General features: G+C 37.3%; 1 protein-coding gene across 1 annotated transcript; it reads right to left on the reverse strand.

The window, feature by feature from the left end:
* Nucleotides 1-10,887: 10,887 nt before the first annotated feature.
* Nucleotides 10,888-43,450, reverse strand: SOHLH2 (spermatogenesis and oogenesis specific basic helix-loop-helix 2). Its single transcript, XM_049778465.1, has 10 exons — nucleotides 43,403-43,450; nucleotides 39,026-39,240; nucleotides 35,342-35,403; nucleotides 35,168-35,272; nucleotides 33,380-33,479; nucleotides 28,819-28,926; nucleotides 14,619-14,766; nucleotides 14,391-14,479; nucleotides 13,662-13,771; nucleotides 10,888-11,223 (listed from the first exon to the last, which is right to left on the reverse strand). The coding sequence occupies exons 1-10, from the start codon at nucleotides 43,448-43,450 to the stop codon at nucleotides 10,937-10,939; spliced, it is 1,272 nt and encodes a 423-aa protein (XP_049634422.1). The 3' UTR covers nucleotides 10,888-10,936.
* Between the last annotated feature and the right edge of the window lie 28,639 nt (nucleotides 43,451-72,089).

Raw genomic sequence — 72,089 nt, forward strand, 5'->3', positions numbered from 1 at the left:
GCTTTGCCAATGGGATCTAATTAGTATTCTCTAGCATTCACTAGTGTTTGATGGAAATGCTCAAATGACAAAAAGCCAGTACCAGTAGCTGAGGTTTAACATTTTAACCTAATATCTCTAACAGTTAACATATCAAAACAAAAAAAATGATGCCTCCTTTTCCCAAATTAACTGGGGCTTCAGCGAAGCATAGCAACTTTGTACCTTTGTGTTTACCTCCATCGAACCAATCCAGAGGGTGTGTCTCTGTGACAAGTGAATTTACATAATTTGCTGTGGGCTTAAAGAAGTGGGAGTATTTTTCCCAGCCTTGGCTGGAGGAGAGCCAAGGTGTAAGTGCAAATCGCTTAATATGATCTCCCTGTAAATACCCCTTGGACTGACACAATCCCGCCCAGTGAGCTATATTTTATTGCAGCCTTTGTTTTAGCTTTCCTATTTTGGGAAGAAATGATAGTGATACTAAGAATAAACACTTTCTCTGCCAGTCAGATTATGTGGCTAGGTTTCTGAAAAGAAGCTGGGAAGACTTGGATCCAGGAATAATATTTATATTGAAACTCAGCTCTTTTTCACAGGGTGAGGGCAGCAATGGTCAGGAAAAGAATTCCATTCCCCATACACAATTCTTCTCACATGACTTAAAGGAGCAAGAGAGTATCTAAATTCTGAATAAATCATATAGTAGTTTCTCAGTAGTCTAAGATAAGGATTAACCCTTATAAGCCCATGAAAAGGTCTTTTTTGATGTAAAAACAATAGTTTATATTAAAAAATTTCCAAAAAATTCATTTTTTGTATTTTTAAAGAAGTAATGTGATATCTCAACTCTTTCATGGCACATAAATTTTCTCAAAGACACTGAAGCAATTTTGCCTAGTTTTAATTTCACTAACCCTTAAAAGAGTTGAACTTTTTGTTACAATGGCCAAACCAAAGAAAAAAATCTTGACTCCATGGTCAAGGTATTTTAAATAATTATTTTACTAATTAAATGCCATGGAAGGGTAATTCAAGTATAGTGTTGATTAGGGAACAAAAAGGAATGCATGAACCATAGTAGCCTTCTGATTATAGTTAATCTAAAAATATTAAAGAAAACACGTAATTAAGCACGGGGAATAATATCATATTAGAGCATCCTTAGTAGTTCAAAGCAGTAGAGGAAAAATCAGTAGATTTATTATTTCTTTCCATGTACTATCCTAAACTACATGAGAGAGATTTTATACTTCCAGTTGTTTCTAGTTCAAAATTGAGATCAACTTCATTCTACTGGGAAATAACCTGCAAAGAGCTTTCATAGTGCTGGTGAAATTGAGATCGGTTATTGGGGATTTAAAACTATTGTGAAGTTTCATAAATCCTAAGCCACAGAATATTTTAGACTTTGGTCATCATTTTGAATGACACCAAAAATAATCTTATAATTAAAGGAGGAAGAATTCAATGATTAAAAAAAAATATACCTCTCCCAACATTCTCACAAAGCCTGAGTAATTCTAGGGAAAGAGATAGGCAGTAAGAAAATACCTCTTTGCAATGGCTTCCTGGGATATAGTTAAGTAGACCAATTCTACTTAACTATATCCCATTATCTGTGTATTTTAAACGTTTATTTTCTCAAATTTTCCCCACCTGCTTAACATCTAATTTCTAGAAATTTTGACATTGAGAAAAATGGAAAAGAAGTTTCCCAGAGACTGATGAGATTCAACAATGTAAAATATCCTATGTAACAAAACTGACTTTTGTGTTTATCTTCCTGTTTTTGTTTTGTTTTCAGAAAGAACATTATTCTGGGACATAAAAATAACCTTGAAAAAAAAAAAACAACAGAAAAAAGGTGTCTGTCTTCCATAGGAGTATCATGTTTCCATGGTGATGAAACCAGCTCTTGATATCCAATTAACCAAGGTAAGTCTGGGCTTCCTGCTTCCTCATTCCATAAAAAGAGGAAACAAGCAGAAGGAAAGGGGAAACCAAAAGTCTCCCTGATAGCTGGACACAAAATTGTCAGGAGGCTCAAATTCTGTTCTCAAGATTTTGTTATGATACATCAGTGCCAAGTATTCAGGAAAATGACACACTTCCATTGTTCATTATTTTGCAAAATTGGCATTCTGCTTTCAATAATACCTTTGATTTTATTAAACATAAAGAAGTTAATAAAAATGGAAAAATGGGGGCTAGAGCAATAGCAGAGCGAATAAGGTGTTTGTCTTGCATATGGCCAACTCAGGCTGGATTCTCGGCATCCTATATGGTCCCCCCGAGCTTGCCAGGGGTAATTCTGAGCAGGGCCAGGAGTAACCCAAGCATTGTCAGATGTGGCACCCCAAAAAGAGAAAAGGGAAATGTCTCCTTTCACAGCATTAGTGTCCTTTGCCATGTGCACAATGTGCATGAAATTCACATCACTTTCTTGATTACCACAACTTTGCTTTACCTATTCAGTTCTCCTTGTGTAAACTCCCCACAATTAAACTCTGTACATTACAGAAATGCCTGAATTATTATTTTTTTTTTTTAGAAATGCCTGAATTATAACAGTTCTGAAACTGCCTCCTGAGCAAAACCTTTCTCAATTAGTCCTTGCTCCTCCTGTGTTTTCCTTTATGGATTTATGGGGACTGTATTACTTACGCTTCATCTTTCTATATCAACCTTATAACGTGATCAAAATATTACAAAATCTAAATGTGGCTCCCAAATCTGATTTCACATCAGAATCATAAAAAATACTGGACCTCACTCTTGAACTACAGGCTAGAATTCCATGAGCAAATTTCAAGATGAATATATTAAATCTTCTTAGCAAATTTTATTTTTGTTTTGTTTTTCGGCCATGGTTTCTGGCTATGCGCTCAGAAATTGCTCCTGGCTTGGGGGCCCATATGGGATGCTGGGGTATCGAACTGCGGTCCAACCTAGGCTAGCGCGCACAAGGCACATACCTTATGCCCTGCGCCACCTTCCGGCCCCATCTTAGCAACTTCTAATAATAAATGTATGGATTCTATAACGTGTTACATAAGCACTGCAGATTTGGAAGTTGATGAGCATGATTTCATTTTCCTTCATCTGCACATTCATGACCCTTTACAGATTTGCACCCATTTTTGAGAATGGAATATTTTCAAGGTTGGAGGGTTTTAGTAAATCTGCTGTATATCTTATGGATGCTCCTTTGCATGATGATCTTTGTTGATCTTGCTATTTTCAATATTCTATATCTATGGTTTGCATCATTTTGACTAGTATGTATGTATACATATGCTTTTTGGGCCACACCCTGTGATGCCCAGGAGTTACTCCTGACTATATGCTCAGAAATCACTCCTGGCTTGGGGGACCTTATGAGACACTGGGGGATCAAACCAAGGTCCATCCTAGATCAGCTGTATACAAGGCAAAATGCCTTACTGCAGTGCTATCGCTCCAGCTCCTAGTATGTATCTTGAAGTATTTTTATTTGGATCTTTTAGCTGATGCCATCCAGGCATTCTGAATTTTGGTGCATGTTTTCTACAGATCTGGCAACTTTTCAGTAATGTCTTACCATTGCTTCTTCTTCAAGGTTACCTTCCTAGCTTTCTGTGACTGGCATTATTCTTAGGTTGCTCCTCTTTATTTTTTGGGGGGCGGGCACATCTGGAGGTGCTCAGGGTTTACTCCTGACTCTGCACTCAGAAACGTTATGGCAGGCATAGAGAAATACCCCTGGCTGGCAGGGGATCATCTGGAATGCCAAGAACAAATGCAGGTCGGCCAAATGTACAGGGCAAATGCCCATACTATCGCTCCACCGGATTGCTACTCTTTAATTCATTCCAAAGTTCTCTTCTCAGCTGTTTATTTTGAGGCTTTTCTCCAACTGCAGTTGTCTGGATCTTCTCTGAACTTCATCTTAGAGTTCAGATTCTGTCCTCTGCTGCTGAGACTTAACAGTGAGTTATTAATATCACCTACTAAGTTTACTACTTCTATCAGTTTGTAGTTTCATTTCTGCTTCATATTCTCTTGTTTTATTGACTGTCCATCCTACTGTTTCTTTGAGCACCTTAAGCATTTCAGACAGTTATTACTGGTTGAGTCTTCAGGGTTACTATCTTCATACACTAAGCCTCATGGGGTTCTTTGTTATTTTTTTTATGATTTGCAGTTTGGGGGTGTTTCGTGTACTATTGTGTGGCTAGCTGTCTAGAATTAGGGTGTCTTTATATGACTATGGTGACATACAAAGATGTGAAAAGGTGAAAATGGTGCCTTTGTTTCTAGAGAAGGGGTAGGCTAACAGTCTTTCTTTTCCCTGTCCCCTTTATAGGCTCCTGACGTGGAGGACAAAATGATGATCCTGAGAGCAGAGTGTTTTCAAGTAAAATTCAATAAGCTATGGAAACACATCTGTGAGATTTGTTAAAATGCAGATGCCGAGATTCCAATTTTTCCAATATACCAAAGTGGCCCTCTGGGGTAGGACCTAGAAACTTTCTGTAATGCTGTTCCTTTCACCTTCCCAGTCTCCTCACTCCAAGTGACTTCCTTAATCTGGAGTCACATTAAAACAAGAACAAGTCATTTCAATGGATGAGGAAAGTTGGGTAAGAAGTAAACACAGGAATATTGATGGCCCATTTGAAGGAGTAGGCCCTACTGATGGAACCATTTATTGCTATTCCATCAGTCTATTCCTATGTTTCAAATTTTTCAGAAAGTATAAATTCAGTGCAACTTAATATTTCCCAATTAAAAATATAGTAAATATATTGCAATTTTTATTTTTAAAAATATTTTTATTTAAGTACCATTACAAACATGTTTGTAGTTAAAAAAAGAACATTAAAAAGAACAACCATATTTACCAGTCCACCAGTGCCCCACAACTCCATCCTCCCCCACCCTCTGCATGTCTTTGAGACAGGCATTCTATTTCTGTCTATCACTACATGGTCATGATAGTTGGTTAGTGTAGTTATTTCTCTAACTGCACTCACCATTCTTTGTGGTAAGCTTCATATCGTGGGCTGGCCCTTTCAGTCCTCATGTCTATTATCTCTAGGTATTATTAAAATACTGTCTTTTATTTATCTTAAATCCCACAGATGAGTGAGATTATTCTGTCTCTTTCCCTCTGACTTATTTTACTCAGAATAAGTTTCCATGTCTATACATGTATAGAAAAACTTTATGACTTCATTTTCCTGATGGCTGCATAGTATTCCATTGTGTATATGTGCCATAGTTTCTTTAGACACTCATCTACCAATGTTAGTCTTTAAAGATAACTCTCATATATGGTAACCTGTTCTGTAATAAGACACTGAGGAACTGACCAAATGACATGTGATGAATTGCAAGGTTAGACAGACTTCTCGATGAGTTATTATGGCCAGTCTTAGCATTTAATATTATAAAACCCATTTTAACAGTCATCCCATATAGATAGTTCTCCAAATCATACCATCTCTTAATCAGATTCCTCATATCTGAGCTGCTCAGATCAGTGAATTTTTGCTCCACTGGGCCATCCTACAAGGATATACAAGTCCTTCTCTTTGTAAAAGTATCTTCTTTCAATGCTAGCTTCTAAAACCATTGAGTTGCTAATGCCAGAAGTCTGGGAGGTTTCTTTAGTTGTTCTTATAAACCCTACATCAGATCACCTAGTATCTTGCCCATCGTGTCCAATTTGTTTCTTTCTATTTTCATTATAATTTATTTTGAATTACCTCTTGCATTATCATAAATGCTATCTCTACCTCATTCTGCCTTAAAATCACTGGAGTAGACATTTACAGTATAACTTCATATTATGTTAATATCCTGACAGTAATGAGGAAACATTAAAAGTTCTCAAAGAATATTATGTGGACTTTTCTGGTGTCTTCCATTTCATGATTGTGTTCTTCATTATTACTACAATGCACAGCTGTATTCAATGCACAGCTCTGTGAAGTTACCTTCATTTATCTTAATGTGTGAAGCTTTCTTTTCCTTGGTACCACTGCTAACAATTTTCTTTCTTGAAAACTCTTTAACCTGTTCCTACATCTCAATCTTCTGGCTTACTTTCTGCCTATTGGTCCTTAAACTTTAAGGTATTTGTCATCATTCTACCATAACTATACATATTAAAATTTTTTCTCTGTTGTGCCTTATAAGCACTTTTCTAAGGGCATTCACATAGTTTCATTTTATTTTCACAACAATGTTCAGAGGCAAGTACTGTTATCTTGAGTTTTAGGGATGAGGAGGATAACTTAGATATCATTACCTACGAAAGTCTCCCATGAGTCTTAACCAGAGTTACTTATGATTTTAATATTCAAAATGAAATTCATATTTTCACTTACACAGCACTTATCAATAAAATTTTGTTTTACCTTTCTTCCAGTATTGTGTCTAGATATAGAAGATAAAAAATACCTTATGTATCTTTGCTTCTCAGTATTTTATACAATTCTTCTCAGTTATTGAACAAATCAACAGAAGCCCAGTTACTTATTTGTGTAACACAATTCTTTATTTATAAATGCCAACAACTACTGAAATTTCTGCCACGGTAGATCATCCAATTCATTTTCTAAATATGGTGGAACAGGAATTAGGTATAAATAGATCAAGAAACTATCAATAAACATTACAATGATGGACAAATATTAACTTTCAATTTTTCCTCTCTATTTTCAAATGGTTTCCTAATTTTCACATTTCCTTTTTTCAATTTAGACCCTCATCCTATTCTTGGTTCCTCATTCACTCAGATATCCGATCAAATATCTGTGCATCATCCATCCAATAAGCAAGATGGTAGACACTGAGAATATAAATATAAGGCTGATACCACTTATTAAGAAAATGTCTAATCAAAAATAAAGCTCCTGGGACCCAAGTGATAGGACACCAGTAGGGCATTTGCCTTGCATGTCTGACCCAGGACAGACCTGGGTTTGATCCCCAAAATCCCTGAACCTGCCAGAAGTGATTTCTGAGTGCAGAGCCAGGAGTAACTCCTGAGGGCCGCCAGGTGTGACACCAATATCAAACAAAAAAATTAAAAATAAAGCTCTTTAAGTATTTATTCCTGTTCTTATCTCCTATTCAGACAGAGGCAGAGTCTGAAACTCCATCAATATGAGAACTGCAAACATTACATTTTTTAAACAAATTCTTTCTACTATCTTTCTCATGGTGAACATAATGCTGTGTTCTCTTATGAACAATTTCATTTTACAAAGAAAATTTATTCCCACCTTTTCCAGGCTGAGGATTAATAACTTATATATTTTACATTGGTTAAAAATGAAGTTCTAGGGGCTGGAGCAGTGGCGCAAGCAGTAAGGCCTTGTGTGCACTAGCCTAGGACGGACCATAGTTCGATCCCCCGGCTTCCCATATGGTCCCCCAAGCCAGGAGTGATTTCTGAGCGCATAGCCAGAAGTTACCCCTGAGTATCAACGGGTGTGGCCAAAAAACCACACACACAAAAAATATATTCTAGTACTAGAACTTGAAGTTGGGAATATCAAGTAAGGAGCATGGGACAAACCTTTAGCAGTGATTCTATTACTATCATGTCCATGTTGAGATTACATTTTAATGATATACTGTATATGGTCTCTGATCAAAAAGATCAATCAGATCACTTACATTAATGTTTGGCATGAGCAATCATATATATATACATGTTATATATATGTTATATATATATTTGTAAGAGTAAAATGGTCACATATGTTCTTAATAAAGGTTAGTAGGAAGACCAACTAGATTACATAAGTACAAGGGACAAATCAGAGGTTTCGATTATCTGTCCCCTTGTTCATCTCCTGCATAATACCTAATCTACATGTTTAAAAGAAAAAAAGGAACCAAGACATCAAGTAAATAAGCTTGATGAATTGTGCGCTATGGCTCCTTCTCCAAAGGCTCTCGATCAAGGTCCATAAGTACCATTTATCAAGAAATCCCCAATCTCAAAAGGTTCTCTTACATGCCAAGTTACTTATAATGGAAGGAGTATAAGAATTAAGTGCACATTTGAAATAATAAGCATAGATTATAATAAAGTTTTTCAAACATCTACAGATTTCATTTTTATGGCATCCTCAAAGAAAAGTTACCTATTTTCATAAGAAAATTGGGCTATATTTGAATTTTAAACTTAGAAATCTAGTAAAATTCTCTAAAAATATTAGTAAAAGAAGGAATACATATAAACAAAAGTTAGCATTTTCACTGAAAATTAAATCATTCCCTTAAAAAACTGACATTTTGTATATAAATATTTTAGTGAGATATGAAGCAAAGTATTTTTCTCCCCTTATTTTCAATTTTTGTTTATAATACCCAGAGGAGGAGATGAAAAACAAATAATTGCTAGTATATAAATAAAGATACAAAAAATTACTTCTTAGATATCATTTTACTCAAGAGATTATGAAATGCAAAAAACACACAATTTTTTCATTCGTAATCAAGTGGTCATCTCTCTCAACTAAGTTATCTATTTTATGGTGAAATAACAAAAGATCTCTAAAATGTTAAATTTAAAACAATTGATACCACCTAATAGTGACAGCAATTCACGTAATACTAAGAATTCAGATGTAATATCTTCATTGAATGACACTGAAGTATCAATGCAATTCCCCAACTTAATCACTTCATCAATCCTACAATCTTCTTTAAATAAACTTCATAAACTGGAATACTTTATAAGCAAAATGCACATCTAAAAATTAGTTCTCCTTGTTTTCTAGCTAAGGTGACAGAAGTACGTACAAAAGCAAATGAAATCTGTATGACTAGACCTTGCAATCTTTATCTTTATACCTGCAGAAACTTTCAGTTCCTTTATAGAAACGATATATTACAAACTCTGATAATACTGAATCTCTGGATGTAGCTTCCAAAATCATTTTCTTTCATTCCTCTTGTAATGTCAAATTGTTCCCTAAAGATGGTCTATAATGAGCTTCAAACATTTGCTATCAATATGACCAAAATTGTGGCTGCAAAAAAAAAAAAATCCAGTTTATTCTTACTCATAATATAACTAATATAATTTTTGAGTTCAGATGTACTATAAAATAATTTGTAAAATTATCCACTTGATGACTACAAAAGAATATTCTTATAGGTTTTAAAATGTGTAATATTGGGGCCAGAGAGATAGCAAGGAGGTTTTTTTTTTTTTTTTTTTGCCTTGCATGCAGAAGGTCAGTGGTTCTAATCCCGGCATCCCATATGGTCCCGAGTCTGCCTGGAGTGATTTCTGAGCATAGAGCCAGGAGTAACCCCTGAGCGCTGCCAGGTGTGACCCAAAAACAAACAAAAAATGTGTAGTATTAATTGATGTTAAAAGTGCTTATTAGGGCTGGAGAGATAGCACAGTGTGTAGGATATTTGTCTTGCATGGGCAGACCGGGTTCAATCCCTGCCACCTCATATGGTCCCCCCAAACACTGCCAGGAGTGATATTTCTGAGCACAGAGCCAGTAGTAACCATTGAGTGGAGTAACACCTACTGGGTGTGGCCTTCCAAACTGCTGTATTAAAATTATTTTACCACGGGCCTGGAGAGATAGCACAGCGGCGTTTGCCTTGCAAGCAGCTGATCCAAGACCAAAGGTGGTTGGTTCGAATCCCAGTGTCCCATATGGTCCCCCGTGCCTGCCAGGAGCTATTTCTGAGCAGACAGCCAGGAGTAACCCCTGAGCACCATCGGGTATGGCCCAAAAACCAAAAAAAAAAAAAAAAAAATTATTTTACCACAGGGATATGGTCAATAGATAGTGGTACTGGAATATTAAAATTGGTTTATTAATAAACACTTGAACTAAAAAACAAAACAGCATAGTACATCTCAATAACAACAACAAAATTTTGCCATGTTTTTCCATTTATCCTGGTTTCCCTGTTGGTATACTAAATTAGTAACAGGCATCATATCTGTAGATACTTCATATTTTAAATTTTTTGGTAATTCATTTAGAATATTTTTTCTCATGATGTTTTGGAATTCAAAACCATGTTCCCTTTAAGGATAAATGAAAATAATAATATATAGTATGTCAAAGAATTATTTCAGAGATTCATAAATCGCCCACATTATGTATATAATGCACCTAACATACTTGGATTTACTAAGTGCTCAAAATGTTACTATTAATATGCAATACTATCAGAAACTACTTTAAAGTCCTCAGAAAACCTGATTAGAAAGTTTAATCCAGTTTGGTATTTCTCGGGAATTGAATATGTCACAATATCAGTTGAATAGAAGCTGATCCTTCTGCCAGAAATGTTTTTCAGATTTCATTCATCGTAATCTGGCTAAGACAATACTTCTAAGAATAACTCCTAGGCTCTTTGAAGTACAGGTAACCCTATGTGTATTAGTGGCCTCCTACCTGCTTCATTTTGTTTCTAATTGTCTGCTCTACATCTGTTCTCCTCTGATGCTAATGCTTCATGAGGACAAAGATATCATCCTTTATAAACTAAATTCTTAGTAGTTAGAATAATGTTAGAACATGTGGTATTCATCTCATATCTATATTAGAAAATTTAGATTCTGGACAGTCTGGTTGATTTTGAAAGAATAGATTTACATATAAGTTACAACTTCCATCTAGAAGCCAGTTATGGGATGAATTGAGGGTGACAGTGGTTTAAGGGGATATGAAATCATAGAAGCAGAGATGCTAAGCCAAAGAAGAGCCCTATAGAAAATCAGGTTTTCTATCTGTTCACTGAAGGTCAACCCAGATGATTCATAACCAGATACACTAACTCTGGATCTATAGATCCTGCAATAGTGGAAATGACAAATTGGGTGGAACCAGATCCCCGCTTAAGATACTTTCTATTCATAATATCAACAACAAATTACAGATCAGAAATCCATGACAGCTGAAATGAAAGTGTACTATTCAATCCAATACCCCAGAATACTTACCAGACAGTTTGGATGTGTTGTGCATGTCTGGCCCAACACAGAACTGCAATGCTGTGAAAGAAATGTTGAGACTTTGGGCATGGTTGATGGAAAATGAATAGACATGGTCTGATTTGTTACTGCAGCTGCATCGTAGGAAGGGATGATTTTAGAATAGTAACTGACAGAATGAAAGGAATTCAGAGACAGAGCTGGGCTGGGAATTCGATTTTTATCCATATCTTCAACTGCATTCTCTGGAGTGGAGCCATATTGACCTTTAATTAAAAAAATAAAATAAAAAAAGACCTGTCAGTACGTACAAACCTGTAACTGATCTACTAAATGCACTTGAAATAAGTGATCCTCTTCTTCATACCATCATGGCACAAACTTAAACTTATGCTATTGGAAAACAAAGTGGGTTTTTTTTCCCTAGCAATATCCTTTACTGCTATGCATTATGTATATCCATGTTTCTATAAAAGGCAGAGTAGAGGAGAATCAGATCTCTGTGTGTTTGGGAATTTGTGTTTTGCATTATAATCCAAACAGTGATCTTGGTAAGTTATTTAACTTCTGCAGCCTTCACCTTCACTCGATCAACCTTACTGTTAGAGGTGATAAAATTGGAATATCAAACACAAGATTTTAACTATTTTAGTCTTTAAAAACACTACTGCAAAGTGCATTAGAAGCTATACAAGTGCTCATATTCTCACAGAGAAAAGACCAAAAACATGTGGAAAAATATATCTTACTATACACAGAATCACTTTTCCCAGAAAACTAAAAATATTCATGGATAATGACAAAGAAAAATTCTATAAAACATTTGACACACTACTGAAAACAATAAAATAACAGCTTCTTGGTAAAAATTTAAATTATGTATGATAAAATTCAGGAGAGAAACATGGCTGTCTTGTATAATTCTACTACGATAGAGAAGCCACACACATAAAAAGGTTTGAAGACAGCATAGCATGTAAGAAATGAAGTGTCATCTTAGCTGAATTGTTAATAGACTAATATTTCATCTGAAGTGAAATAAAATGAAAATAAAGGTTTAGACTCTATGGCCTACAAAGTATCCTTCAGTCTGAAGAAGCTCTATGATCCCCAGAGATTTGGTCTTCCCAAGAACAATCACTTTCACTATCATTTTAGGTGAAGCAATACCAAAAGAGATGGGCATGAAAAAACCTCAATTCACTTTCATGAAGAATGTTCAAAGTTTCTGAAGAACATAAATGGTGAGAATGAAGAAGTACTGCATTTAAAATAAGTAACATGGGCAGAAAAATATATACTTGTGACCTGATTTTCATCTGATTTCATATGGGTGGACCCAATCATTCCCTAATCTATAGCCACAGATACCTGATGTTATTAACCTGGTTCATGAATTCTTGTTCTCCCAAGTCAAAAGAAAAGTCTCAATTGATGTATTAAAACACCTGAATGCTGCTTTTGTTATGAGACGGCTAAAACCTCTTTTTTGTCTTTTATCCATTTTGTTTCAGACATAATTCTCAGTAACTTTGTATATACCACTCACGACTTCTACAATATAGCTGGTTTCTCTCAAAATATTGCAATAATTGGGGCCGGAGCAGTGGTGTAAGTGGTAAGGCCTCTGCCTTGTGCGCGCTAGTCTAGGACGGACTGCAGTTTGATACCCTGACGTCCTATATGGTTCCCCAAGTCAGGAGCGATTTCTGAGTGCATAGCCAGGAGTAACCCCTGAGCATCACCGGGTGTGGTCCAAACCCCCTCCCAAAAATTGCAGTTATCGGACCTGGCTCTGAGATCTACTAATAGATTTCAAAATCCCCAAGAATATGAACTGCATATCAGTTGTCCCATTTGTCTCCATCTTTGAGGCAAGGGCACTAAAGCTGATGAATAAGAATGACCTCCGGGGGGCCGGGAAGGTGGCGCTAGAGGTAAGGTGTCTGCCTTGCAAGCGTTAGCGTAGGACGGACCGCAGTTCGATCCCCCGGTGTCCCATATGGTCCCCCCAAGCCAGGGGCAATTTCTGAGTGCATAGCCAGGAGTAACCCCTGAGCATCAAACGGGTGTGGCCCAAAAACCAAAAAAAAAAAAAAAAAAAAAAAAGAATGACCTCCGAGTTAACCAGGTAGTCTTGGGAAGGTGCTGGGTTGAGAGTGGAAGTCCTCTAAAAAGTCAGCAGGGAGACAGGGTGACCTATTGTGCAGTATCTCACATGTAGTAGGTTAGGAACACTTTAAAAGCTGCTCAGCAGACCGCACTTTAGAGAATACCAGAAGTCATAGACTATTAGCTCATCCTTTAACTTTGTCTCTTGTAATCTTCTTGTTTCTATAAGGAACATAGCATGACTAGACATTTGCACAAATAAAAATGTTTCACACTGGGAACACATTTGCTTCACAGTGAAGTCATGTGATGAATGTCTCCTTTTATTTCTGGGATTTAAGTATTAGGAACTGAAACCAGGTCATCACGTTTGCAGCATGTGCTACTGAGCAACATCTATCACCCATGGACCTTTCGATAGGTTAATGTGTTATAGTGCATTGCTTTTTACTGTGGTACTAGAAATGCAGTAATTAAGAGGCAAAACAAAACAAAACAAAAACAGAACAAAACAAAAAACAAACAAACAAAAACCCAAAAAACCCTGGAGTGCATCACAGAGAAACAACACAGAATGCTATAGGGAACTCACCTCTTACACCTTCCTCCGAGGGCTCCCTTTGGGACATATTCAAACACTTATTAGCCAGGAATCTGATCTCTCTCATAGGAGAGTAAGTGTTTGTCAACACACTGCTTTCTCTTAAAAAGAAAGAAAAAAAGAAAGATAATATGAAAAATGCTAGATTCAATTACTCTTCTATTATTCAAGCTTTACAAATAAACAGAACTGAAACTGTATTCTTTAAATATATGAATATAAGGTTAAACCAAATTCATGATTATTCTTTGGGATTAAGATCAATATGCTTTTCTATTTTAAGTTTATCTTTGCTTATTTGCTCTTAATAACTGAAGTAAGAAAACACTTTTGTGGCTTGTTACAATTTAACAATTTCCTTAAGAACTCTCAAGTAAAATAAGGCTGGAATGTTGCAGGGTCTATGACCTGCTGTGACAGAAAAATACTAGAATCCACAGTGCCACCAATGGACAACCACAATCAGACATTACCAGGAGTAAAGACCTATTTGAATAGCCTTAGAAATCACAAAAGCAGAAAGACATGATCAGTGAGGCAAGGATCATGGGACCTTAAAACATCACATATTTTATTTCTGAATGAAATGATACACACTGGCAATAAAAAAAACTCAACAATTCTTTTAAAATACCCGAGTTTTCATTATATGGGTATAGAGCCTATCTGCATTTCCAGCATAGGTAAAAGGAAAAGGGAAAACTGACTTGAGGCTCATACCTTTGTGCCATTATCGTGCTTGGGAGGGAGAGCTCGATGGGTACTTGTTTTTTACAAAACTTCATATTGTTCTGAAGTGTTTCTGTAATCTAGAAATAGAAGATCTATTTATAGATTTGTTTTAATCTATGAAAATACACATAAATTTTCAAGATAAAAATCAGGAATAAAATTTGTAGCTTTATAATTTTTGATAAGGATAAAATAAAAAACTCAGGAATTACATACCTGAGCCATGAGGGTTGAAGGGATTTTTTCCCGGATGTATTTCACATACTCAACTGTTGCCTCAAGGATTGAGGCTATATCATTTTTTCTCCCTTTTATATATGGCAACAGAGTACGCAGCTGTTCACAACAATACTTGATACGTTCTCTGAGCAGAAAATTGTAATAAGGACCAATTAGTTTCATTTGGTGCCCTGTATGATTCTTTTTGTGGGTTTTTAATAAAGAAAATTTCCCTCACTACATTATCACCTATTCAGAAAAAGGAGATTCCTCCCCACCCCCCAGCTGCAAGTTAGCAATTCTGGTACCTGAAATCAGCTTCTTGGAATGTCTGCTCAGAATGGCCAAGTACAGTGTTTTGCTGATGACAACACCAGGTTATTGTCCCCAGGCCTAACCCGTGTGTAGGATGCCAGGCTTGGCAGAGAACACAAATTTCGACACTGCTTCAATTGGAAGAGAATTTCTTTCTCTTTGCTTCTCATATATTTTGGAGGCTGGTGCTAAGGAGGTGTGAGGATGCAGTACTAAGATAAGCAGTGCTGGGGATTACCCAGAAAGCTTTGGGAGGGCTTTAGTGAGCCTGTAGGGACTCCTCTAAGCCATAGTCAGGGTCCTCCAGGGAGCACCTGGCATTGTTCATGAGAACAAGTGGTGCTGGGGATTAAACTCAGTTTGACAACAAGCCAGAAATGTGCTAACCCCTGTACTATATCTCTGACCTCTATAAATCAAGTTTTGATTCACACTATAAGTCTAGAAGGCAAAGAGCAGTCAGGATATTCATCATGACCTGGATCCTTTTTCCACCAACTGATGTTCAGTTAGTGTCTTACAATACACAGAATTTACACATAATTGTGTATTCTGAATCAAAGAAGAAACAGAAACTATCTCCTTTGCATGAGGGAGGGAGGAAAAGAAACAAGCCAATATATAAAGAGAACAATGTCCTGTCAACTTTCAAGGAAAACAAAAAACTAAAGTTTTTTTTTTATAATTTTAAAGGAAATGTAAATCTAAATCAATCTAAGTCTTTGGTACCTTAATTTACCCTTGTGCTTCTTTAATAAGCATGACAGAGAACCTGTTTTGTGCTGAACACTACATTGACATACAAATGTGCATGGAGTTTAAAAAAAGTGCATGGAGTTGGAGGAAGAAGGTAGGAATAATACAGCACATAGGATGAATGTCATGCCTGTGGTCATCCTGGGTTTGATCCCCAGTGTCCCTGAGCCCACCTGGAGTGGTCCTTAAGTGTAGATACAGCATTAAGCCCTGAAAACTTTGGGCTGTGGCCCAAATATAAAAGTGCACAGGGATCTCTAAAAATACTAGTTATTATACCTCTCTGGATGTCAGATTGGCAAGAAATACAAAACTGAGGGGCCGGAGTGGTAGCACAGTGGCAAGGCATTTGCCTTGCATGTGGCGACCCAGGACAGACCCAGGTTCAATTCAAGGCACCCCTTATGGTCCCCAGAGCCAGCAGGAGTAATTTCTCAGTGCAGAGCCAGGAGTAACACAGAGAGCTACTGGGTGTGGCCCAAAAAATAAACAAAAACTAAGTATCTGGAGTATACTATATATAGCTCACAATATTACCTCACAGTAGAAATGACCTAGTATGTTGGTTTTTGTTGTTGTTGTCATTTTAACCCCAGAGACACTCCTGGCAGGCTTGGGGGACCATATGAGATTTGGGGTTTGAACCAGGGTGGGGTCTGTCCTGTGTTGGCACGTGCAAGGCAAATGCGTTACTGCTATGCTATTGCTCTGGCCCCTCTAGTATAGGCTTTTATGGAGAAAAATAAAACCTGGATATTTTTTATAAGATAGTAGTATAACTATTATTTTTATCAGTCATTACACCGAACAATTTTTTTTGTTTTGGGGTCTTATCTGGTGGTGCTTACTACTAGCTTTGTGCTCAGGGAATACTATTAGTGGCCTCAGGACCACATGGAGTTCCAGGGACCAAACCCAGGTTGGCCGCATGTAAGACACTCACCCTACCTGTTGTACTATAGCTCTAGCATGCAAATATAAATTAAAAAAACTTTAAAGCAAAAACATCAATAATTATTCTAATAGTTGAGCTAGAAATTACTATTTTCACTGTTTCCTATATTTTTAAATTATTTCTTGTTAGTTTTTTATATATAGTGAAACAAATACACAAAGTTTCATTTCATCTTTAGGGTATAATCCATAATTACATTTTGTGAGCAGAATTTTATTATAGCCTTATATACTACCTATACTTATACCTATCAATGTTAATACATAGCATGAGAAAATAAATATAAATGCATTTGACAAAGGGCTAATGTATAAAATATATAATGAAGTGCTAAAATTCTATAAATCAAAAAAGCCCAGTAAAATGACAAATAAAAAGTGAATACTTAATCAGAAATATAATAATTTAAAAATAAGACAACACTGGGGCCAGAGTGATGGTACTGTGGGTAGGGCATTTGCGATGCATGCAACTGACCTAGGTTAGATCATCAGCATCCCATAAGGTCCCCTGAGCACTACCAGGAGTAATTCCTGAGTGCAGAACTGGGAGTAATCCCTGAACATAGCCTGGTGTTACCCAATTGTAGGTGTCTTTCCGGGCCGAAGTTATGGATAAGACAGACTCTGCTGGGCACCTTAAGCTCGGCAGACATTTTGGGGCTTCCCCCAGCTTGTTTCAACCTGGGAACTTTGATCTTCTCTGGCATTCATCCTCTGACGGCTTGCCTCGGATAAGGTGAGTCGTTGCAGATAAAGCTGACTGCTGGGCCCCTTAGGCTTGGTAGACATTTTGGGGCTTCCCCCAGCTTGCTTCAACCTGGGAACTTTGATCTTCTCCGGTTCCTCGGTTGAGGTGTGTCTTTCCGGGCCGGAGTTGTGGATAAGACAGACTCTGCTGGGCCCCTTAAGCTCGGCAGATATTTAGGGGCTTCCCCCGGCTTGCTTCAACCTGGGAACTTTGATCTTCTCTGGCATTCATCCCCTGATGGCTTGCCTCAGCTGAGGTGAGTCTTTCTGGGCCTGAGTTGTGGATAAAGCTGACTGCTGGGCCCCTTAGGCTCAGCAGACATTTTGGGGCTTCCCCCAGCTTGCTTCAACCTGGGAACTTTGATCTTCTCTGGCATTAATCCCCTGAGGGTGTGCCTCGGCTGAGGTATGTCTTTCTGGGCCAGAGTTGCGGATAGAGCTGACGCTGCTGGCCCCCGCGCCGCGCACTCCACCTAGCCAATGAATACCACCACAACATGTAGAAAAACCCACAGTATAAGCGTGACAATGGGGAAACTACACAGACCAACATCAGCCATAGAGAATGAGATGGAAACTCTGATGACACAACAATTACCAGCCACCTAAGCAGTCTTTCAGAAATGGAGTTTAGAGAAGAAATATGGAGGATGCTCACAGAACTCAAAGAAAGTAGAGATCAGAATCAAGAGAATATGAGATAGAAATCAGAAAACTCCAAACTGAAACATCAGGTCAAATAACAGGTCTGAAAAACTCAGTAGACGAACTGAAGAACATAATGGATGAGCTTTCCAACAGGGTAAAAGCAGCTGAGGATAGAATTAGTGCGCTGGAAGATGCGATGCATAACAACTTTACACAGCAGAAGAGATTGGAAAAAAACCTTAAATCAAATGATCAGACAATGGAAAAATTACTCAAAGAATATGAGCAGATGAAAATAGAAGTCTTTGATAAGCTCAGAAACAACTTTAGAATCATTGGAGTCCCAGAGACCCAAGAAGAAAATCTCCAGGAAGAATCAACAGTCAAGAACATCATCACAAGAGAAACTACCAGAGCTAAAGAAAACATGTGACCAAATCCTGCATGCCCGAAGAGTACCAGCTAAAAAAGACCCCAGGATAAACACCCCAAGACACATCCTAGTCACAATGATGAATCCCACAGATAAAGATATAATATTGCAAGCAGCAAGATCAATAAGGGAAATTACATTCCAGGGAGCATCCTTGAAATTTACAGCAGACTTGTCACCAGAAACACTCAAGGCCAGAAAGCAGTGGTGGGATATAGTGACAAAACCCAATGAAATAAATGTTTCACCAAGAATACTGCACCCAGCAAAACTCACTTTCAGGTTTGAAGGAAGTATACATGGCTTCACAGATAAACAACAGCTCAAAAACTTTATAGACTCAAAACCAGCCTTAAAAGAAAAACTGAAAGATCTATTTTAAAGACAAGGCAGAACAAAAAATACACTAAACTTCTACACAAAGATTGCAATAAACTCCTTGACAGTTATTTCTCTCAATGTCAATGGACTAAATGTACCCATTAACAGGCACAGAGTGGCAAAATAGATCAAAAAACTGAAGCCAACCTTCTGCTACCTACAAGAAACACACCTGAATAGTCAGAATAAACATAGACTCAAAATCAAAGACTGGAGAAAAATCATTCAAGCAAACAACACCCTTAAAAAAGCGGGGGTGGCCATACTAATATCAGATGACACAAACTTTATACACTGAAAAGTTGTAAGGAACAAAGATGGATATTATGTACTAATCAAGAGATATGCACAGCAGAAAGAAATCACTCTTCTAAACATATACACATCCAATGAGGGTCCAGCAAAGTATTTAATACAATTGTTGACAAATCTGAAAAAGGATACCAATAATAACACAATAATTGTGGGAGACCTCAACACAGGCTTGTCAACACTTGATAAGTCAACCAAATTGAAATCCAACAAAAATATACTAGACCTGAAAAGAGAAATGGAAGAAAGAGGCCTAGTAGATATATATAGGACACTCGATCCTCAGAAACCTGGATACACATTCTTTTCCAACACACACGGGTCATTCTCCAGGATATACCACATGCTGGCACATAAAACATACCTCCATAAAATCAAGAAGATAGAAATTTTGCAGGCTACCTTTGCTGACCACAAGGCTCTGAAGTTAGATGTGAACTACAAAGGGACACAGAAGAAAAAATTTAATACCTGGAAATTAAACAGTCTACTACTGAACAAACAGTGGGTCCAAGATGAAATCAAAGAAGAAATAAAAAATTTCCTGGAAACAAACGACAATGAAAACACAAACTATCAGAACCTATGGGATACAGCAAAAGCGGTCCTGAGAGGAAAATTTATAGCTTTGCAAGCACACATCAGGAAGGAAGAAGGAGCATACATGAATAGCTTAATGACGCAGCTTATAGAATTAGAAAATGATCAACAAAAGAAACTAAAAATAGGGAGACAGAAGGAAATAACAAAGCTGAGAGCAGAAATCAATGAAATGGAAACACAAAAAACAATCCAAAAGATCAACAAAAGCAGAAGTTGGTTCTTTAAAAAAAAAAAACCACAAGATTGATAGACCATTGGCAAAACTCACAAAGCAAAAGAGAGAGAGAAACTTGATAACGCGTATTAGAAATGAAAAGGGGGAGATCACTACAGATACTGCAGAGATTCAAAGGGTATTCAGAGATTACTTTGCGAAACTCTACGCCACTAAATATAAGAACCTGGACGAAATGTATAAATTTTTGAACTCATATAACCTTCCACGGTTGAATAAAGAAGATGTAGCATATTAAACACCCCCATCACCATTGAGAAAATTAAAACTGTAATAAAAAAATTTGCCCAAAAACAAAAGCCTAGGCCCTGATGGATTCACGAATGAATTCTTTCAAACCTTTCAAGAGGAACTACTACCAATCTTGGCCAGGCTCTTTTATGAAATCAAAAAAACAGGAACACTTCCAAGTAGCTTTTATGAAGCCAACATCACCTTAATACCAAAACCAGATAGAGATGCTGCCAAAAAAAGAAAATTACAGACCAATATCCCTGATGAAAATAGATGCAATGATCCGCAACAAAATCCTGGCAAACAGGATCCAGTGCCTCATCAAGAAGATCATTCACTTTGATCAAGTAGGTTTCATCCCAGGAATGCAAGGATGGTTTAACATCCATAAATCTATCAACATAATACACAACATAAACAATAAGAAAAATAAAAATCACATGGTCATATCAATAGACGCAGAGAAAGCATTTGATAAGGTTCAACACCCATTCTTAATGAAAACTCTCAGCAAGATAGGAATAAAAGGAACCTTTCTTAATATAGTTAAGGCCATCTACCAGAAGCCAGTGGCAAATATTATCCTCAATGGAGAAAAACTAAAAGCCTTCCTTCTAAATTCTGAGATAAGGCTGTCCTCTCTCAGCACTCCTATTCAACATAGTACTGAAAGTACTTGCTATAGAGATTAGGCAAGAAAAAGATATCAAGGGAATCCAGATAGGAAAGTAAGTCAAGCTCTCACTGTTTGCAGATGACATGATACTCTACTTAGAAAACTCTAAACACTCTACCAAAAAGCTTCTAGAAATAATAAATTCATATAGCAAAGTGGCAGGCTACAAAATTAACATAAAAAATCAATGGCCTTTTTATACTCTAATAATGATAGGGAAGAAATGGACATTAAGAGAACAATCCCATTCACATTAGTGCCACACAAACTCAAATATCTTGGAGTCAACCTGACTAAACATGTGAAGGATCTATACAAAGAAAACTATAAAACACTGCTCCAAGAAATAAGAGAGGAAAGACATTTTTAACAGTATCTCAGAGACAAGGAGATGAGGGCTGGTAGTTGCTGCTCATGACATGAAGCTCATCACAGAGTGATGAGTGCAGTTGGAGAGATGACTACACTGAAAACTATCATAACAATGTGAATGTATGAGGGAAGTAGAAAGCCTATCTCGAGTACAGGTGTGGGGGGGGTGGAGAGGAGGGAGATCTGGGAAATTGGTGGTTGGAATTTTGCACTGGTGAAGGGGGGTATTCTTTACATGAGTGTAATCATACAACTATAATCATATTTGCAATCACAGTGTTTAAATAAAGATAATTATAAAAAACTAATCGTATTTTTATAGTTTCATTATATGGTAATTTTGTAGCATTACACTGTATGTTAATTATATTAAGATTTATTGTAAAACAAAAAAAGCAGCAAAGAAGTACTTAGGGAGATTTTTGAAGATTATTGATGTAGGCTCAAAGAAGTAAGATAGCAAAAATTATATATGTTCCTTTAACTTGTTGTGTGTGTGTGTGTGTGTGTGTGTGTGTTTAGAAACAGAAATAAACAAGAGATCAAAGAATGAGTTCTGTCATCAGAGACATAGCTAGTTAATGACCCAATCCAAATCCAAATGACTTGGGAACAGAACCAATACAAATAAGTTTGAAGAAGGAAGAATATGGGTCCATTCTTTCCAGTAGTAATTCTGAGAAGCTGGAAGCTAACTAAATTAATCGGTCCTGATCTAATCCATCTAATTCATCTCAAGCAAAAAAGAAATCCTAGAGAAAAGTCTCTTGACAAGACAGAATTTAAGATCCCTTCAGGATTTCCTTTTCTAACTTCCATGAATGGCTAAGACCTGATCAGTTTTCAAAAACACTTTATATTTGTGAGGAATTGAAAAACTCACTTTTCCAAATTTCAAGTGAGTAAAATTACTAAACCATCAACAATGTGATTCATGGACACACAAACAGAAAAATGGCATGATGGAAAAGTATAAAACTAGAAAGATACCCCTGCTGACTCATGCTGCGCATCCCTCCTTACCAATTCTTCCTAACATGGACTGTTACTTGAAAACGGACTTAGCTCTAAAAGTACCCCCAAGGCAAGAACTCTTCCTAGACCTTCCTGCCGAGATTTTCTTACCAATCTGAAGAAGGTCAGGGTGCGTGACAAAAAGGCACTTGGGAACCCACACACCACAAGAAAATCCCAAAAGACAATGGGGAAACCTATACTTCCTTCATAAGTATAAGACCTGTACCTGTACAGTACCTCTTTACCTGCTTTTTCCCCAATTGTAAGATAGTCTATTGCATCATTCTGTTCCTTTAAATACCTTGTTATTTCATTGTTTTTAATCTTTGTTTTTTTATATATTTATGTGAGTACATATAGTTTTATTTCTATTTTTTATATTTTTTGGGGGTGTGACATATTTCTGTTTTCTTCTCTTTCCACCCCAAAATACACTGGTAATATAATGTAGCACCATTTCTCTCTGCAAAGACACACTAAAAAACGGGGAAATCTTAAGTATAAAAACAAGCTCTTATCTACTAGGGATAAGAACTCATTCTTGATTATAATACAGGGGCATCTCCCACCTTGAAAATATGTCACATGGACCCAACTTAGACCCCAGGTGATTAGACATCATCTGTCCAGCCTTAAACCCTGGATCCCAGACATAGAAATGATACAGTTCTTCACAACAGCTACAGGAAACAAATCCCATCTGGGACATCCTTAACACTGCTGGGACACCATCAAGTGCCAGCTCTAATATGATATCCTGACAATGAGAAAAATGGGAACAACTTGACCTAAGAGCAGGTTATCCTACCCCACCAGCTAACGATAAGACAAAATCAGAAGACTTGTCACCCTTTGGTCTGTCCAAAAGCCAAGATAGCAATCTACAGATGACTGGCTGACAGAACCATGACCATAATGTATGCATCCTGGGGCCAATAAAAAAGCCCTAGCTTAGAGTTTGAGCAATGGTCTGCACAACAACCATTATCTCTCCAGTTCCAAAGGTCTGTCTGAGACAATTCCAATGAAATGGGTCTTCTGGAAATACCCTAGGATCAACGCAAAGACCAAGACCACCAACCACAGAAGACGAATTAAAATGACACTGAGGGAGCAGAACTTCTAGAACCACAAAGAAAGACTTCATCATAAGTTCCACCCCTTGACCTGTGTAGATACTGAGATCTTTAAATACAGAGGTCTGACTTTATCACCCAGGACGGAGCAGAAGTCTTCCAAACAGCACAAAAGCACCAAGGGGAGAGTAAATGAACCTGTATGGAGTCTATAGTTAATCCCATGACAATATACTCCAAGGGGGGAGAAACTCTATCTCTTAGGCCAAGGGAATTCCTTTTCGAATGACTCTAATATTTACTGTGCCTGTACAGGAGGGGGAAAAAAAAGCACAAAATAATTTTTTCTTTATCTATCTAGTTTTTGTCAATTTCTTGGTTTTGGTGTGGTTATTGAAGCTGTTGTCTCCATTTATATTCATTTATTTTCTTCCTTTCTTTTCTTTCTTATGTGCTCTGCCATGTTTTTTATCTCAAGATCATGGCTTTTATATGGTGCTTACCTTTACTGTTGGAGTGCTCACTGGATATATTTTTTTGTACTGTTGGGGTGATTCACCTTTTTCCCCTTCGTCTCTCAAACCGATGATGAGAGCCTCTAGAAGGACTCTGCCCATTTTTGGCATATTTGATTTTTACCCCAGTTTATTACTTTTCTCTTCTTCAAACAAAACCATGTAACTTTATCTATCTAGTCCCGCCTCCCAGTTACAGGAGGAACTAAGGGAGCTACCAAGAGCAAACAGGTGTAATTAGCAAGTTAGGCACAGAGGAGAGCAAATATTCTTGCAGCCCCGGGGATGAGGAAGGAAGATATGGGAGGTAGAATGGGAACGGAGGGGTGGGGAGAACAATTCAGTGATGGGAATCCCCGATACTAAGTTAACGTGTGCCTAAAATATTATTGTCAACAATATGTAAGCCACTATTATCAAAATAAAAATTATATTATTTAATAAAAAACTAGAAAGATAAATAATTTATGTAATTAAAAGATGATTAATGAATTGGAATTCACATCTTTGTGAGCAGAATCTCATTATAGTCTTATATAATATGGACTTTAATGCTTAAAGATGAGCATTATATAGTTAATTTTATTAATCTGTTCTGGTAAACAGAGTTCTTTTTCTTTTTCTTTTTCTTTTTTCTTTCTTTTTTTTGGGCCACACCCGATGATGCTCAGAATCGCTCCTGGCTTGGGGGACCATATGGGACACAGGGGAATCGAACAGCAGTCCGTCCAAGGCTAGCGCACGCAAGGCAGATGCCTTACTTCTTGTGCCACTGTTCCAGCCCCTGGTAAAGAGAGTTCTTAAAAATAAATTATCAAATAAAAATATTAAAGCCAGGGGCTGGAGCATTAGCACAGTGGTAGCGTGTTTGCCTTGCAAGAGGCCGATCCAGGACAGAGCTGGTTCAATCCCCAGCATTGGTCCCTATAGGCAGGAACGATTTCTGAGCGCATAGTCAGGAGTAACCCCTGAGTGTCACTGGATATGGCCCAATAACCAAAAAAAAAAGAAAAAACTATTTTTTTCTTAATATTGCAATTATCATGCTAGTCTATTCTGTCTTCAAACATAAGAAAACAGACAGAACTGTTTTATAGTAGGTGATAGGAGGAGAAAAAAGAAAAATTACACAATAGGCTGAAGCATACTTTGAATGCTTGAGGCCTGAGTTTGATACCCAGATGATCCTATGCTACATCCCGCATGTTAACAAATCCTGAGATCTAGGAAGGCACCAAGTTTATAAAGGCCCTAACTGCCAAGGGAGGGTTTTTTTTTTTTAAAGCTGTCTGCTATTACAGGAACAATTTCAAAGCAGTCTGTACTCGCAGAGATGACGTTTGAAAAAGTAGCACCTGTAAGAAAAGATGCTTGAAAAATAGCCTGTACTCAGAGGCATTAGGGCCCTGAAAATACCTTGGTTGTCTGTTCATGAGGCATTTGGGAAACAAAGGGATGTAGCATAAATATTAGTAGAGTCATACCTTCAGTTGACATTGTAAGATTACTCATATTTAATATTTACATGGATTCGAATATTCTTTATCTAATAACTATTACTTTTCTTAGAGCCTCTCTAAAATTACTCAGATATATAAACATACCTTATAAGAAACATCTGCATAGATTCTAGTATTTTTATTTAGTCTTACAGAATAATTACTCACCCTCAAATCTAATTTTGCTCTTAATCTACGTGCAGCCATAGTAAGAGTTAACATTTCAGACCCCAGTTTAGTATGCATAAAACCAAAACAATTCTCAACTGATCTTTCTACTGAAAAACTACTGATAACAAGAAGCATCCTCAAAAGTGAAACTATCTTGTGTCACAAATATGCTTTTGAACAATTTACCCCATGCCTCTTTTGGAAAATTAGCCTATGATCTGTCAAGAAATTTAGCATAAGCATTCTACCCAGTGCCTTGAATAAACGAAACAGAGCTTGAACTCAACTTGACTCCTTGGTTTCTGTAACCCATTAGCTGACCCTGACACACACCTTTCAAGGAACCCCAGAAGATTTTTTGTGTCAAGACCAACTGGTCTGTGACAATCCCCTGCTCACCATCAGAAAGGACTGACTCACTAGCTCAGTAAAGAGTAGAATTTGAGCACTGCAGTTTGGTCAAAACTATCCCTTCAAATAAACTATTCCTATGCGAAGGGGAAGGGATGCAACTCAGTGATAGAGTACTTGTTTTACATATATGAGATACATGATCATATACTATGTCTGTCATCACCAAAAAATACCAATAAAAATTTCAATTCAAACAAAAAATAATTCCAAACTGTGTGTATTTAGCTTAACAAGAATAATCAGAAAAATTAAGAGGGAAAAAATTAAAAAGTATAATTAAAGTGGCCAAAGAGATAGGTCAGGTACAACTTGCAGGTGGTCCACCAAGTGTTTGACTTCTGGCACCACTTGGTCCCTGAGCACCACTATAAATAGTTCTAGAGGATCTGGTATTGTGTGGCCTAAGCAACACCACATACAGAAACAAAAAATTGGCAAGAAAGACCCCCAGACCTTCTGCATATTACATTGTTGGAAGCCCCAAAAAGAAAAAATATTTTTCATGAAAAGCTATGAAGTAAAAAGCGATTCTGATTATACCTTTATTTTTTAAAATTATTTCTAGTTATTTACGTATTGCCACAAGATAGACCCTCATCCAAAGTGTCTTTTAGTCTATAAGTGGCCCTCTGATTTTACCTTTCTTATTTTGCATCTTTTTTGTTTTTGTTTTGGCTGTGTGCTCAGAAATCACTCCTGGCTTGGGGGACCAAATGGGATACTGGGGATCGAACCCAGACCCGTCCTGGGCAGCCACATACAAGGCAAGTGCCCTACTGCTGTACTACCACTCTAGCCCCTGATTTTACTTTTTAATCAGCTGTTACAATAGCAAAATTAAAATATAGAACTTTATGGTACCAATAAAGGAGTGCCAGCATTAGATCTGGGCATAACAAATAATGAAAGAAAGGTACTATCACTTCCAGTATCATTTTTTGGTAACTGTTACTAATATCACTGACTTGACCATCAAATAAATTACTGAGAATATAATCTTATAGGACATAAACTATATGTGAGCTTTAGAAATATTCATTGTACTCAGTATTTCTCTTTCACTAAAGATGAATAAAATCTATGCCAGTAGGCCCCACAATTTCTCTTTAATAAAACATATGAATGGAGGTACCATTTTCTTCCTACTAATCTTCAGAAGATAATGGAGATTATTTAGCAGACTGTTCAACTTCTTCCCTTTAGTGAGTTCCCATCAAAGGGTTCAACTTTTTAAATACATTTGGTTTCTGTTCTTCTCCATGTTTGTGGAAATGATATTCTTCCATCTAGTTCTAATTCCACAGCTTCTGCCTCCTTAGGAATTGCTACATCTGTCACCAACCCTGTCAACAGCTGTAGGGGATCAACTTTCTTTGAAATTCATCTCACTGATAGGTGGGGTCTATGAACACTCTCCCATTAGATCTTATGAGTCTCTTACCGCTCTGACCAGTAACATATGGTTAAAGTGGCTTTTGGCCAGATTTTCATCCTAGGATTTAGGAGAGTGTGAGCTTCCTTTCATATTTCATAGAGCCTTATTTCAAGAAGCTCTGAGCTGTCAGGTTAAAAAAAAAGTACAAGTATAGATATGGAGAGTATTATGTTGAGTGAAGTGAGTCAGAGGGATAGACACAGAATGACTGTACTCATTTAAGGGATAAAAATAGAGAGAATATGGAAATACTATCCAGAGACAATAGAGACAAGGACCAAGAGGACAAGTCTATGGTAGCAAGCTTCCCACAAATACAAGAGCATAGTTAGGGCAGAGAAGACACTACTAATATGACAATGATAGTTGAAATAATAACTTACAAGAATTAGGTGCAGAAAGGAGATAAAGTGATAAGCATGTAACCCCTCAGTAGCAATATTGCAAACCACAGTGTCTGAAAGGGGGGGGGTGGGGGGAGGGAAGGAGAGACAGAGATATGATATATATATTTATATATATACAGAGAGAGAGAGAGAGAGAGAGAAGACATTTTTTAGGGGATGCACATTCAGCAGTGCTAAGGACTTAATCCTGTCTCTATGCTCAGGGATCACTCCTGTCAGGGTTCAAAAAACCATATGCAGTACCATGGATCAAATCCAGGTCAGCCCCATACAAGGCAAGTGCCCTGCCCAGTGTACTATCCCTCTGGGCTCTGTTTTCTTATATTATGTGCCTTTTGTACATGTTCATCTTTCCATATTAATTATGGTTCCCTGACTTCTAAATCAAATTGTGCCATTTTGTTTAAAGTACAACTTAAATATCCAATGAAATTTCTAGATAAAAGCTCATGTTCTCTCAGTATCTTGCTCTCTTTTTTTTTGTTTGTTTGGTTTTTGGGCCGAATCCAGTGATGCTCAGGGATTACTCCTGGCTATGTGCTCAGAAATCACTCCAGCTTGGGAGACCATATGGGATGCCGGGGTTTGAACCAAGGTCTATCCTGGGTCAGGCATGTGCAAGGCAAATGGCCTACCACTGTGCTATCGCTCCAGTCCCATATATTTTCAGTATCTCTTAAAATTTCCTACTGGTAGTTACTGAGTATTCATCTGCATGATGAAATTAATCAAAATGCAATTTTCTATTTAAAAGCCTACTTATAAAGAGTTTAGTTACTAGGATAAGACTTTTAAAGCAAGAGTTTCTTATCTCAGATTTCCTTCTCATTCCAGCACATCATATAGTTATTTATTAAATAAGTCAATGACATAAATTTAACTGCCAGATTTCTAATTTTACATAGACTTTTAACAATGTTGCAAAACAACGATATTCATAAAAGTAATATCTTCCTGAAAAATAATGCTAGAAAGAGCTTGTTTCAAAATTCACCTTCTTAGCTTTTCCTTGCTTGAATGAAGAGAAATCTTTTTGTTTTTCTTAAAATCTGACAATGGAGTCTCTATTTCAAACTGAGTGTCAGTTTTTAGAGGTTCAGAACTAGAAACAAGAGAAAATCATATCATGAAGAAAAAAATCTTTAGGCAATATTAAGCAATAAGTATATATATACTAATCAAACTTTCTCAGTCTCTTGCTTCATCCAAAGGATTATTAAACATCAAATGTCAATTCATGTTACCTTATGTTTTTGAAGGAGCATATTTTTTTTTTGTTTTTGAGCCACACCCGGCAGTGCTCAGGGGTTACTCCTGGCTGTCTGCTCAGAAATAGCTCCTGGCAGGCACGGGGGACCATATGGGACACCGGGATTCGAACCAACCACCTTTGGTCCTGGATTGGCTGCTTGCAAGGCAAACACCACTGTGCTATCTCTCCGGGCCCTGAAGGAGCATATTTTATTTCAAATAATTTTATGTTATCATAAATTCTATAACTGAACGAATCCCAAATATACAAATTCAGTTCTTTTATCTGGTATAATTCCAAATCAAAAGATTCTATCTAAAGGTGATTTATAAAAAGTACAAAAAATAAAAAAGGACTAAGTTATACTTAGGTCAATAAAGAGTAGTTCCCCTATATTTAAGACATCTTTTAGCTCCACCATTTTTTAAAATTTCTATTAAGTATTTTGAATAATTTAAATCAACAATATTTTTTTAAGAATCTTATAAAATCATAGTTTTCCTTTAGTCCATAAGATATAATTTGATTTGAAAATTTACTTACACTTACTAGTAGTAAAAATTTATCTCTTTATTGAGAAAGACCAAATTAAGTTTTTCTTAGCATATGGTTAGTTCAATTGTCTATTTTGAATGCCAGTTCTAATACCTGAGTGAAGTCAGTCAAAAGGTCAAATACCAAATAATCTCATTTACCTGTGGTATCTAGAATAACAGAACTAGGGAATACAAGAAAACAAAGTGGGCACACTTAGATTACCCTGACCATAGATGATAAAAATGAGGAGAAGAAAGTTAAAAAAAAACAAAACAGTATGGGAAGATGGGGCTACGAGAGATAAGGGGCCAGGGACCTCAGCACACTGGTGGGGTAGTGGCGTGATATTGCTATATATCTGAACAATAGAACAAACAACACTGAAAGCACGACAATAACCAAACTTAAAAATAACCAAACGACAATAACCAAACTTAAAAATGTGCTTTTAAAGGAAATAGGCTGGGAAGTGAAGGGGAACTTAGATAAAGAAATAGAGTGGCCAGAGTGATAGCACAACAGAAGGGCATTTGCCTTGCATGCTGCTGACCCAGGACAAACCTGGGTTCTATCCCCAGTGTCCCATATGGTCCTCCAAAGCCAGGAGTGATTTCTGAGTGTATAGCCAGGAGTAACCCCTGAGTACCGCCAGGTATGGCCCAAAAAACAAAAGAAAAATTAAAAAAAAAGAAAGTAGCTGACATTGGTAGTAGGATTAGTGTTGGAATGATGTATGCCTGAAATTCAATTATGAGAAACTTTAAATGGTAGTTTCTGTATGGCAAAAAAAAAAAAGGGCTAAAATTAGAAGACAGCTCACTGAATTGAAGAATATTTTGCATTTAAGACATCAGATAAATGTTTGGTATCTAGGATATACAACATATCCACAAAAATTAACTCCATAAACCTAAAAAATAAATCAAAAAATGGGGAGAGGAAATGAACAGATACTTCTCTGAGGAAGACCAACAGATGGCCAACAGATACATGAAAAAAATGCTCATCATCAATTATGATCAGGGAAATCCAAATCAAGACAACAATAACATGTCATCTTACACAAAATAATGGGAACCATCTCTGTTGACAGGGATGTGATGAGAAAGGAACTCTCCTCCACTGCTGATGGGAATGCTGCCTATGAAAATCAGTATAGAGGGTTCTCAGTAAACTAAAAATTGAACTGCCATATGACCTAGAAATCCTTCTTTAGTTATCTATCCCCAGAACAGTAAAAACATTCATCCAAAAGGATGTATGCATATCGCTACTGACTTCAGTACTCAGTACAATAGCTAAGAAATCAAACCAGATGTCCAACAACAGATGAGTAGATCATGAAGATGTGGTACATAGGAATGCTATACAGCTGTAAGGAATGAAAGAATCACACAATTTGCAACAACATGAATGGAACTGAAAGATATTATATTAAGCCAGAAGGAGGAGGATAAATACAGAATGATATCCCTTATACGTTGTATTTAGAATAAATGCATGAAGAAATGCAATGGTCTAAAAAGGAGCTGTCTCAAACACCTTTGGCCCCAAAGTATAGCAAGGAGAAGAAAAGAAACTGAATGGAAGAAGAGAAACACAAATATGAAAGGATGGGTGTCAGGGGCCATGCGGTCTCAGGTGCATTGGTAGTATTAAAAAAGGACAGAACTAAATACCAAGCCAACAGTAGCAACAATGGAATCAAGAGGCCCAAATGTTAGAAATCTTAAACTTAAAATGGGCCTTTACACTGGGGGACAGGAAGGGTGGTATAGGGATGCACTTGGGAACATTGGTGGAGGGAGATGGACACTGGTGGTGGGATTGGCTCTGATTCATTGTGATTTCATTGTCTGAAACTCGGCTATGAAGGACTTTGTAAATCACAATGGTTTCAATAAAATTTTTTTTTTTATTTTTGGGCCACACCCGGTGACGCTCAGGGGTTACTCCTGGCTATGCGCTCAGAAGTTGCTCCTGGCTTGGGGGACCATATGGGATGCCGGGGGAATCGAACCACGGTCCATCCAAGGCTAGCGCAGGCAAGGGAGGCACCTTACCTCTAGCGTCACCGCCCGGCCCCTCAATAAAATATTTTTAAAAATAAAAAAAATGGTGCCCTAATTTAAAAACTTAAAAATCTAATATAGAAAATTTAGTTACCATATCTAAACCCAACAACTTCCATAGACTCACTCTGTTCTAGAAAGAGATGTAAAGCAAACTTTATATGGTACACCAGTCACACAGCTAAAAGCCAGCAATCTTGCTAGGAGAATGTGGGTCAAGTGTGCCGAAGTGATGCCTACTGCACCCATTACCCAGAATCATCATTTTGCCAATGGCCCACCTTCACTACGCATCCACAGCTCTCTGCACAGTCACCATTCTGACCAAAACTCCAGGTATGCAGGTTTTTGAATTGATACCACCAGTTTAGAGTGAATGTTGGCACCATCTACCCTCATCCCACCTTTGTTTTACTGAAAGCCCAAGCAGCTGTAGAAATACTCTACTAAAATCGCAGAATCAGCAATAGACCTTAAAATTCCTGGACAACATAATTTTTTTTCAACTTAGTTTTTTTTAATGCCATCATCCCCATAGGAACACACCAATTTAGACACCAATGTATAGCTGAAGCCACATCATGTTCAGAAACAAATGTAGTAACCAAAAGGTCAACTAGAACAAGAAGTAGTTACTAAGTCTTCTTATAATAATTTAATTAGATTTCAAAATATAATAGAGAAAAAATTAAGGCACTGCTTTAAACAACTGGGAGTAATAGGTTCATAAACTCTAAAGACATTAGGAGAATTTTAGGAATTTTAGTGGCAGATGAGTAATAGCTTAAATCAGGGGTCTCAAACTCAATTTACCTGAGGGCCACAGGAGGCAAAGTCGGGGTGATCCTTGAGTGCAAAGTCAGTAAGCCTTGAACATTGGGGGCTGTGACCCAAACAACTAAAACAAAACAAAACAAAAAAAGATTCCTCTAGGGCAGGGCCACAAAATGTTGTATGGAGGGCCATTTGCAGCCCGCGGGCAGCGAGTTTGAGACCCCTGGCTTAAACAGTGTTTAAGTTCTGTGGTTTTATATTAAATTTTTATTTGAAGAAAAGACTTAACTATCTTTTTGAGTTTTGTTGTTGCTTGTTTTGGGGCAATACTCAACAGCACTCAGGGTTTACTCTCGGTTCTACAAACAGAAATTATTCCTTGCAGGCTTAGCGCACCATACTGAATGCCCAGGACTGAACCCACTTATGCCATGTGCAAGACAGAAACCTATCTGATCTGCTATCATTCATTCTGGCCCACAACTATGTTTTTGTCTGTTTAGTTTGGGGCCACATATGGACAATACTCTTGACTCTGCACTCAGGGATCACTCTTGGCAGTGCTCAGGGATCTGTAGGCACTGTGTGACTGAACCCAGACTCAATTGTTTCTAAAATGATTGAAATGTCTTTGCTATCATCTAATTTTGATTACAGTACTCCAGATTCTAACATACCCAGTGATGGGAAATTTATATCTCATAAGTCTACCTACTTTCCTGTGGTCAACTGAGTATTAAGTTATTTATAATAAGTTGAACACTTCTACATTGTATATTTACATTATGCACAGGATTTTGAGTTACAAAAAAATTTGTATGCCTCTTCCACAAAACAAACTCACTTTAGTAAGTGTTCCATGCAATAAATTGTTCACAAAAATACATAACTAATTGCTATTATGAAAAATAAAAACTAACCAAGTCAATATATCAGTAGAAAAATATTCCAATTGTTCACTGCAGGAATTTTGCCAGGGCAATTCAAGTTCTCCAAGGTTCCGAGAATTTTCACTCTTAACTAAAAGTTTTAAAATAGAAAACATCTTCATTGTGAAATCACTGGTGAAATTAATCACACATATTAGACTTAATCAAATCACATATATTAACCAAAAGCAGTTGTCACTTTTTACTGAGCAAAATTTACAAAATAGTATATACTTTTAAACAGAAGACAATTTTTAGATTTTGATCTATGACACAGTAGACAGGCCAGATTAGATAGCAAAATTGTAATATTATATATTATTTTTCCCAAGACATAATTTTCCAAGAAAAGTTTAGAATAGATATAGATGTGCTTTAAGTAAATATATTCAATTTAGTTCACTTATTAATCTTCTTTAAAGCAAATTTCAATGTCAGAGACAGAAAATTTAAATCATCAGTAGACAGCTATATCAAAACTGAATTTGCTGGGCTATTTTTTTTCCAGCTGTTCATCAGATGACTGGAAGAAGACAAGATTGTACCCAATAAGGCAGAGTGTTTTGTAACCAATAAGACAGAGTAGATATTAGACAGGTGGCCATAGCCAGCCAGTCTATTTCTACAAAGATTTAAATAAGAAGGTTAAAAAGAACTCTGGTTGCCATGGCTAGTCATTTATAGGAAAATTTTTAAACTGCAGAAGTTGGAAGACAATAAAATGTTATAAAATAGACTCATGAATATTCCATGAATATTTTAAAAGGAAGGTGGGCACATTGATAATAGTTTTGTACAGAAACTTTGTATACCAACACCCTAAGCATTAATACTATTGTAATCATATTCTTTAATTACAATAAAAATTTTAAGAAAGTATGTATACCATCTGGAATTTGAATTTATGGAAACATAAATGACTTACAAAAGCGATGCATAATACAGACCAACAATGATTCCAATAATTATTGATTTGAGAATTGGAGCCTGTCCTTTTATAAGCCATTAAAAAAACTAATTTTAAGTAGCTTAGATACTAGCAATATGAAAAATACAATATAAGTGAAGAGTTTAGAAATTTCAAGGATAACTGAAGGATTGAAACTATGTAAGTACAAAAAATGTGGGACAGAAAGGTTCATCACATAATTAATTTAAAAAGTAAAATAATTATATGCAAGTAAATGACAAAGCAGAAAGTATACAATTTAAGTTAGTAGCCCATGGTTATAAACAACCATCAGCTAGGCGACATGATTAATTTCATTTTATATTGTTTTGTTTGGAGGGACAAAAACAGCTATGCTAGAGATTACTCCTAGATCTGTGTTAGGGATTACTCCTGACAAGGGGACCATATGGAATACTGGAGAGGGAACATAGGTTAGCTGCATGAAAGACAAGCACCCTGCCTGCTGTACAATTTCTCCAGTCCCTTAGTCCTTTTAACGATTAAGAAAGGAAGGTAATAGCAAGGCTACGAAAAGTAAAATCCCTAAATCTACCACTGCACTGTATTTGTCTATGTGAAATACAATATAAATAAATACCTAAAGAACTAAATTTTCCCTTCATAGGTAGAAAGTATATTTTTTTATTTTATTTATACTTATATCTTTAGGCTACTATTAATAAGAATAGGATCTTATTGAACACAGCAGATAGTGAATTCTTAGTAAAGAAAAAGAATGAATGGAAAACCAACTTAAACATTTTTGAATATAGCATTTTAAAAAAAATTTTAATTAACATTTTCAATTATTTGGAAATATCACTCACCAGTATTTGAGAAATATGCTTTCCAGTATTTTACCACAATACTTATTTTCTCCATGGTCAGTGGTTCAGTTAAATTAATATCAGCTCCATACCCTGCAAAACAATCTAAGAATCCCTGTATTAAATATTGATCTTATGAATTTAAAGAAAAATTATATATCAATAGACACATACCTTCAAAATTTTCAGGAATTATAGAAACAAACATCAAATGTTTATTTTTCATCTTGTGAAATCTGAGAGGAATAAAGTAAAAATAAAGCAAAATCATCACCCAAAAAATTGAAATTCTTCCATTCGGTTTATTAAGGAAGTACAGTATTTTCTTTTAAAATTAAAATGGTGGCATTAATATATAAAATTGTGAAAGTAACATCTAAAATCAGTGAAGCATAAAATATCCTTTATTCATGCTTTAAAAAAATGGAGCCTAAATTTTATCCAGTCTAATTTATCCATCAATTTTTAATCAATTTAATGATAACTATTTTAAATAATGGCATATGGGCAAACCCACAAAACTCAGAATATAGAAATTCCTATAAAAATGACACCTTTTAAAAACACATATGTATAAAGATAAAATAATAACAGAGGTAAAGGAAAACTAAACTTTATTTCTATGAATTCACAACTTCAAAAATAAATCATAAGCAGAAAAATGTAAATACTGATTGGACAGTTAATGCTTATAAAAATGTCGCTAATATTCAAGTTTAATATTAGCTTTGTGTTTATTTTTTAAAGATACCTATCTTATCCAGGCACTTAATAACATATCTCTGGATGTATGGTGATTATATCTTAGATATGCATTAAGCCCAATTATCAGAGAGCAAGAGACAGAAGTAAAAAGCGGTTGGAGAAGGTATTCCTTCTGGAGAAGAAAACTAGCCACACACTTACTGAAACTCTCAAGACTGCTTAGGAGTAGCTGGAAGTCCATTATGTTATCACAAATAAGACTTTTTTAAAATGGTAAAATTGTTTATTACATGTAAGAATGTAGTAATTTTAAATGTCTAATAATTTGATAAATATTAAGTTTTGGTGGACCAGAGCGATAGCGCAGAGGTAGGAGGCTTGCCTTGCACGTGTCCAACCCAGGACAGACCCGAGTTCGATCCCCAGGGTCCCATATGGTCCCCCAAGCCAGGAGTGATTTCCGAGTGCATAGCCAGGAGTAACCCCTAAGCATCACTGGGTGTGGCCCAAAAAACAAAACAAAAAATAAAGTATTGAAATTAGTTTTAAAAATGGCATTTGAGCCAGAGTATTATTGTGACCCAGAATTCAAAAACAACAGGTGAAACTGCTTAAGAAAAACAACATATTCTTTTTCTTTTTTAATGTTTTTGGGGTGGGGGGTTTGGGCCACACCTGGCAGTACACCGGGGTCACCCCTGGCCTGCAATCAGGAAATACTCCTAGTGGTTCCCTGGGGACCATATGGGATGCTGGGAATCGAACCTAGTTCAGCTGTGTACAGCCTTACCCACTGTACTATCTCTCCAACCCCAAACAAAATATTCTAAAGTACTTAAAGCATCATTTATGAGTATGCAGTATGTATAAAACAAGACAGAAAAGTTAAACATGTATTCCTTGATGGCTCTCATGAGGAAGGGTTTTGTTTTGGTATAATAGATTATGGAGGTATATAGTAGAAAAGGATATGGCCATGATATTAATACAGATAATCCTCGCTTAACGACCAAGTTCCATTTCAACCACTTGGTCATTAAGTGAAGTTAAGTGAGGAACTGCATGTACTGTATACAGTAGTACAGTATATGCATAGTACTTGACAATACAGTATTCTGAATAAGTAAAATAATGAGAAAGATCAACCTGAAAACTTCCACTTGTTTTAATTTGCATAGGTTGTATAATTTACACACAGTACTTGCAATGTATTACAGAACATAAAGTTAGTAAAGTAGGTACATTAAAGCACAAAAAACCACAGTACTGTACTGCAGAGTGTACAAGACAGTTAAATAAAATAAAATAAAATAATGGTGAAGAGATGGTCGTAAGTGCGAGAGGTCGCTAAACAGGTAGGTCATTAAGCAAGGAGTAAGTATCTGTAATGGTTTCCTATGGAGGACAGAGGCTGATCAAATATTACAGATAGTTAAATAAGATGCCAATTATGTAAAAAATATAGAACTATTTACTGATTACTTCAACAAGCAAGATATTGTTAAATATAATATTCACTCACACTGTAATAGTGCCCTCCTCTGACCCTGGCCCTCTACTAAGCTTCTAATAAGATGACTAAAGGTTCTTAAAGTCCCTCGAAAGCATGGAAGAAATTTCTAAACTCACTTCTTTTAGAGCCATAATAAATCTCAAGGAACAAAGTCAGTGTCATTTGGAGTATTTGGCCTTTTTAAGGACAGTTATCCATTATACTATCTGTAAGTTAAATGCAGACAGATTTAATTGGTGTGGCCTTTTCAGACTTTGTGATTTGTTATGAGATATATATATATATATACATATACATATATATATAGTATTACTATTACTTATTTAATTAAAAAGGCATTTCAGTAAGAAAATGAAGACTGTCAATAAAAATGAAAACATGTATTCACTTGCAGCTGGCAGTTATGTTAAGACATACTCAAGTCCTGAGAATATGTCACAGTGACAGTGAAGGTTCTACATTTCCTGCTCTGAATACACTATGGGTCAAAGGAGCACTTTCTAGGTCAGTCCACCACATGCTACAATATCAGAAATGTGTTTTTTTTTGGGGGGGGGTGGTTTTGGCACACAGTAGTTATTCTTGGTTCTGTACTCAGAAATAGCTCCTGGCAGGCTCGGGGAACTATTATGGGATGCCAGGATTAAACCCAGGTCCGTCCTGGGTTGGCCATGTACAAGGCAAATGCCCTACCACTGTGCTATTGCTCCATCCCCAATATAAAAAATGTTTTTGGGAAAATAACTGAGGTATACCATAGTTACAGTGTTGGCTCTAAGGCAGGACTATTTGTGGTGCCAGAAATAGAACCTGGGGTTGCATATATGCAAAGCAAATGCTTTGATTCCTGTCCTCTGACCTTTTCCTTGCCCTAACAATATACTTGTACATTTTGATTCAATGATCACAATTTTCATCTATGAACATTCTCCTACAGTCCAGAAAGACCTGCCTATAATTATGACAAGTCCTAATATGGTTCATTACCTATAATTACACTTTCTTAGGTATTTCCATAGAAGAGGAACACATTCTCACCAATTAAAAACATTCTAAATGGCTCAATAGCCCAAGAAGACAGGCTAGAAGAGACAAATTTCCCACCACTAGACTACACTCTGAAACTGAGTGGGTCAAACAGAACAGAAACTTCTACAGAGCTACCAGATGAAGCAAGAGCAGTGGGGTTTGGGCTATTTAAGATACAATGGACCCAGATATCCCCATAGTTCTTTCAGGTGAGGAAGTATCTTGTAAGAGACACTTTCAGTCTACAACTAACATAACACAAAGCAAAATATGCTCACTTACTTTAGTATCTGCAGTAATAATTAATGAACTCTGAAAAATAGGTGCCAATTAAGTACTGATTATAAAAGAGTACCTATGGAATGAAGGCATTTGCTACAAATGATTCCCATAATTATTATTAGAACCAACCCCTATTGAATTTTAAGTTAAAAAGATCATTTTTATAATATGTCAGTCTGGAGACAAAAACATATGCATGTAGATTCTGCCCATTAAAATATGCCTCCTCTTGAAAATTACAGAAAAACAGTATCTTTTAAGGATATTTATAAAAATAAGCTATAGCAATAACTTTTTAAAGACAAAGAGTCAAGATTTTAGAAGTTTACCTAATTGAATCAACAGCTTCCAGCTCCTCAGTGGTTGGTAAAGAAGTCATCTTCAGGAAAACGATATTGAAAGTTCTATTATCCCAGAGTGCCGGTACCTTCTTCATCTCACTGATGGTGATGGAGACTTTGGCTACACCTGCAAAGCCTCTCTGGACAGTATCAGTCAGGTACTGAACAGTGATATCACCAGTAAGTAAGAGGTCAATATGTGCCTGCAAAAAAGAAGAAAACAGAAGCAGCAGAGATTTTATAATCTAATACAGAGAAAACGCCATATATGAAAGCAATGTATGAAACTAATAAATATTAGAAACACGATGATTTACTACAAAAGACTAGTCAGCTCTAAGTACCTCATGGCAGAACTTTATTAACTAATCTCAGTATATTTAGGTAGTCCAAAAGTGGGTGTTAAATACTTATGAATATAGGTAGTGAGTTTGAAGATCAAGCTATTTTTATAAGGTATGCTTGGGCCCAAGAGATAGCACAATGGCAAGGCATTTGACTTGCATGAAGAAGGACGGTGTGGTTCGAATCCCGGGATCCCATATGGACCCTGGAGCCTGTCAGGGGCGATTTCTGAGTGTAGAGCCAGGAGTAATCCCTAAGCACTGCCAGGTGTGACCCAAAAACAAAAAAACAAACAAAAAAGTTATGCTTACAAATACCATTCACCACTGATTTTCCTTTATGTTTCTTTCTAGTCAGAAACCAGAAATATTATGGCCTAGTTTCCCAGTCATATATCATAGTGGAAAATCAGTTTACTGAGAACATAAATGGTGACTCTCACCATGCATTGGTGGTGGGAATGTTGTGCTGGTGAAAGGGGGTGTTCTTTTTGTGACTGAAATCCAACTACAGTCATGTTTGTAATTAGTGTTTAAATAAAGATTAGAAATGAATCAAATTGATCTGCAAGAAACTATCATCAATAATATTGTAAATCATGGAACCTCAATAAAAATGAGGGTATAAAATGTTGTTAATGAAATTAAAAATAAGTAAAAAAAATGATGATCCTCCCATATTTTTTACAGAAGTTTTTAAAAAAAGTTTTTTAATTGCTTCATTTATACACTGAAGGTACAGAAATGTTCATAGTTGGGTTTCAGTCCTAAAATGTACACCGCCACCGTTCATCAGTGCAACTTTCCCACGATCAATGTCCCCCATTTTCCTTCCACCCACCCCAACCTAGCATGTCTCTGATGCAGGCATTTTGCTTCTCTCTGACTCTCTTTCCTTTTTGACACTGTGGTTTCCAATATTGGTAATGAGGAAATGCCATCCATGTATATCACTTTATCCTCTTTCAACACCCTGTTCTTGTCCAGAGTAATCAGTTCCAACTGTCATTGTCATAGTAGACCCTTTTCTACTGTTATTGCACTCACCTCACTTTGTGGCAATCATCCTACCATAGACTGGATCTCATGACCCTTATATCTATTGTCTCCATATATTATTACCATACTGACTTCTAGTACCCCACAGATGAGTGAGATTTTATCTCTATCCCTCTCTCTCTCTCTGACTCATTTAACTCAGCATAATTATCTCCATGTCCATCCATATATAAGAAATTTTCATGACTTCATTTTTCCTAATAGCTGTAGTATTCCTTTTATACAGGTATACCAATATTTCTTTAGCCATTCATCTGTTGTCAGGCATATCGATTGGTCCAGATTTTGGCAATTGTGTTACAATGAACATGCTGCAGACAACATTTTTGTATTGTTTTTGTATTCCTAGGGTATATCCCTAGAGTGGTTCTTCTAGACTAGATCATACGGGAGCTCATTTTCCAGTTTTTTGAGAAATATACATACTATTTTCCAAAAAGGCTGGACTAATCTATATCCCCACCAGCAGTAAATGAGAGTCCCTCTCTCTGAATCCATGTCAGCACTGTTTGTTTTTGTTGTCTGTGATGCTTGCCAGTCTCTGTGGTTTGGGTGTATCCCTATATGATCAATTTCATCTATCTTTTGTAATGCATTGATTTTAAAGTGTATAATTCCTGTTACTTTCACTGAGCTCATCTTTCTAACTAGAAATTAAAAAATTGAAATAGTTTTAATATTATTTCTTAGAAAATGTAACAAAGATTTGGGGGTTGTTCTATTTAAAAAAAATTGAAGTCTGAGGGTATTGTAAATATTTAAACTCACCACTCTTTTGTAATATCCCATTCATTTTTTTCTTCTATGGACATTCATCACTCTTACTTAACCTTTATTTTGTTGTCAATGTCCACTGATTTTTTTTTTTTGTGGTTTTTGGGTCACACCTGGCAGTGCTCAGGGGTTACTCCTGGCTTCATGCTCAGAAATTGCTCCTGGCAGGCACGGGGGACCATATGGTACGCCGGGATTCGAACCGATGACCTTCTGCATGAAAGGCAAACGCCTTACCTCCATGCTATCTCTCCGGCCCGTCCACTGATTTTTTTTTTCTGGTAATCAATTTTACAACTATATTCCAAGTGGGTGAAATCATCCAATATTTGTATTTTGCCTTCTAACTTATATTGTTTCACACAATCCCCTCTCTCCCTCCCTTCCTCCCTCCTCCCCTCCCTCTCTCCCTCCCTCTCTCCCTTCCTCCCTTCCTTGCTTTCTTTATTGCTTTTTTGGGCAACACCCCATGACATTCAGGGGCTATTCCTGGCTATGCACTCAGAAATCGCTCCTGGCTTAGGGGACCATAAGGGATGCCAGGGAAAACGACCTCAATCCATCCCAGGTCAGCGCGTGCAAGGCAAACACCCTACCACTTGTGCCATCACTCCAGCCCCGAGTTTCTTTGCTTTATTGCAATAAAAAACGTTCATGATTTTAAAACTAAGGAGTATTCCACTGTATATGCATATCTTCTTTATTAATTCATTTATCCAGGAGCTGGAGGGATGGTACAGTAGGCAGTGCATTTCCATTGCACACAGCTGACTGGGTTCCATATCTGGTATTCGGGATGGTTTCCTGAGCCTGCCAGGAGTGATCCCTGAGCAGAGCCAGGAGTAACCTCTCAGCACTGCTGAGTTGGCCCAAAACCAGAAAAAAAAAAGATCTGTCCACAAGCACTCAGGTTATTTTTATAGTTTGGCTACTATAAATAATGCTGTACATTGGAGTGGACATGACATTTTGTAATAATGTTTTCATATTTCAATAGATACCAAGAGTAGAATTACTGGGGACCAGATGATATCTCTATTGCTTCTTGGGGAAGTTCCATACTGTTTTTCAAAATTGCTAAATCAATGAATATCCCCACGGACTTGATTACTTATCTGCTTCTTGAAGTTCAGGTAAAACATGTGAGAAAACAGAGAGATAATACATACAGTAGGTAAAGTTCTTGTCTTGCAGTGGCCAATTATGGTTCAATCCATCCTCTATCTGGTCCCCTGATTCCCTGCTAAGAGTGATCCTGAAGCACAGAGCCACGAGTAAACAGTGAGCACAAACACATGTGGATCAAGAACAAAAAGAAATGTTTTTTTAAATCTAAACCTAAAGCCACTTAGGTGGGTATTAAATGTTTAAACTTCCTTAAAGATTACTTAGTAATTTGTCTACCTACTCAGAGTAAATTCTGTTTAAGATTTTAAAAATCTCTTTTGGAGTGTGAGAGATAATGCAAAGATTTGGAGAATATTCCTAGCAGGAAAGAGGCCACAGGCTTGACCCCAGTATATATAGTCTTTTGAACACTACTAGGGAGGTATCTAAATAATTTTTTTTATCTCTTTTCTAATGTATTAAGTGTATATAATATTTTTGATCACTGAGTTTACCTTTCTAACTAGAGAATAATATATAATTAAATATTTTCTTTTTTGGCAATGCTTCATAAAAAGTCTTTAAAAACATTATGGTTTAAATTGCAAATAAAATTTGCTAGTGATATTTATACTAGTCACATATCAAGAATTCAATCCCTACATATGGCACATGAGTTTCATGAAAGCTTAATTATAAACATTTTCACCACTGTAACAAGTTCTCCTAAAAGAAAAATCCTTTGAGAGTCACCTGATTGTACCCACATATTTTGTCACTTATGTCCATTCATTTTAAGTCTAATTTTAATTTATATTCCTTCTGTATCTGACAATATTAACTGCCTATATATTTTTAATTTTCAAGAAAATATTTTTGTTCTTGGAAGTGACGGTTGGAGAGCACAGAGCCTAGGAACAAATTTTACTCTAAACCAAGGACAGTTCATTTCCTCACAAGCAGAAATGCCTTTCATTTGCTCCTTGGAAGTTATAGAAGTCTGGAAACCAACACCAGGAATGGAGCTCATCCACTTTGCCAGCTATAAAAGTGAATAGGGACAAAGAAATCTAAAGGATACCTGGCCCAGGATCTCTACATCAGTCAAATCATCGTCAGAGGAGCACATCTGGCTCACTTTTTATCAATTTTAGTTTAACATTCAGCCTATATCACAAGTTTTTACCTCTACATTTTCACTTCATGTATGTGTTTTGAACTGTTGTTTTGTCTTCTACTTAAATTAAATCCCGGGCCCGGAGAGATAGCACAGCGGTGTTTGCCTTGCAAGCAGCAGATCCAGGACCTAAGGTGGTTGGTTCAAATCCCGGTGTCCCACATGGTCCCCCGTGCCTGCCAGGAGCTATTTCTGAGCAGACAGTCAGGAGTAACCCCTGAGCACCGCCAGGTGTGCCCCCCCCCAAAAAAAAAGTTAAATCCCATCTGTTTTCTTAATTTAAAGTTTAATGTTCAGAGAGAAACTGCACTATTCAAACAAAGCAGAATTCTATTAAATACTGTACTGTAAATTGCATTTGCCTGCTATTATCTCTTTGGACTTTTAATTGGAATACCCATATATTTCTCCCAAGATATTTACTTGCTGAAAATACCTCTCTGAAAAAATACCTCTACTATCCACTACATGGTACTATGGTACCTGAAACGAACAGGAAAGCTGACATGTATTCAACTCACTATTGTAAGTCAACCTTATTCACAAGTCACACCTGGTTCCAATGAAAATTAAGAACCAAAACAGGCTTGAGAGATAATACGGAAGGTAAGGTGTTTACTTTTCAAACAGCTGACCAGGGTTTGTTTTCTAGCACCTCATATGGCCCCACGAGTCCACCAAGTGGGACCCCTAAGCACAGAGCCAGGAGTAAGTCCTGAGAGTGTGGGGTATCAGCCCCAAACAAACAAAAATCAAACTAATTCACCCACATCACTAGCTTTCTTTTCTTTAATGTCTCCCAAGTATCCTACTTCTAAAAATACAAACAGCATAACACTTTGAAATGAGCTTTAAATGTTGGTATTTCTACAGTAGGGAATGTTCAGTTCCTTCTGGAGTGCTTCCATTTTATTTTATAAACATTTCTTCTTTCCAAGAGCACTTTAGGAGCAAAGTGGGACTCTAAGCTCCCATGATCCATATCTACACAGCTACACACATCATCTTTCATATCAACAGTCCCCTTGTGCACCAAACACCAGGCACTGAAACATCCTTTTACCAAGTGATCAAAGAGAGATTGTATAGTTTTTTAATTAGCCTGGTTAACTGAAGCTAACTAATTATCTAGTGGCTACCTTCCAAACTGGAAACACATTTGAGAATAAAGAGTTATACTATATTTATATATAAATTATATATAATATATATTTAATATAGTATATTTATTGTATAGTTATACAATAATTACTATGAAATGTGGAAAGAGTATAATGAGTAAGGCACTTGCCTTGCATGAGACTGACCTGGTTCGATCCCCAGTACCAAGTCCACCAAGTCATGCCAGAAGTAATCCCTGAGCCTGAAGTATGTCCTGAGCACATACAGGTATGACCCAGAAACAAAACAGACTAAATTAATACATTAACCAGATGTTGTGAATAGGACAGACACTATGCTGGAAATACAAGGGAATGCAGACAGGCTAGGTCCTACTACAGTCAAGGAGCTTGCATAAATATATGGTCCCCCCCTTTATGGACCACCGGTCACTAGGATATGTGACTTTTAGCTGGCAGATAATACATACATGGCAAGACTGCTTTTTGGAGAAATGTTTAGAGAATGCCTGATTAACAGTTATTGTCATATTTTCTCAAATAATACCACAGCCGAGCACAAAGACCAACCTCATGAGAAAAGGAGAGATAAAGAGGAGCAATATGTCCATGTAAGAGAGTGAAGAGTCCTTGAAAAGCCGTCCACTGAGAAAAAGTAAGCTTTGAAGGACATCAGCAACTAACTTAGAGGTTTTCCTAGCTATCTTTTACATTACAGTATTCCCTCAGAGGCTCAATTCTGAATTCCTTAAAGGTGATCTTGAGTAGAAAATTAGGAACAAACCCTGTAGGGCATACTATGGGACAGGGTGGTGGAAAAGAGATTCAGAAATTCAGAGCACTACAGACAGGAGCCTAAAGTTTTCCAGGGTGAAACTAAATGGTGCTATGGAAGAGTCCCGGGATGAAAGCAACTGTAGAAATCAACAGCAGAAGAGAACTGCTCTCCAGATCAAGGCGGCTTTCCAGTTTCTACTAATCAGTTTCACAGCACCCTATAATGTTAATAATTAAGCAAATTAGAATACAATATTTCACTTTGTAAAATAGTTTTTTTTGTTTGTTTTTGGTTTTGGGGCCACACCAGACAGCTCTAGGGGTTACTCCTGGCTCTGCACTCAGAAATCGCTCCTGGCAGGTTCTGGCAGGGGACCATACGAGATGTGGGGAATCAAACTAGGTCATCGCTCTAGCTCCCACTTTGTAAAACCTTAACTGTGTAGTACAATATTCACAGGACATTATATAAATGGAAAAATATATTTAATGGTAAAGATGTTTTTCTACTTGAACTATTTATTTTTAATTTTTTAAAAATCACATTAAAGCCGCCCTGGGGTGAGGGAAGAGGAAATGGGAGGTAGGACAGAAACGGAGGTGTAGGGAGGACAATTTGGTGATGGGAATCCCCCCTGATTTTATGTAAATATGTACCTAAAATATTATTGTCAACACTATGTAAACCACTATGATCAAAATAAAAATTAAAAAAAATCACATTAAAAAGGTAACAATATGGGGCCGGGCGGTGGCGCTAAAGGTAAGGTGCCTGCCTTGCCTGCGCTAGCCTTGGACGGACCGCGGTTCGATCCCCCGGTGTCCCATATGGTCCCCCAAGCCAGGAGCAACTTCTGAGCACGTAGCCAGGAGTAACCCCTGAGCGTTACTGGGTGTGGCCCAAAAACCAAAAAAAAAAAAAAAAAAAAAAAAAAAAAAAAAAAAAAAAAGGTAACAATATTCACTGGAAAAGGTTTTTAAAAAGATTATTTCAGCAGGGCTGAAATGATGGTACAGCGAAAAAAAAAAAAATGGTCAACGTGGGTTTGGTCCCAGACATCCCAAATGGTCCTCCAAGCCCACCAGGAGTGATCCCTAAGTACATAGTCAAGACTAAGCCCTGAGTATGCCAGGTGTGGCCCAAAAATAAACCAAAAAAAAAAAAAAAAAAAAAAGCATCTACCTTTCAGGAGCAAACACTAACATTTGTCAGTGTTGTTCTTTTAAGCAAGGGAAATTTCACAATGGTTAATTCTCAGTGTTTTCCTTTTAAGCAAGGAAAATTTTACAATGGAACATCACCAATGTTCTTTATCCACTCCATTTGATTTTCGAGATTGAAAAAACACACAAGGCAGGCCAGTCAGTTGACAATTTTAAAAAACACTGGATTTTCATTTGCAGTCCCTGTGGCAGGCTAAACCCTTCATTAGTAACAGCGGGAGCCAAAGTACTTAAAGCAAACCACTCCTGCATTTGGTTGAATTGTTATTTATGTCACTCTTACCCCTGAGCAGAACCTAGCAATTGGCCTCCATTCCCCTCAGGAGTTAGGGATTTAATCAGGTCTATGGGCTCCTCACTTAAGAGGAAACCATAATTACTAATGTAGTGCTAGAATAATCGAGATGTTTTATTCTGAGTTCCTTAAATAATCTTTTTTTTGTCATTAAATAGGTGCCTCCATTTTTTTTTTTTTTTTACAATTATTCCGAAAATCTCCACTGGTTCAAAGTGGCGAATAATTTCATTTCTGAGAACTTGTATGGAAGGAGGAAAGACTGAAGTACACGGAATGGAACATTGCTAAGGGGTAACAAAACTTGCACGCGCGGAAGGTTGCCTCCTCAAAGTTCTACCAAGGCAGGTGTACATGGTGGAGAAGAAAAATGCAAGCAGCAGTGTGCTTTGTTTTGAGATAGGTGAGGTTTTACTTAAAAAAGTCGCCAGATCTTTGTATCTGTACTGGTCACAGAGATGAGTGTACCTCTGAGAAAGGGCAGAGAACTGGCGGGTGGTACAAGAAGACTGTGGCTTTTTTGAGTTTCACGGAGAAGATTGAGGAGGGGAGGTTTTGGGGAGCAAATGCCTCTTCCAACCATAAGTATGGGAATGGTTGGGGGTATAAGTCTGGAGGGGGAGATTTTAGGGGGCAAATGTTTCTTCCAGCCATCAGTATGGGAAGGGTTGGGGGGTATAAGTCTGGAGGGGGAAGATTTAGGAGGGCAAATGCCTCTTCCAGCCATCAAGGGTTGGGGGTATAAGTCTGGAGGAAGAGGGTTTAGGGAGGCAAATGCTTCTTCCAACCATCAGTATGGGAAGGGTTGGGGGGGGGTGTAAGTCTGGAGGGGGAGATCTTAGGGGGGGGCAAATAGTTCTTCCAGCCATCAATATGGGAATGATTGAGGGCATACGTCTGGAGGGGGAGATTTTAGGGGGACAAATGTTTCTTCCAGCCATCAGTATGGGAAAGGTTGAGGGGTACAAATCTAGAGGGGCATCTGGGATGTCTTACTACAACCTTCCACACTTTTCTCCATCGACGCCGTTGGACGGAGCAATTGACGTCGGTCGGTGCCGGGGGTGGGGTGGGGTGACGGACGGAAGGATGGATGAGGGTGGATGGGGGTGGATGGGGATGGATGGGGATGGATGGAAGGATGGACGCGGCGGGGGCCGCACCCCAGCCTGGGGCCCGGGGATGGCGCCCCTCCCCCCAGCCTCCCACCGGGCGACGCGCAGCCACCCCCCGCGGCGGGCGCCACCTCCTCGGCCTGGCCTCGAGGGCCGCGGGGCTTCTCCGGGGCTACCAGAGCAGCTGCCTCCCCCACTTCGCCCACGACCGGCCTTCTCTTACCAGGCCGGGCTTAGGGAGAATAACTGGGGTCGCCATGGTTCGGGGCCCACGTGCCGGCTTCGGGAAGCTCCCCTAGGCGCTGGGCGCGACGCGGCGGGGGCGCTAATGGCTCCCGAGGCGGCGGCTGAGGGCGGGGGAGGGAGGGAGCGCGCGCACCTTCCCCCGCGCCCCCGCCCCCCGCCCCCCCGCCGGCCTTAAAGTGGCTCCGCCGGGTCGGGCCCAGCCCCGGTGGGCCGGTGCCGAGGGGCCCGCGGACGGGCCCCCAAAACCCGGGGAACCTGACGGGGTGTCCCTTTTGGCAATTGCGGGGCTGCCCCCGTGAATAATGCGGTCCCACCCCGGCCCCACCCCGGCCAGGTTCTCTAGAATCACCCGGCTGCCCCGGACACCTGCGTTCCCCCTTAAATCTGGGAACTCGGGTGCCCTCGCAGTTGCCCTGGGCCTGCTGGGTCTGGGCCTCCTAGGCCCACCTGGTGCTTAATTGAGGCCGAAGTCTGTTTTAGCGATTGGGAGCAGGAAAAATAAATAAATAAATAAATAAATAAATAAATAAATAAATAAAATTTGTGCTTGTTCTATGACTTTTGGAGGGAAGAGAAGTTTCGGTGGAAAATGTATTATTTTGGGAAGGAAATGTACTTTTTCTGTTTTGGTTTGGTTTTTGGTTTTTGAACCACAACCTGCTGAGGTAACTCTCAGGGGTTACTCCTGGCTCTGTGCTCTGAAATGGCTCCTGGCTTGGGGAACCATATGGGATGCTGGGGGGAATCAAACAAGGCAAACAAACGCCCTACCTCTTGCGTCACCACCCTGGTCCCTGTAAATGTACTTTTTTTTCTTCTTGGAATCAGGGAACATGTTCCATTTTTTATTCATCAAATTCATGTAAAGCGTAGAAGATAAAATTAGGAAGTAGTATTGTTTTGGAGTCCTCACAAAAAAGGTTCAAATACACTGGATGCTGCTGAAGACCTAGTTTAAAGATGGCCGCAGCAGGAGAGATAACCATGGAGGGAGGCGCTTGCCTTGCACGCAGAAGGACGGTGGTTTAATCCCGGCATCCAATATGGTCCCCTGAGCCTGCCAGGAGCGATTTCTGAGTGTAGAGCTAGGGGTAACCCCTGAAAGCTATCGGGTATGACCCCCCCCCCAAAAGATGATGGCCGCACAATAGTCCTGTTCATTCCTGCATGTTCTCCATCAATTCTTCCTTGTATTTGCCTTTTTCTTTTCCAAACTTGTCGAGATTAGGCTTTGTGTTCAAGAACTTTTTTTCGATCCTTGTCCAGTTTTAGCCCTGCTGATGACCACCTTGTTGAGGTGAATGCCCACATAGACAAGTCATGCCATTGGCCTTCTCCCATTGCACCCGCTCAATGTAGATGTCGTATTATTTTTTCCAGAACATCTGGACTACCTTTTCGATTTGCTAACCTTTATAAGTGCTCTCGGACCACCTGCACCTCTGCCCTTGTGGATGGGCATGAAGTGAATATTGTATTTTGCCGCAGCTATTCGCACAGCGGCCATGACATGATCTTTCGGACCACACGTGAGGGAGCATTGAAATGGCGTTTGCAGATTTTGCTACGATTCGAGGTGGCCAATGGGTTTAACTTCATGTTGACCATTTGCCTTGGTAAATGGTACTTTTAAGTAAAAAATGAATTTTGACTCGACTGCTTTTCTAATCGGGAACTGAGATAGCTGTCTTCTGAAACAGCTTGTTCGTCAAAATAGAGCCAAGACCTCATTCCAAGGTACTGTTGAGGAAGAATGTGAATGAGAGGTAGCTTAAAGAATTTCTCTCCTATGGAAATAGGGTTTGTATTGTTTCAGATTATTTTTAAGTAAATTGGATGTAAAGACTGATAATGACACAGTCTCGCTTTAAATTTTTGAAAATGAAACTCTTCTTAAATTTGAGTGGACAAAGCCCCAACATTTAAATTTATCTGATTAAGAAGTCATTCCTGTGTAGAGGGAGCCACAATAAAAAAAATGATATGAATCTTTTATATGTGAGAATCCATGACTCATAAAAATCAACTTTAAGTAAGTATTTATAAATGAATCGGAACAGAGGAGTAAATAATACCTCTAACGGGACAATTTTACTTCTAAGGAAATTCCCAATGTAGGTAGTCAGTTTTACACCTAAGGAATTGCTTCAGAACATTCTACACTGCACAGGAAGGACATTTTTCTACAATAGCTAGCAGACCCAAAATCCCTTAGGGGCTAAGGTTAAAACATTTAAATGTTTTGAATCCCAGCATCCCATATGGTTCCCCCAAGCCAACAGTAACCCCTGGGCGTCACCGGTGTGGCCTCAAAACTAAAACACATCAACAACAACAACAACAAACATAAAAACATTCAAATGTGTGCATGAGAGATAGTACAGCTGATAAGATGCTTGTCTTTCATGCCCCCAATTGGTTTCCATCTCTAAAACTCCATATAGTCCTGGAACCCTGCCTGGAGTGATCCAGAAGCACAGAGCCAGAAGTAAATCCTGTGCACTGCCATGTTCGTTCAAAAAGTAAAAAAAAAAAACAAAAAAACGGGAGAAGTAAAAGAAAAGCGCAGTATTCAAACAGATTCTTTAATTACTTTGTCACCTTAAACATTCTAAACTAACTTCTTTATTACTGGAGAAAACAAAGTAGCTAATGTTCTTCAGGGTTTCCAGGAGCTGTAGTATGCTTCTTATATTCTTGATGGAAAACTTAATGTTCTAAAATATGACAAAATAATTTTACATATTTTCAACCCCGCATACAAAATTAGCAATGCAAATTATTTCAGAAGATTTTTTCAGTTATTTAAAATCAATAGCATTTATAGTATATGCTTCAGATTATTTCCCCCAAATTAAATTACCATTGTTAATTTTTTAGAATATGCATATAGGTTTGTAAGATATACAATATACCTGGCCCATTTAATAGTACTCTTACAAAGAACTTAAAAATACTTAAAAATCAAATGCTAGAATTTTGGAAATTTTCTGAACATGTATTTTATAAATCCCTATGTATGAGTACTTCTTAGTATCACAGAAATGTTTTGCTATTGTACCCCATGATTACTTAGTTGTCCTTTCAGAATTGAAGAGGTTGAAAGAATGTTCTCATTAGGAGTACTGTAACCATAAAAGTTGAAAGCCAGAGAATTAACTATTTGATTTTTTTTTTAAGGTCAAACCCAGTGGTCATCAGGACTTACTCCTAGTTCTGTGCTCAGGTATCGATCATATCTCAGAGGTCAGAGGTACCAAGGATCAAAGCCAGGACAGCCACATATAAGGATAGCACTCTGCCCACTATACTGTCTAGTCCACACTAATTTAATTTTCTAAACTATTTCATCTTATTTTTTAGTAATGGAATCAGCAGTTATTAAATACATACTTTATTCTTATTTAACATTAGTTCACAAAGCTATACACAATTCAGTTGTATAGCTTTACAGTTGAATAAACATGTGAATACCCACCAAGGTGCTAATATTATTCACCAATATCAGATTGAACCCCTTTTCCATACCTTTTCCTTCTTTCTCTTTTCCTCTAAAAACCTCTATAGTGACACTGTCTTCTTTCTAGAAGAATTTCTAGAACTGTTACCAGGTAACAATTTTACAGACAAAGGCAAGAAAATCCCAAACAAACAGGAAAAAACCAAATAAGCACAAAAGAAAAACTAGACTAACATATTGCCTTGACCTGTTTTGGTTTTGATTTTAGTTTTGGTTTTTTTGATGGTGTGGGGAAGCACACTGAGTGGTGCTCCGGTCTTACACCTGGCTTTGCACTTAGGATCACTCTTGGCTTGTCCCTACCCACTGTTCTATCTCTCCAGCCCACCTTGAACTTTTCTTGTTATGTTCTTTCTCCAGATTTCTCTATTTCATTTGGATTTCCCTTTTGAAACTCCCTTTTATAATCTACCCCTAACTTGGTTTTTACCACAATGTATCACATATGTATTTACTAATTGTCTTCTCTCTCTGTAAGAGTTTGTTTCTACTCTCCACTACTGTCATTTTAATCTTGTCTCACCAGGCACTAAAATATTTGAAGAAATTAGTGAAATTTTCTGTAGCAGCTTATTGTGTGTGGACTTAGACTGAGGTCTTTCTGGCTTCAAACTTGTGATCTATACTCTATTTTATAAAGTCACTAATTTATAAAGAAAAGGTTGCAATTTGGAGGGAATAATAATGTATATACCAAAATGAAAAGCTCTATATCTTGAGGTTGGTGCTAGTTTAAATTGCTTTGGTGTTGGCACTGGAAAAATGGAAAGGTCAGTTTTAATAATATCTTTTCCCCCATTTAAAATGTAGAAGAGTTCCTTTGCTTATCAAGTTAAGTTCAAATTTTTCTGTGTGACATGAGAGCCTATATTATCTAGCCCTATTCTGACTCTCTACATTGAACCTTTAATCAAGTAGACAAGATAAATTTCTATTCCCTGACAGTGTCCTGGCATTTCCCTGCCTAGTCCTCCATGTTGGATTTTGGGGGAAGCAGAATAACTCTTTCTTTAAAACCATGGCAATAATCTCCTGAAGTCTTCTTGAAGGCCTGAGCTGTTTAAAATACTTAAAAATGTAACATTTGCCAGCAAACTTCTCTGAGCTTGTTGATTTGGAAATTGCCCATGTGTAACCTTGATCCTTCTCAGCTGCTAACTCAATTTATCCCTTGGTCTTCTAATAATACTTTGTCTATTAACTGCACTAAGATATTACAGGTTTTCTTTTTCCATTTTTTTATTATCCAAAACACCATCTTTCTTCTGGGGCCACACGTAGAGGTGCTCAGTAGTACTCAGTGAACCAGAGGTGATAACAGGAACCAAACCTGGTTCGACTGCTTGTAAGACAGGATTATACCTGCTGTACTATCTTTCCCACACCACCAGTTAATTTTTAACAACAGTCATTTATTTAGTTCTACTTATTTTTTCTTTTTTATTAATATCTTTAATAACATCTTTACTTAAGCACCATGGTTACAAACATTTTTGTAGTTGGGTTTCAGTTCACCAGTACAACCTTCTCAATACCAATGCCAGCCCCCATCTCTCTTCTCCCCCCACCCCTGCCTGTCTTCTGTTTAGTTAAAATGAAGCAATTTGCCTCCTGTTAAGAGCGAGGGTTTTTACTTAAAATTTACATCAAGAGCCAGATCGATAGCACAGTGATAAGGCCTTTGCCTTGCAAACATGGACCCCAAACTGACGGTGGTTTGATCCCCTATCTTATTTGGTCCCCTGAGCCTGCCAGTGGCGATTTTTAAGCACAGAGCCAGGAGTAAGCCCTGAGTGCCGCTGGGTGTGGCCCCCAAAAATGTACATAGAGGGATCAGAAAGATAGTACAGAGGATAGGATGCTTACCTTGCACTCTGTTGACCTGGGTTCGATCCCTGGCTTCCCATATTGCCCATCAAGCCTGCCAGATGTGGGCTTCCCCCTCCAAAAAATTAAAAAGGTAACTGCACAGAAGTGGCACTATATAACTATGAATGGGGGAAGTGATGTGTCACTCATGGGCCAGAGCCAAGCACAGCTTGCCACACTGACTCATTTGAGGGCATCTTCCTGTCACAGACAGAAGCAGCCCCAGGGCAGTTCCCTTGGAGTGAGTGATTAACAGCTCCACCACCCAGGAGACTTTACAGCGAATGCAACTCATTTTCCCTTAGCCTTCAGCACCTGAAATCAGAAGGAACTATAATAAATAGGGGCAGCTTAAAAGAGGATGATGATGGAGGATGAGGAGGAGGAGGAAGGAGAGCAGTAGATAGGGTGCCTAATTTGCAGGAGGAGGAGGGGGAGGAGGAAATGGAGAAAGGGAAAGGAGAGCAATGGGTAGGGTGCCTAATTTGCAGGCAGCCAACCAGGATTCTATCCCTAGCATCCCATATTATTCCCCAAATTTCTTCATGAGTGATACCAGAATACAGAGCCAGGAATAAGCCCTGAGCACAGGAGAGTGTGGCCCCAAAACCAACCTAAATATTGCTTAACTCAGGGAAGTTTATTTAACCTCCTTATCTTGATTTAGACTCTGAAGTGGCTAAACTTTTCTTAATTGGGTATGTTTGCAAATGAACTTTAAAATATTTTCATCTTTTATCTTGTGGGGTATTCTTTTCTATCACCACATTTATTAAAAGCTAACACATCGTTTTAAGAAAAATAATAGTGCTTAAAGATATGTTATAAAAAAGAAAGTCATAGTATATAAGGAAATTAACAAATAAATACAAATATCCTTGATCTGTACAAGAAATGTATTCCCACCTCTATATATCATGCGATTGAAGCAATAGGAAGTGATTTTTATTTTTTCTCAAAGTGAGAAACTCTGAAGTGCAAATCCAGTATTAGAATAGAGATCTTAGAGATTTTGGTTTTTCATTTCAGAGTTGTCAACTGCAGGCCATGGCTACCAATAGTCCCTAAGATTTAAAGTGAAAAGGACATAATTGGGAACCTTTGGGATGAGACTAGAGGTAAATCAGTAAAATGGGGTGGGGTAAATATAATAGCAATGTTATAATCAAAACATATCAGGAATATGTATATATATTTATTATTTTAAAACTTTTTGTGGGGCCAGAACAGTGGCGCAAGTGGTAAGGTGTATGCCTTGCGTGCTAGCCTAGGACTGACTGCGGTTTAATCTCTGGCGCCCCATATGGTCCCCCAAGCCAGGAGCAATTTCTGAGCGCATAGCCAGGAGTAACCCCTGAGAGTCACTGGGTGTGGCCCCAAAACCAAAAACCAAACCAAACCAAATCAAAACAAAACAAAACAAAAATTTTTTTGTAGGAGCTATTAAGCAGTACTCTGGGGGCACAAAGGTCCCTCCTGGGAGAATGCAAACAATCCTGCCAGATGATTCAATGCTAAAGTCCAGTGATGTGACACTGCTTGGACCCATCGTGTTGGGAGCCACCAGGCAACTAGGTATTGCTGGGGACAGAGGCCACAAGGTACTGAGAATTGAACACAGGTGCTTCCGCACAAAAAGCTTACACCCTAATTGCTGAGCTATCTCCCTGCCCCCAGAAGTATATTATTGAATTGAAATCAAGTGTGATGATACAAACTTTCAGGTTTCTAAGAATACTTTAAAAATTATATGCATGTTATGAGAAAATTACTTTCATGCAGATCAATAGAACTAAAGTGTCATTAGTCTCAATAAGGAGCTAAAGAGAAGTGTGCCATGATCTATTTCATTCCTAGAAAAATGTATCTGATCAATACCTTCACAATTTGAATATTACAGCTAATAACAGGTAGAAATAAATATCCACTGGGTCCAGGAATAAGTGATTGATTTTTGGAAGATGGTTTGATTTTCTTTTTATTTTTGGGCCACACCCAGTGACGATCAGAAATCGCTCCTGGCTTGGGGGACCATATGGGTTAGCACCAGCAAAGCAGATGCCTTACCACTTGTGCCACTGCTCTGGCCCCAGGTGGTCTGATTTTAAAATAGTTTTCATGGCTCTCTTCTTGGCATTCATTGCCTTGTGATTAACTTATTATATCTTCTTTTGAAATAAAATAAATATATGTCATAGTTTTTAAGTCAGCTAGTGTAAAACAAAATCATTATATGCCACCTGGGGAAGGAGTTGTGTATTACCTCTGTTTTTTCTATAGTTCAGCATATGTAATCTTGTTCAATTTTTAGCTTATAGTTAAATCCTATAAAGCCACATATTATTTCATATACTCTTACACAGCGAGAGAGATAACCAATTCAAGGGCAAACAGTTCAAAAGCTGGAGCAGCTCCTAAAGGGGTCTAATGCAAATAATTTAATTGTAAAGGGGTGAAATAGACTATTATGACTATTATAATACATACCCATGATAATCTGAATTGAAGCTAAGAAAACAGAATGAGACCATGAAAAAGAAAATGGACAATAAAGATCCATTAATAAGCAAAGATATGCTAACTACATTTTAGTAAAACTGAGTATGTCATATAATTAAGGTTTTTAATACAAAAGAAACACAAGTGTAGATGGCAATTGGTAATGAAAAGAAAAAGAAGCATAGACTCAGTGAGTGGTTTACTATACTATAAAAATAACAAAATATAAGAGCACCAATTTATGGGACATTATCTGGAACTATTCTAAATTCCATTTCTAGATTGAATATTTCTACTTGTTCACTTATTCATCTTTACATGCAAACCTCACTAAATAACTATAATGTAGTTATTATTTTTAGCCTTCCAGATAGACGAGTAATACTGGTTAAATAGTTTATAAGTAGGTCTGGAATTTGAATCCAAGAAAGCTAATTTAAAAGTCTATAAATTTTATTTTTATTTTATATGGCAGGTCATTAAAACAAAGATTCATGCTTACTGCTTTTTCAAGCTTCCTTGAATTCTAGCTCTAATATTTTATAGGTCACTTATATTGAGTTTCCTGTTCATGGATTTCCAAGGCAAATTTCTAAGATAAGCATGTTGCCTGTGATTCTCCTGAGCCCAAAAGATTAGTTATTTTTAGATGTTATCAAAGCTTTGGGAAAAATATGGCTCTCATACACCCCTAATTCAGTGTAGATTTATACACTTTGAATGTTTAGTGTTGCTTTCAACATTGAGCTGAAATGCACATACTCTATGACTGAACAAATTTACTTCTAAGAATTGTATACATATTTATAGCAAAAAATATTGAGGAATATTCATAACAGCCTTACTCTAGAAGCAGTAAAAACTAATAATTCTGCATATGTATATATACATATATATGTATATATGTGTATATATATACATATATATGTATATATGTGTATATATATATATATATGAACAAAAAATAAAACAACAGCACAGTGGGTAGGGTATTTTTATTTTGCAAGTGGCTGGTGGCTGGTCTGGATTTGATACCTATCATCCCATGTGGTCCCCCAAGCACCATCAGGAGTAGTTTCTGAGTGCAGAGTCTGAGGTAAACCCTGAGCACTACCAGGTGTGGCATGACAAACAGAAAACCCCTGCCCCAAAAGAATTAAAAAAGTCCCCAAATTACAGTTTAACAACATTATAGATAAATATCACTATTGGGTATGAGTGATAAAATATATACCACATGATTCCTTTAATTTGTAATGTTCCAAGAAACAAAACTAAAGTGTTTTGTTTTCAAGAAGACAGGATAATTACAACCACTGTGAAAGAGACAGAGCATAATTTGGAGGGACACAGGAGGCCTTCCAATGTGATGGCAATATCCTGTTTGTTGACCTGTTTTGTGAATATTTATTTCATGAGTATTTGTTTTTTTACAAATCATGGAATTGGATCATTTTTGTATATTTAATTTTTGCTTTCTTCTATACATCACATATTTAAAGCAACATTTTAAAAATCAAATTTAGAGGGTTGAAGCAATAGCAGAGTGGGTAGGGTGTTTGCTTTGCATAGACTGACTCAAGTTTGGCATCCCCTGCGCCTACCAGGAGTAATTTCTGAGCAGAGTCAGGAGTAACCCTTAACTGTACCAGATGTGGCCCCCCAAATACAAAATATTGTTTTAATATTTGCTCTTAATAATAACATCTTATTATTAAATCAGTTTTACTACAGTTCAGAATAAATTGAACATTAAAAAATTCCCCTTGGGGACCAGAGAGATAGCATGGAGGTAGGGCATTTGCCTTGCATGCAGAAGGACCGTGGTTCGAATCCTGGCATCCCATATGGTCCCCCAAGCCTGCCAGGAGTGATTTTTGAATGTAGAGACAGGAATAACCCTGAGCACTGCCAGGTGTGACCTCCCCGCAAAAGAAAATTCCCCTTAACTAAAATTCTATTTTATTAATTGTCAGAGAAAAAGAATACCTGATTGGATATTATTATATGCCTATATTATGGAAGCATAACTACAGTGAATAAGGTTCAAGATAAATGAACTGCAAGACACAGTGATATAAGGTGCAAGATATTGCTATTAAAAGATATCTCATAGTGCTGCCCTAGCAATAACACAGCAGTAGGGTGTTTGCCTTGCACGCAGCTGATCCAGGACGAACCTGGTTTCATCCCTGGCATCCCATTTGGTCCCCCTGGGCAGGAGCAATTTCTGAGCACATAGCCAGGAGTAACCCCTGCACATCACTGGGTGGCCAAACAAACAAACAAACAAAAAAAAATATATATATATACATATATATATATATATACTATTTTTGGGAGTTTGGGAGGTCACACCCAGTGGTGTGCAGGGGTTACTTCTAGCTTTGTACTCAAAAATCACTCATAGTGAACCTGGAAGACCATATGGGATGTCAGGGATCCAACCCATGTCAGCCACATGCAAAGTAAACTCCCTACCACCTGTACTATTGAGCACTGCATGGTCTCCTGAGTACTGCAGTGAGCAAGCAAGGAGCCAGGAGTGACCCCAACAAAAACAAGTTATACAAGAAAATAAGCACTAAAAATGAGGCTATAGAGATAGTGCAGAGTACAGGAAGTTATAGTAAGGTGCATAAGGCCAACCCCAGTCTGATTCCAGTGCTGAATATGGTCCCCCACATACAATCAAGGAGTGAACACTGAGCACTAAGCCAGAAGTAAGCCCTGAGTACAAATGGGTGTGCTCCTGTAATAACAACAACAACAACAATTTTAATGGGGTGATTTGCCAAGAAATATAGCATAGCAAACTTGCCTGGAATTACAATTGAATAACAGAGTCCCTGCATAAAGGCATGAGTTCTCCTTTGATTCCTTGCACAAACACCTGTCTCTGAGTGTTGAGCATCTTCCTATAATTGGTCATGTGTGGGCACTGCGCTGCCACTGGGATCCCTAGTGTCTCCTCCTTTGCACTGTAACTCACCATGCAACTTTGAGATATTTCCATGACAAGAGAAGAGTGAACTAGAGTAGGCCCTGGACTGGTGTTCTTAGATATGTCTGCTTACAAAATTTCTCTTTGTTGGTGCTAGATAAATTAGAATGGCATGCTGTCTTACTCATCCTAATTTGGGGGGTGGGGTGAGACAGGGCAAAAGTGAGGATCAAAGGCAACTCCAGAACGTGATCAGAGGGCTGGAGTAATAGCACAGTGGTATGGTGTTTGCCTTGCATGTTGCCAATTCAGGATGGACCCAGGTTCAATCCCCAGCATCCCATATGGTCCACCGAGCTTGCCAGGAGCAATTTCTGAGCACAGAGCCAGTAGTAATCCCTGAGCACTACTGAGTTTGGCCCAGAAACCAAAATAAAAATAAATAAAAAACAGAAAGTGATCAGAAACTATGTGGTGCAGGGGTTAAACTGGTATCAGCTGCATTCAGCCAAGTGCCCTATCCTCTGTAATATTTCTCTTTGATCTACCATACTTAATTTTTTTAAAAGGTAGTTATTGCTAAGCATTGTTTACATTTAGGGAAGCCAAATGTCTAGTATGCTCTGAGAACATACTATATATCTATGTGATCAGCTCTCATAAATAAATCCCTGCATGCTATGTTTTCACTGGTGGAAGGTAAAGCTTCATGTGTTGTCCTACAGCTTGCAGCTGTCTCCACTGGAGGGTACCTCTGAGGAACCCACACCTAGTTTCCTCTAGATTGTAAATTGCCAACTTGCTCCCTATGATCAATTTTACTTTAAATCATTTTGTTGTGATTAATCTTAAACATGTGAATAATTATAGTCTGACACATGAGTCATTCTTGAGAATCACTGAACCTGAAAGTAGTCTTGGTTCTCAAAAGAGGATTTTTGAGAGGAAATCCCCTTTCAAATTTACATTATATTTTCATCAATGAAAATTTACAAAAGAATATTTTAAGAAAGTGTTTTCTAAGAGTGAAAATTTTTCTTCCAGTGATTTTTTTGACATTTCTAACATCATTCTTGGGGCAAATAGTATTAGCTAATGAATGCTAGGGAGCTGAAAAGAAGCAAATATGCCTCTTCCATCACTTACCAGGGTCATATCACAGGATTTCATGGGCCTATACACCCTGTATATCCTGTAGGCCCAAAGTTCCCCATAGATATATGTAAAATCAATTCCCACACATTGTGAAATTACCACACATACCGTATTTTCCGGCGTATAAGACGACTTTTGAAACAAAAAAAGTCAACCGAAAATTGGGGTCATCTTATACGCCGAGTATATCCTGAAAAATGTTTCAATATGCCACTAAACGAAGATTGAATATTGCCACAAAACAAATTTTCCAACTCAATCCTGCACCAATCACTGCAAGGCTGCTCGGACCACCTCTCTAACTCAGCCAATCCAAGCAGGCTTTTATGCATGCAAATTAGACAATGTTTTGGACCCAAATCTACACTGTAAAAAGCCTGCTCAGATTGGCCAGTCAGAGAGGAAGCCTATTACAATATAACCTTTGAACCTTTGCTTGTTCTGATTGGCTCACTGTAATACATGCAGCACATGCAGCACAGCAATGTTCTGTCTGATACAGCGAATATAGGCCTAAACCTATGTTTTAACTGCAAAATTGGGGTGTTGTCTTATACGCCAGCAAATATGGTACATGTTACCACCTCCAGGCAGATGGGTCTGAAGAAGCAGGGTAGTAGAGAAGGAATAATAAACCAAGCCAGTCAGGAAAGAATCATGGAGTCAGTTTGCTTCCCTTCTTGTGGTGTCTATGTACATGAAAGCCAAACTTATCTTTTTTTATTAAACCAGTCCCAATTCACCAAAAGGGGAAACAGAGAGAGAGAGAAAGAGAGAGAGAGAAAAAGAGAGAGAGAAAGAGAGAGAGAGAAAAAGAGAGAGAGAGAGAGAGAGAGAGAGAGAGAGAGAGAGAGAGAGAGGAGGATATCTATCCAGGTGGGCTTTTACATATCAAAGGGAGAGGTTTAAAGGGAAGAGGAAGATAAAGGAAGGCCTTTGTTTTGGGTTAATAGCTGAATATCATCCTTCAGATACATATTGGGAAAATGTTTACTATCCCATGATCAGCTCCACCACATCAACTTGCTATTTTGCATAGACCTTTAATACCTATATTTGAAAGGACACTTATTTGTAACTATTTTATATTGTTTAGCTATATATGATTATATTCTTTTACATGGGCTAAAGTTATGTATGTCAAGACTTGTCTAAGTAGTGCTTTTTAAAAAATTGTTGTTTATTTTTGAGCTACACTCAGTGATATTCAGGGTTTACTCTTAAACCTGCTTTCAGGGATCATTCCTGACAACTGTGGGGCCTATGTGGGATGCCGGGGATTAAACCCAGATTTTCCTCTGGTCCCTATCAGTAAGTCTTTCATACTTAGTAAAGGAACAGAAAACACTGTGTAGTTATAACCTGCTTATATTATTGCTAAATTGTTTTTTTTTTTTGTTGTTTTGTTTTGTTTTTCTCTTGTTTGACATATTTATTATCAGGTGGGCTCACACCTTGTGGTTCTCAAAGATGATGCTAAATTGTTTTTTTTTTACATAGGAAATCATAGCATTAACTGCAGTCATCTATGTTTTTTGTGCCTATATTTTCCTATTAAAGAGGCAGATTATTGCATTCATGTTATTGGTGGTAGTTCAGGTTTTTATTTACATTGGATTTGGTTGTTCTGTGCTTTTAGTTGTTTGAAACCCACTAAGCAAAGTTTAGGGACTCATGGGCCATCCTTAACAGTACTTGGTTCAGTTGCATGAGCTGAGTGGTTTAGTTATTTGGCCAAATTTCAGTGTCTGTTCTGGTTCAGAGGACCACCAAGGCAACACCTATCATGCTTAGGGTAGGAATTCATGATGTGGCAGGAAGTAAACTTGTGACCACCACATAAAAAATATGTGTTCCAACACTTCGTGCTATTTCCTAGCCCCTTATGGTATAGTTTTAAGCTGCGTTTGATTTATTGAGAAGAAATGAAAAGACATGACCATTTTTAAGTTTTTGTCTATCTTGAAATATCTCCAGGATACATAAGTACAAATTGTTTTCTGGACAAGGTAAATATAATATAAAGTTCAGGAACAAAGGATGCTGATAACCTTAGACATCAGAATTGTATACATAAGTAAATGAGACCACACAGAGAAAACAGTAGATTTAGGTACTGGGAAGCAACTCTTACAGTTAGAGGAGAATTACTAAAGATAGATAGAACCATCAGTTAAACCAGAAATCCCCAACTTTATTTAGTCTAGCCCTCTTTTCATGGGGACAAAAGCGCTACTTAGTGCCCACCAGGAAATTTTAAGCTAACAAACAGAAACCCCTGCCTCACTAGGGCAGTATCATCTACTTTGGGAAATTCTTATTTAAACAATAGAAAACCACAAGAAAAAGTTTCATCATGAAAGTAGTTTTTTAAATACAATCTTTTGCAGAAGTTTTGCACAGGTACTTAGTAAGTATATATCAGATGCAACTTATTCAGGATACAGAGGGCTCAAAAAGAGCAGTTAATTCAGAACTGAAGAAAGGTCATTCCAGGAGGAAGAAGCAGCAACATCTTACAGATGTTAAATAGCTTGACAGACTCAGGAATTGTATTGTTGGGCTGGCTACAGGACTGGGTGGATGCTGAAGAGGAAAAGACTGGTGAGTTTTCCATGAGATCATTCAAGAAATGTGATTAGAGCAAGTTTCTTTGTTTTGTTTTGGGTTAATTTTGGGTTAAAACTTCTGGCTCTACATTCAGGGATCACTCCTGGAGGAGCTATGGGGAACCATATGGGGTACCAGGCATCAAACCTGGGTTCTTTGGCATACAAGGCAAGAACACTAGCTGCTCATTGTACATCACTCTAGTCCCTCAGCCGAAGTTCTAGCCAGGCATATAACTATAATATCTATATTTTGATAAAAAAGAAAATGACCGGGGCCGGGCGGTGGCGCTGGAGGTAAGGTGCCTGCCTTACCTGCGCTAGCCTAGGAGACGGACCGCGGTTCGATCCCCCGGCGTCCCATATGGTCCCCCAAGCCAGGAGCGACTTCTGAGCGCATAGCCAGGAGTAACCCCTGAGCGTTACCGGGTGTGGCCCAAAAACAAAAAACAAAAAAACAAAAAAAAAAAAAAAAAAAAAGAAAATGAGAATGGCAAGACTTTAATAACTATGTTGGTTACATTACATCTTAATCTCAATATAAACCTGTTAAATCTATTTTAAAAGGACAAGAACATAAAAGAATTGTTTAAAAAAGAAAGAGAAATAAATGGATGTCCTGAACCTGTATAAAAGAATTTCTAATATAATTCAATATTTTAGCTCAGAAAAAGGCATAGTTGTTTCCAAATATTTAAAACTATAGAAGAGACTTAGTCTGTGTTCTTCAACTGATAAAACTAAAATTCAAGGATTTCAATATAATTCATCATAAATTTTAATTAAATTATTTATTTATTTAAATTAATTAAATTAAATCAATTAATAAAACTAAAACCCAAAATTTTAAGAATTTTATAGCAAGGAGGAGAATTAGTTGATGTTTTAATAATTTTAACAATTAGAATTGCCTAACAATAAAATAGAATTATTTCATTTTCCTTATCTGTGCATCTAAACATACTAAACAATCTCTTAGATCTTACTAAAATTCTATATTAATGGGAATAGACATTGAGTTTCTTTTTTGGGGGGGATTCACACCCATTTGATGCTCAGGGGTTACTCCTGGCTAAGCGCTCAGAAATTGCCCCTGGCTTGGGGGGACCACATGGGACTCCAGGGGATCGAACCGCAGTCCTTCCTTGGCTAGCGCTTGCAAGGCAGACATCTTACCTCTAGCACCACCTTTCTGGCCCCCACATTTCTTATATATTGTAAAAACTTCAGCTATTTTTGGGTTTGAGGGTCACACCTACCTACAGATCCCTAGGTGCTATTCCAGGCTTTATACCCACTATGCTGGGGGTCATGCAGTGGCAAAAACACTTAACTCTTATACTCCCATCCTTTTCTGCAATACACCTGCAAGTGATGATCAAGATCTGGGGAAATAGCTTAAAGGACTGAAACACATACTTTGAAGGCTGTAAGCCTGAGACTGATACCTAGCTTAGCATAGTATCCAGTGTACCATTAGTAGTGAACCCTGAGCCTTGAGTATCCCCAGAGCATTGCAGGATGCATGATGAATTACACACACACACACACACACACACACACACACACACACACACACACACGACAATTGTCCATACACAAACCTATGATATAAAAATACAATTTCAGTGAAGCAGTACAAGTATAAACAACCAATTCAGCAAATAACTCTAGGGATTCACCAAAGAATCAATTATTTATATATTCAGTATGGAAAGAAATGCTAATCAGCCATTGACCTTTCCAGTCAGGTGGTGAGGACCACCTTTGACAATAAAGATTAACAATTCACTCTGGAGTAAAAATCCTTATTAACATTTATACAGGGGAACAAGATTAATATCTTCCTGGGAAGTGGTTAAAACAGGTCTTGATAGTATGTTCAGTGGTCCTGTATAATCAGGGGAGAAACTATTCCATCTGAATAAATTTTTCAGAAACAAAGCTAAAGGAGGAAGCCTAAAGCCAGTAGAAAATCTGCTTCCCTTGTCACAGAGAAAGGGCTATAGAGGTCAGGAAAGTAAAATGGAAAAGTAATATTCACCACTTACTGGAATTTAGAACCTATTAGGTGTCAGGCATTTCACTAAGCATTTTCCATACATTATCTCCAAAGAAGCACAGAGTCCCTGCTGAACACTGTTATTATTTCCCTTTTACAGGGGAGAAAAGAAATTAGGACCAAGAAAGGTCACATAGCAGTAAGTGCTGAATTGGGATTAAAATCCAAATTTGCAGTGTCTTCAACCTGGTATTTCTTCAAGTAATTCCTCAGAAAAGAGGTCGTGTTTTCTGTTTGTAGAAAACAAATTCTGAATAAAAGCAGAAGGGTGCATCCTTCCAACCAAGTGTAAAGTTTGATTTGCTTGTCCACCTGTCTTAGGGGTGAGAAGCTAAGATTAATCCTATTATGGATCAGTTTCCTCATTATCTCTAAATTCTTGCCTCCTTTTTTTCCTACAACTTTAATTTGTTCTCACATTGTTTATATATGGTACATCCTTCCTGGATCCAGTTTCCAAATATAAATCACTTTCTCTTGATCCATACACGGACCTCTGAATACTCAAAAATCAATGATTATTTTATATTTATGTCATCCCTAGTCCCTGAAGGTCCTCTGCCTCTTTGCCTCATTTAGCTATGTCCCAAGAATTCCAAATCTATTTTTTGCCTCTTTCTCCCTTATTATTGATGAAAATTTCAGAACTATATACTTAAGTATCTTTCTTTGCACCATGTAGTCTCCTTGATATATATTAGTCATTCACACCTCAATTATAATATATATGCCAATAATATTCATATCTTAAATTTACAATCTTTATATTTTTCCTCCTGAAACTCATATATCCAAGTGCTATTTGTGTACTCCATTTTAGCAATGTACATACATTTATAAATTTATAATAACTTTATACCCTGGTCTTAAAACTATGCCAAAATAATTTTAGTGAGGAAAAAGTACTTAAATGCCAAAGCTAAGAAATCTATAGTAGCAAAAATGTGATTAATTTTTATAAAACATTAAGGTCAGGGCAGTCCTTTTTAAACCATATTATTAAGAACTATAAGCACAAAGACAACTCTGACAATATTAAAATAAAAACTTTGTGATACCGGGGCCAGAGAGATAGCATGGAGGTAAGGTGTTTGCCTTGCATGCAGAAGGTCAGTGGTTCAAATTCCAGCATCCCATATGGTCTCCCAAGCCTGCCAGGAGCGATTTCTGAGTATAGAGCCAGGAGTAACTCCTGAGCGCTGCCGGGTGTGACCCAAAAACAAACAAACAAACAAAACAAACAAAAGCCCTTTGTAATACCAATTAAATAACTAATCAAAATGGAAAGCAATAGAAAGGTTACGGAAAAGAAATGCAACCTCTTTCATAAAGTCATTGTTAACAGTGTCCTTGCTAAAAATACCGCTATCGTTTTTTTACCTTTTCATAAAACATATACTTTTTTTTCACCTTCCATATTTGGAGATATTACAACTGTTGTCCTCCAATTGTAACATCCTTTTTCTCAAACACAAAAAAATACAGAAAAGTGAAAAATATTTAGTAATAGGAAACTTACAGAAATTTGGAAATATAAAGAAAGGTTACTCAGGAATATTTCAGGTATGAATTAGTCTCCTTCTAAACCTATATGAAACACACAAATAGAAAATATCCAATGTTAGAGATTAGTAATACTAGCAAAACGAGAAGTAGGACAATTTTCTTTCTTTTTTTTTTTGTTTTTTTTTGTTTTTTTTTTGGGGGGGGGCACACCCGGTGACGCTCAAGGGTTACTCTTGGCTATGCTCTCAGAAATCGCTCCTGGCTTGGGAGACCATATGGGACGCCAGGGTATCCAACCGAGGTCCATTCTGGGCTAGACCCCCCAAGGCAGATACCTTACCACTCCGCGCCACTGCTCTGGCCCCTAGTTTGTCTTTTTTGAAAACAAACAAAATTTAATTGAATGTTTAATGATACTTACATAGCAGGTTTGTAAAGATCATGGCAGTTTCAATGGAATTTCCTAGTGTAGAATAACAACAGACCTTTGATTCTTGTTCCAGTCTTAGTGCATAGTCTTTCACTTGATTTTCAAGACTTCTCTTTCCTTTCTCTAACAATAAATTAATGAAGTTAAGAATTCCTGAAATTGTAAATAGCAAAATTTCACATGTATTCATGTTTTAAAAATTGGCTATCAGTAATTTACAGTGAATACTTTTATCCCCATAATATTCAAAAACTTTACAATTACAAAATAATAATTGAGGTTTATTATACTAATATTAAACCCTAAACACACACCATCTTTCATTTAATCCTTTTACTGTCTTGTAAATAGCTAATATGTTTCAATTTTATTGTTAAGAACATTATATCTGGCAGAAGTTTAATAACTAGCCCAAAGACACACAGTTAATAAGTGGTAGAATTGGAATTAGAACCCAGAGAACATTATTTTAAAGACCGTTTATGCTAAATAAACGATCTTGGTGCAGTGAGTAAGGTGGAAACAGATAAATTTGGAGAATATATAAAGTTGGGTAATTCTGGACACTAAAACCACAGTCCAAATACTCATCTTCCTGGAACTGAATAAAGAAGAAAGATAAGTGCCAGAGCTACAATGCATTATACCAATTTGGCTTAGAATACTTTATTCTTTATAATTATTTTAGATAACAATTTTTAATAATCTTACAAATTAGATTTAAGTCTACAAGTCAAATTCTACAAATTCATATTGGTTATGATCTAGGCCACTGTTAAAAGAACAGTCAAATAGAAATGGAAATAGCTGATTTACTGGAAAGCATTTTAGAGTTCCTACCCTCCACTTAAAATACACTGGATTCTCTAAAAATGAGATATTTTTCTTTCTTATATACTTGTTAATTATTGTAATTTTAAAAGTTTAACCAGGATAATTGGCTCAGATTAAATAGGTCAAATTCTGACCTCCAAAAATACATCAGTGATAAAATAAATCTCTTTAAAGTGACAATTCTCATATGTGTATATTTCATTAGCATCCCTCTTAAAACATAATCAAATGATATTTCTCACAGCAGCATTATTTAACTGTGAAAATTATGTACTTTTCAAAAATGGATTTTAATCCTCCACATATAATTTCATCCCAAATTAAATCGGCTTTTTATTAAAAAAATTAAACTCTTAAAAAAATAAACCATTAGTCAAGTATGAAGAGCATTTGAAGGGATTCAGGGAGTGACAGAAATAAAAATTTTCTGCATATACTCTTGCTATGAGGAACCATGGTAAGCTAACCATAACTAAATGATTCAGTTATAGCACTAGCCAAGTATATATAAATGAATACTGTATAACTTTTTTTTTCAGGGGAGAGCCCAAATTTCACTGGGAAACTATACTTCAAGTTCTAAAAAAAAAAATAGCTTACAAATAAACTACTGAAATAAAAATTACCTTCATATCATGGATGTTCTAACAAGATATGATTCAATATTCTAGAGCCTCAAACAAGAAATATGGCTAAAATTTAAGGCAATATATGATTAAATTCCAATATTTGAAACATACATAACAACTGCTGGACAATAGTCTTTCAGAGTCTTTAAAAGAGGTTAATTAATGTGGGCTAGAGCAATCCGGGGTCTTAAAGCTGGGAAGGACTTAGATAAGCATGAAAAGAGATATAAGGGACTTATAAATTGCTCATCAAAAATATTAGCTAGCAGTACTATTAGAACTAAAACAAATATTTGAGCAGTAGATAAGAAGAGCAATGCATGTAGGAGAGGACATTGTTACAGAATAATTGGAAAGCTAGGCTCAGAGATTAAAACACTAAGAACAATTGAAAAAATTTTTAAATTGCTTTCATGATTTTTATGATGAAAGCAGAGATTTATTAATAACTATTAATATGTGTTTTCTGTTGAATATTGGTTTGTATTTAAGGTGTAAATATCTTAAAAATATTTTCTTTGTGCTTAGGCTATTTCTGCTGCCATTCCCAACCTGACTAGATTCCTCACCATCTAATTATATGATTCATTTATTTCTTTAAAAATATTCATTAAATGTCTTCCATGGGATAGAAATCATGCTAGGAAAATCATTCAGTGAGAATTAGAAACCTCTCAAAAATAAAACACTTATGGATAAATTCAACAAAGTAAAGTACAATATCTATTTGTGAAAAACTGATAAACTGGGGGCCGGCGAGGTGGCGCTAGAGGTAAGGTGTCTGCCTTGCAAGCGCTAGCCAAGGAAGGACCGTGGTTCGATCCCCTGGCGTCCCATATGGTCCCCCCAAGCCACGGGCAATTTCTTAGAGCTTAACCAGGAGTAACCCCTGAGCATCAAATGGGTGTGGCCCGAAAAACCAAAAGAAAAAAGAAAAACTGATAAAGAAAATTACAAATCAGATCTCAGCAAATGTGAAAGCATTTTAAGTTAATAGATAGGAAGACTCGAGATTGCTAAGATGTCATTTCTTTCCAATCTGACCTAAAAAATCAATTCATTTCTCCACTACCCAAATTTCATATTTTTTCATATTGTCACATTGATTCTAAAGTTTATATAGAGGGAAAAGATGCAAAATAGCCAAAACAATACTGAACAAAAAATAATATAGTTGGAGGACTAATAATACCTAACCTAATTTCAATATTTACTAAAAGTTACAGTAAACAAGACAGCCTGGTATTGCAAAAATGATAGAGAAGTATACCAACAGAACAGTAGACTAGAGAATCTAGAAATAGACTTCTAGGACAAATTGATCATATGCCCTTTGATATTTGAAAAAGGAACAAAAAAATGTAATAAGACAAAGATGTGTCTCAAAAAATGGTGCCAGAACCACTGGGTATTTACAGGGGAAAAAAGAAAATTTGTATATTGACCTTATATTTTTCACAGAAATTAATTCAAAATGGATTGCAGATCTATTAAATTCAAAGCAATAAAATACAAGATGAATTAAAAAATTAAAATGATCTGGTATGGTGAAGCCTTTAAGGTTTAATGCCAATGATACCATTTATAAAATAATTAGTACATAGTTTTTCATTAAAATTAAAACAATTTGCTTTGTAAAGGACACGTTAAGAGAATAAAAAGTCATATACTAGGAAAAATATCTGTAACTGAGGAGTATTTTCCAAAATAAAGAACTTTAAAAATTTAGTAACAGGGGCTGAAGTGTTATAGAGCAAGGTGTTTGCCTTGCAAACTGCCAACCCACATTTGATCTTTGGCACCCATATTTTGTCCCTAAGCCCCAACAGAAGTGATCCCTGAGCACTGCCAGATGTGGTTTTACTAATTTAGTAATAATACATCTTATTTTGCGTACTTCCTAAAATTTGAGGCACCATCAATTAAATACACTCATAATAAGGTTTCAAGCATGGTGCTCCAGGGGCCGGGCGGTGGCGCTAAAGGTAAGGTGCCTGCCTTGCCTGCGCTAGCCTTGGACGGACCGCGGTTCGATCCCCCGGTGTCCCATATGGTCCCCCAAGCCAGGAGCAACTTCTGAGCACATAGCCAGGAGTAACCCCTGAGCGTTACCGGGTGTGGCCCAAAAACCAAAAAAAAAAAAAAAAGAAAAATCAGCTCAAGCATGGTGCTCCAACACAACACCCTGTGCTGGGGTATCTGCTTCCCATCATCATCATCATCATCAAAAAAAAAATCTGATTCTTTTGTATTTTTCATTTTATTTATTTTGGTTTTGTAGCCCACATTTGGTGATGCTCAGGGGTTACTTTTGACTGTGTCTTCAGGAATTAGTTCTGGCTGGCTCAGGAGAAACATATAGGGTACTAGGAATCAAATCCAAGTGACAGTGTGCAAAGAAAGTGTCCTACCTGCTGTACTATCACACCAGTGTTTGGAAAAATCTGAGATTTAAATGGATCAAAGACTTTAAGAAATACTTCACAAATTTATACAAATGAAAATGAGAATGGAGAAAGATGCTCTATATCATATAATATCAGGAAAATAAAAAGTAAGACAACTGTGGGATGGCAATGCATGTGGGATAAATGCACGTGGGAGAAAGAAATTTAGAATAGCAGTCCAAGATCTGGGACACTAACACTACCATGTGCTGGTGAGGATAGGCAACAACATTCTCATTTTTACTGGTTAGAATACAAAATGGTACATTTTGGAAGAGCCTGACTGTTTCTTACAAAGCTATACATACTCTTTCTATATAATCAACAACCTCACACTTAGGTAACCAAAGGAATAGAGAACTTAGCTCTTCACAAAAACTGACACACAGATATTGATAGCAGGTTTATTCCTAACTGGCCAAACTTGGAAACGATCAAGACATTACTCTCTAGAAGAATGGCACATCCAGATAAAGAAACATTGTTCAATTATTAAAATTAAATAACCAGGTCAGAGAAATAGTAAAGGAGGTAATACTTGTCTGTATGTGGCTGACCCATGTTTGAATTTCCAACACTATATATGGGGTCCACTGAACACTACTATGGTTTACTCCTAAATAGAGAGCCTGGAACAGCCCATAGGCACTGGTGGGTGTGCTACTGCTCTCTCCCAAATAAAATAAAAAGAAATGGTCCAATTTAACTATGAGAGGACAAGAAAAAGTGTTAAATGCAAATTACTAGGTGCAAAAAAGTAAATTTGAAAAGACTATATCTTATATGATTTCAGCTATGTGATATTCTGAAAAAAAAAACAGAATTATTGAGACAATAAACATTCCAATAGATGCCAAGAATAATAGAGTGAGAAAAGAATAAATAGGCAGCACAGAGGATTTTAAGAGAAATGAAAACACTATTATAATAATGGATATGTACCTTTATTTTTTGTTCAAATCCATACAAAATCAAAAGTAACCCCTAAAATGAAATAAGGGCTTTGAGTTTATTCTTATATGTCATTGTACATTTTTTTTGTAAGTGATGTTAATAGTGGAGGAGGCTAGGTATATGTGGACATCTCTATATCTTCCTCTCAATTTTTCTGTGAACCTCAAAATGTTCTTAAAAATAAATAGTTGAATGAATCTTAAAATTTTTCCTAGCAATAAAACAAAAGTACATTCTGGATTTTAAATAATTACTTTACTTAAACATCATGGGTACAAAATTGTTCTTGATTGAATGTCAGTTATAGAATACACCATCCTTCACCTATTTCCTGCCACCCATATTCTCAGTTTCT

The sequence above is a fragment of the Suncus etruscus genome, chromosome 8 (genome assembly GCF_024139225.1).
Source record: "Suncus etruscus isolate mSunEtr1 chromosome 8, mSunEtr1.pri.cur, whole genome shotgun sequence".
Taxonomy (NCBI): Eukaryota; Metazoa; Chordata; class Mammalia; order Eulipotyphla; family Soricidae; genus Suncus; species Suncus etruscus.

Excerpts from the sequence above, each read along its gene's own strand:
- SOHLH2 (XM_049778465.1), bottom strand. The coding sequence starts at position 43,450 with ATGTGCTCCTCTGACGATGATTTGACTGATGTAGAGATCCTGGGCCAG. Across the intron at positions 35,404-39,025 it reads GAAGCTGTTGATTCAATTAG|ATTTCACAAGATGAAAAATA; the intron begins GTAAACTTCTAA and ends TATTCCTCTCAG. Across the intron at positions 14,480-14,618 it reads CTTCAACCCTCATGGCTCAG|ATTACAGAAACACTTCAGAA; the intron begins GTATGTAATTCC and ends TTCTATTTCTAG.